At 35.0% G+C, this 72,089-nt stretch overlaps 1 protein-coding gene across 1 annotated transcript; it reads left to right on the top strand.

Annotated features, from left to right (window-relative positions):
* Positions 1 to 2,570: 2,570 nt before the first annotated feature.
* Positions 2,571 to 35,418, top strand: LOC128230878 (potassium voltage-gated channel protein Shaw-like). Its single transcript, XM_052943305.1, has 2 exons — positions 2,571 to 3,149; positions 34,099 to 35,418. The coding sequence occupies exons 1-2, from the start codon at positions 2,571 to 2,573 to the stop codon at positions 35,416 to 35,418; spliced, it is 1,899 nt and encodes a 632-aa protein (XP_052799265.1).
* Positions 35,419 to 72,089: the final 36,671 nt, after the last annotated feature.

Here is a 72,089-nt window from a genome sequence, read left to right on the forward strand (position 1 = left end):
ATGAATGATAACGAGTTTAATTTGAAAGGAATGAGCATGAAACACGGTATTTCTACCTCATGAGACCATACCAGACCACAGCAAATCTCGCATTTAACATTTTGCGCTTTCTGCAATTAAATACACGGTTAAAGTATTGGTACCAGTAATTAAGATTTTCCATAAATGCCTTATTTAGTGAGTACTTATAGTATTATCAGTCAAAGTTGATGTTTGTTTTACATGTGTATCTATTGATTTTTAATAAGAGTGTCACTTTAGTTAGAATTGGCTAAAATACGTTCTTGTAATGCAAAATTGGATTGGATATTGCTTAAGGGATTTGTAGTCAATAATTCATGTTTACCTAAATCAAATGATTTGTAGAATACTTTCATAGCATCAATTGACTTAAATAACACAGAGTCGATGTTGTCTCAGCCAGATGAAGATGCTTGTATTTTAATGGAATATATCTTGATAGGAAAACCAAATGTTATGTATGAGGAACTAAATGAACCGTTTATAATTCAAAAATTTACAAAAATAAACAATGGCAAATCCTGATTATTTTATTAATGAGTTTTCAAGTATGGATCAAACAATGACATAAACTCACCAGTGTTATGTACATTGTTTACAATTTTTTGTTTCGGCTATTTTTGGTAAAAAAAGATGTGAGTTTTGCAAGCTATTAAAGAGGTATAACATTGTTGTGTACTCTTGGTAAATAATTTACTAGAGTATAAGTTTTAAAATGGGCTGAGCAATATCAGATGCCCAGGCAGATTCTAGACAAATTATTGGAAAAGTTGACAATATATTGGAATCGCATTAGGTTATTTATTACCTTACCATTATCAATAAAGAGTTGTTTACTGTGGGCGTTTCAAGTGCATTTGAGTCCGTTTTTTTCCCGAGATATAAAATTGTATACTCTTGAAGTTAGAGGTAAAATGCTTGATTTTTTTGTTCAATTTACTTTAATGTTAAGGCTGGAGTGAAATATGACAATGTTGTAAGTGATAGTTTTAATTTTTCTCACGGGTTCATCAGGGAGAGTCTTTATCACCAGTTTTATTTTAGATGTATTGTATTTAATTGTAACGAAGGAATGTTTATGACAAATAATTATCAGGGTAAAGATTTTTAATGTGTTAAACGTTTTATATAACTATATAGAGATGATGTTGTGTTGTTTTCAGAATCTGAGGCTGATTTATAAAGAAGTTTTTTTATAACTTGAAGAATATTGTAGTAGATGGAATTTATGTCTCAATTAACGGAAAACGAAGATGAAGTTTTTTTAAACGGATTTAGATTAAGAAAAAAGAGTTACTGAGAAGATTCCAATGATGTCATTTCTTACTTATTATTTCAGATGTTACATCGAACATGACATTACTCAGGACATGAAGTCATTCAAAGAAGACCATATTATTGGCTTCAGTTTTACCCAATTGTCAATTATTAATGATTATGATATATTTTGTTGCGTGTAATTGATTATTTTGTATATGTTTTCATGTAAGAAAACAGTTGTTGACAAAGGAGGCATATACTATGATCTAATGCATCACTTATTGTCTTGCCTGCGAATACACGGTCACATTTAATGGCCCCTAGTTATTCATTGTGTATTATCACATGTGCTATATTTTAAATATATATCGATACATTAAACTAATTGATTTTCGGACCTCATTCATTTCTGTGCGCCACAACCATATTGTGTATGCTTTTCCATAATTTCTTTCTGGAATATTTTACCAATTGCATGGAAATGCAACTTCATTATTAAAACATCGCCTGATTAGTTATGCAGTTAAACAAAGTCAGTAAATATTTGACCAAACTTGTAAGGAAATAGGACTTAAGCGAATCCTCTACCTATATTGTCTTTAGAAAGCCCATTTCCGATCAAATAAAACAATCAACAAACGGTTCAATAATTAGAAAGGAAATTGAATATCTAATAAATCACATTCCACAAACAGTGTTCATTTCAATTATTGGACGCCGAGTAGATGTAACGAGGCTGGTCTGGAAATTGTGCAAATATGTATCGAAGCCTTTGGTCTGAAAATAGTCCGCCGTGTGTCACCTGTCAGCCCAGCTCCAAAGCCTTTGGCTGCTTCGATACGCGATCAATGTTAATAGTCGATAACCACAGCCAACCTGTTTCATGAATGCAGGAACCAATATTATCAACGTAACCTATGTGAGAACTAATTCCGTCATATCAGTTTTAATAATGCGACACGGCGCGCTTCCATAAAATTCAATTTCAACGGCTCTGAGATTTATATATCAAGATAATTTTAATTCAAAACTTGCATCGATTGAGCGACTTAACTGACAATAGTTTCTAGCATTTATTGTTGGATTGGATCTGAACCGATTTGACATTATCAGTGACTTTTTTCTTGAGAAAAAAAATCGAACAGGATTTTAAAGACGAAGCTATTAATGAAAAACATGGGACAATTAAAACTTCCGTCGGACAGAAAAATGTTTCGGCGAAGAGAAATCCGTTTTGTACCAGATTGTGCGCTCATTCTTACAGGGAACAAACTATAGAAGCTGCAAAAATGAACAAAAAGGAAGAACCGAAAATAAAAATTACTGATATCGTTGGTAATATAGTGAAAGCAGATCAAGGATCAGTGAAATCACCGCAAACGGGTCATAAATCTGGCTCATATCAACTCGATGACGACGATTTGGTAACTCTCAACATCGGAGGTGTGCGACATGAGACTAGAATATCAACGTTACTCAAGAAGCCTGAAACACGCTTGTATGCGGTGGGAGAGGCCGCAAAAGCTAGTGGAAAGAAGGAATTTTACTTTGACCGAAATCCGCAGATATTTCCATGTATTTTGAATTATTACCGCATCGGTAAGCTCCATATGCCGACGGACGTGTGCGGTCCGGCGGCTAAAGCGGAACTGGATTACTGGGAGCTCGAGGACAAGGACATAGAAGAGTGTTGTTGGGTCAACTACATTAGCTATGAAGAGACCATGGAAATGCTCGAGAAATTCCAGTCGGACGAACGAGACAAATTTCACCCCGTGTACGTTTCGCCAGAAGCTTCCTTTTTTGCCAAAACTAAACCCCGACTGTGGAGGGCATTGCAGGACCCCTATAGTTCTAGAGCCGCAATGGTAAGAACGCCCGCAGTAGCATCCCTGGATTTTATTACGCATTTATATTAAGTAGCTTTATAACTTACCCATGGAATTTACAAATTATCAGTATTCCATTTCATGGATTTTGATCAGTTTGTTGTATTTAAATTTACAGATTTAACATCAAACGACCCATAACAACCGATAACAAATATTGAACAAAAAAAATAAACAAAAAAAATTAATAATAAATAATAATAATAATAATAATAATAATAATAATAATAATACAACAAATAATAATTGTAATAATATTACAAATAATAATATTAATAATAATAATAATAATAATAATAATAATAATAATAATAATAATAATGATGATAATAATAATAATAATAATAATAATAATAATAATAATAATAATAATAATAATAATAATAATAATAATCATAATAATAAATAATAATAATAATAATAATAATAATAATAATAATAATAATAATAGAAATAAAATAAAACATAATAATAATAATAATAATAATAATAATAATAATAATAATAATAATAATAATAATAATAATAATAATAAATGAAAATAATAATAGTGTTAGAATAATAATAATGATAATAATATGAAAATAAAAGGTTGTAATTGATTTTTGAAAAAAAATGACATCGAATACTTCCAAAATTTCATTCCGAGTGTTTATCAACAGCTAAAATAATTTTTAGCAAAGTCAGCCAGCATTAAAATAATAACTAGTTATTAAATTGAAATAGCAACGACAACATCTACAACATGTTGCTTATTTGAGTTTGTCTAATTTGGTGAAGAACATTCGCAAAATTATAACCCTGTATTTCAATATGTTCATCGTCCACATTATGTATAGTTATTTATTTTCCGTGGTCCTTCGGAAATTTAATTTTTAAAGGATGAGACTGGTTTAGTGGTATAGGTGTCCGCCTCACTCAAATGAAGCTGTAGTTTCGATCCCAGCAATTATTTTCTCATGGCCTCTCTAAATGGACACCAGTACTGGGCTACAGACGGGAACGGAGTGTGTTTATGTTAGGCCCCAATTTCTCGAAAATTCTTAAGCTTAACTCACTTGAGTATATTTTTTGATTTAGCAAAGTTACTTACTTAAATATAATTTTATGAAACAGCAAATAGTTTATCTTTTTTATCTTTAATATTTTTTTCCTTTAAAAGCCTCAAAACTCTTTTAGAAGAGGATTATACACAATTTATACCAAATCAAAAATAGCGTGTTGAGCTTGATCCTGTTATAAGGACTTAAGATGTTTCGAGAAATTGGGCCCAGCTGTCAGCTTTTGCCACAATCGAGCTGAATGAAAACACTATAAACTATATAAACTTGTTACTTTTAAAAGAATAATATTATGCCGTTGCTAGGCGCGTTGAGAGTGATGTACCCACCATTGGTTATATTGAACAGTCTCAATAAAACCAAAACTGTTGTTATTAAACAGTCTGAATACACCAAATAATGATGTTATTGATTTGTCTCAATAAAACCGAGACTGTTGTTATTGTACAGTCTCAATAAAACCGAGACTGTTGTTATTGTAAGTCTCAATAAAAACGAGACTGTTGTTATTGTAAGTCTCAATGAAACCGAGACTGTTGTTATTGTACAGTCTCAATAAAACCGAGACTGTTGTTATTGTACAGTCTCAATAAAACCGAGACTGTTGTTATTGTAAGTCTCAATAAAACCGAGACTGTTGTTATTGTACAGTCTCAATGAAACCGAGACTGTTGTTAATGTACAGTCTCAATAAAACCGAGACTGTTGTTATTGTACAGTCTCAATGAAACCGAGACTGTTGTTATTGTACAGTCTCAATGAAACCGAGACTGTTGTTATTGTACAGTTTCAATGAAACCGAGACTGTTGTTATTGTACAGTCTCAAATAACACGATTTAATTTATATTATTATTGAAAAATCTTAATAAAACTCAGTCCGATGTCTTTAAACAGTCTCAATAAAAGAATGACTGCTGTTTTCATAAATTATTATTATTAAGTTTGAGTTTTCGAAGAATTGCCTTTCGGATAGTATCTATATTGTAGTTACTGCTCGATGAAAAAGAGCTACACAACCATTTGCACTATAAGTGGTCTACATCTTATCTGCTTTCAAGCAATTCTGCATATTAATGTTCCTTTCGGCGAGATTGTTCCATAACGTATTATTTATTTTTTTTCCAAAAAATCGAAATAACCCTGAAATACATACATACGAGACCCATAATTTTTCATACTACTTGCAACATATTAAAATTGGAACCATTTGAAAGAGTAAACCTTTTTCTATTGACGGCCTTGATTAGAACAGCATGACATAGCATATTGCGAAAAAACATGATAAAATGCAACCATAGATGCCGTGTTGTCATACGCATGTTGAATTAAAAACTTAATAAAATAAATATCAGCTGCAAAAATTCTTAAAAAATCCACGATTCTGTTTGACGGCGTTTGCCCGACGTCATCTGAAAATATAACGTCAATCGGTCGTTGCTTTTTAAAAAAAAACAGCGTCTGCTCTTTGACAGTCACGCATGCTATGAATTTAAATACTAGTATGTCGTCACAAGAATGTTTGGAACTTCGAGCAAACATTAAATCTTGCGTATTTCTTGTATATATGTAGTGAACTGTACTGATACTTTTTACAACGTTTTGATGACATGCATTTATACATTTATTCATAACAAAATATTTTTGGGATTAGTTTTGATATCGCCCTTCAGCTACGTCTGGTAGGGTATTCAAGACTATGGTTAGCGACCGTCCAACTGTTTCAAATCCTATTTGCATTTATAAGGAAAAAAATCTGCAACACCAATTATAATTTAAACCAATTCAAACACTTCCTTACGAAACATTTAAGTAGTGCAATGAAAATTTGTGGCTGGTTGAATGTCTCCAGTACTTTATTGAAAACAACAACGAGCATTGTAGTACATGGTCGAAGCTTCATTAATTATACATGGGCGGTGTACCCAGGCGATATCTTCTATCTAGTCAACTGATATATGACGCACAACCAATTCATTCTATTTAGTGCAAGGACATTGATGTTATAGTTTTTATTCGACATACAGGGGATGTTGTATTCATATTGATTAATCAAGCTGGGATACAAACAGAAGAACGATTATGACTTAAGTAATAGGAAGTTGTTATTTTTTTTATTTTTGCTCTTCTAAACAATTCGGTTGACAGATCTGGCGGGTTGCGGATGAATAGTTTAGAAGACTACGAATAAATTCTAAGTGATGAGCGCGAAATACCTCTATATTAGCCAGCCTTTAAAGCTGCACTCTCACAGATTTACCGCTTTTACAACTTTTTTATTTTTAGTCTTAGAATTAGCACATTTTTGCGTAAATATCTGCAAACCAGTGATATAAGACTGATGTCAAAAGATCCGATCGTAGATTTTCATATTTCCATTCCAAATTTAATGTGTTATGGCCTAAACCGTTATTAACGGTTTAAGAAAAATGAATAAAACATAAATTTTGGAGCGAAAATATGAAATATCTGATCTTTTGTGATCAGTCTTTTGTCACTGTTTTGCAGATATAAACGCAAACATTTGCTCGTTCCAAGACAAATAATACAAAATTTGCCAAAACGTTCAATCTGCGATTAAGCTATACACCCCACTTAATACACACATTAATTCCTATATGGACATTTGGTGGGTTATTTCACCAGAAACTTTCAAAATAATAAGGAGGATTACTTCCGGTGACCTCTTGGCGGAGGCATGGCCCTGAACACTTACGAGCAGTTCATGTGCACAGTCGCATTGTATGGCTGTTGTTAACAGGGGTGGTATTCAATATACATGTGCACAGTCACATTGTATGGCTGTTGTTACCAGGGTGGTATTCAATATACATGTGCACAGTCACATTGTATGGCTGTTGTTACCAGGGGTGGTATTCAATATGCATGTGCACAGTCACATAGTATGGCTGTTGTTACCAGGGGTGGTATTCAATATACATGTGCACAGTCGCATTGTATAGCCGTTGTTACCAGGGGTGGTATTCAATATACATGTGCACAGTCACATTGTATGGCTGTTGTTACCAGGGGTGGTATTCAATATACATGTGCACAGTCGCATTGTATGGCTGTTGTTACCAGGGGTGGTATTCAATATACATGTGCACAGTCACATTGTATGGCTGTTGTTACCAGGGGTGGTATTCAATATACATGTGCACAGTCGCATTGTATGGCTGTTGTTACCAAGGGTGGTATTCAATATGCATGTGCACAGTCGCATTGTATGGCTGTTGTTACCAAGGGTGGTATTCAATATGCATGTGAACAGTCGCATTGTATGGCTGTTGTTACCAGGGGTGGTATTCAATATGCATGTGCACAGTCGCATTGTATGGCTGTTGTTACCAGGGGTGGTATTCAATATACATGTGCACAGTCGCACTGTATGGCTGTTGTTACCAGGGGTGGTATTCAATATACATGTGCACAGTCGCATTGTATGGCTGTTGTTACCAAGGGTGGTATTCAATATGCATGTGAACAGTCGCATTGTATGGCTGTTGTTACCAGGGGTGGTATTCAATATGCATGTGCACAGTCGCATTTTATGGCTGTTGTTACCAGGGTGGTATTCAATATACATGAGCACAGTCGCATTGTATGGCTGTTGTTACCAGGGGTGGTATTCAATATACATGTGCACAGTCGCATTGTATGGCTGTTGTTACCAGGGGTGGTATTCAATATACATGTGCACAGTCGCATTGTATGGCTGTTGTTACCAGGGGTGGTATTCAATATACATGTGCACAGTCCCTTTGTATGGCTGTTGTTACCAGGGGTGGTATTCAATATGCAATTTATCAATCTTATGGTCATACATCATTGATTTCAGTCACTGTATTCCTTTGTTTTTCATACCTCGCAATCCGATATGCTACATCAATCTTGGATACAATTAAGACCAATATGGAGTACCACTCCTGAAATATTAACTAACAACACACGATAAATTTAGCCGAAGTACTCGATCGTTTTTCATATAACGTTAAATTGTTAGGTAGATACTGAGACCATATAATAATATTTAATAGTAAATTTTGTTTTTGCTTCTTAACGTTCTTTTTGAAAACTTTTAATCATCATTTGCTCTTCATGACCATGCCTGACTAAACGAATTCGCGGAGAAGTGCTCTAATGCCCTTTGCCGGCTTCTGGGATTGTTGATATCCCTTGTAAGCAGTTTCTGTCTAATAAACGACGTTTTTAATGAAGAAACCCGATGAATCGATGTATTAATAAGTCATACATTTCCGTTTTTGACGGGTAAATGTGCAATACACCATCTCACCTGTTATGTTATTCATTAATAGATCTGTATAATAAAACTGATACTATATTTGGAATCTCATAAAAGAGGCCATATATAGAATTTAGAATTTAAGATTAATGTGACAACTGACTAAATAAGTAAAACAATATAATACCATATATACATGACACAAAGTCATGTTAACCAATGCCAGACACGGATCTTTCGGGCTCAATGCGCCCCTTAGTGCAGTTATGCTTATATAATTGTTATAAACATATATGATGTTAGTTACTTCAAATGACCTACATCCTCAACTGTACAAACCGAAGTGCAAATTTAATTACCATCACGAGATAAAGAATAATTCTATTTGTAGCATGCCCACAAACGTTCCTGTTGATCCTTCTTTGTTTTATGTCAAATCTATTTGAATTTCGCTTAAACGGAAACAAAGTTTATTGTTTACTGCATGCTGAGTTTAAATCGATTGCATTCAAGTGCTGAATACTCGGTATCCGGGAGAGGAACAATTTGAATGAGCATCGCAATGTATACATTTACATGAAATATTCATCTTTGTCAAGGAATCATTCACGTTCATTGCGCAGGCGAGAACTTGCGAACATGTACATCGACGTCCTTACCGGGGTTGTTCAAGGAATCATTCACGTTCATTGCGCAGGCGAGACCTTGCGAACATGTACATCGACGTCCTTACCGGGGTTGTTCAAGGAATCATTCACGTTCATTGCGCAGGCGAGAACTTGCGAACATGTACATCGACGTCCTTACCGGGGTTGTTCAATGAATCATTCACGTTCATTGCGCAGGCGAGACCTTGCGAACATGTACATCGACGTCCTTACCGGGGTTGTTCAAGGAATCATTCACGTTCATTGCGCAGGCGAGACCTTGCGAACATGTACATCGACGTCCTTACCGGGGTTGTTCAAGGAATCATTCACGTTCATTGCGCAGGCGAGACCTTGCGAACATGTACATCGACGTCCTTACCGGGGTTGTTCAAGGAATCATTCACGTTCATTGCGCAGGCGAGACCTTGCGAACATGTACATCGACGTCCTTACCGGGGTTGTTCAAGGAATCATTCACGTTCATTGCGCAGGCGAGACCTTGCGAACATGTACATCGACGTCCTTACCGGGGTTGTTCAAGGAATCATTCAAGATCATTGCGCAGGCGAGACCTTGCGAACATGTACATCGACGTCCTTACCGGGGTTGTTCAAGGAATCATTCACGTTCATTGCGCAGGCGAGACCTTGCGAACATTTGCGCAGGCGAGACCTTGAGAACATGAATGTCAACGTATGTACCGGGGTTGTTCAAGGAATTCATTTTTCTTTTCTTTTTTTTTGCATTTAAATTGTGTGCAGTTTAATATAAACAAGATAGTAATTATCACCATGGTAATGGTCAAGTATTCTGCTCTTAATATACAACCTTTCATTTTGGTCCACTGGTCTTGCACACGGTGGTTTAAGGAAAGGTGAGTCATTCATGGAAATAATGATTCTCTTGGAAAAAAATATAATTTATAGTCTGACACAAGAATTAGAAATAGAACAATTGACAAAACATGCAATTTGATTGAGTCCCAGATCGCTTAAAACTGTAATATGAGTAAAGAGATCAGTTCATGTTTGCAATTATTGACAACATTTTCAAAGGATAGGTGCAATTTTAATGTTGATTTTAATGTTGGAATATGTGCCACTTTTGTGATTTGATAGATGCGATTTCAATGTTGATACCAAACCGATTGTGGTCATGTTAGCAAACATCATAATTGCAAACATTTTGTAACATGTTAGACCAATTTTTCATGTTACGCAAGTTCGAATTTAGTAAAGAAGATCTATTTAGTATTTAGTAAAGCGCTAATACTATTTATAAAAACTTAACTGGTGCAAGCCATATCATATCATATTGAAAAGGGAATTATAATTTGCTAAACGGCCAATTAAGCATTTTCCAAAACAGATATGTTGGGATGTTGTGGCTTTGTAGCTATTATTTAAAAAAAGAAACATTAATAATGGTTAATATTTTGTAATAGTTTTTAATCTGTACCTAAATGCTTTTTTGGCTATATTCATTGAAGTCAAATGAATTAAACAAGAAAATGCATTACAATTAACCTAACTTGCGCACATTTAGTGCGACACAAGCTTTGAATGAATAAGAAAAATTCTATACACTTCCATGATGGTGATAAAAACTGAGCTGGTATTTATAAAACATCTTGAGTCATTTATTAACTTAAGTCGATTACCTTAAATGTTCATGGTCAAATAAAAGTATGTGTATTACCTAAAATTAATGAAAATAAGTTATATTTGCTATGATTTAGTTATTATTTCATAGGACCAGTGATATACTTAACCTGAAAGGATATGACGCTGTTTTATGAATACGGCACCAGGAGCTTATATGAGAAAATAGATTCAAAGTAACTATAAAAAAGTTAATGGTATTTATTATCAAAAATGAGTAATTATGATATTTAAAAAACGCATGATTGTGCACTCAACAATTAGCAAGAATAAAATGGTCTTAATAAACAAAGTGTACTGTATTGAGAGAAATGTTAGAAGTACAAAAGAGCCCGTTATAACATACGTATTTAGGAAATGACTCTAGATGTTATATGAATACCAGACCAGGAGCATATATGAGAAAATAAATCCAAAGTAATTATAACAAGTTGAATGGGATTTGTTATCAAAAATGAGCATTCATGATATGTATGAAACCTATTCCAAACTGACGCCGCGTTTCCACTTGACTTCAATAATGAGACGACAGAGGGTTACAGAACACTCATAAATTGTTGTAAGGCAGGTCACAAAACCGACATATCATCGTTTAATGGTCTCAAACAGTTAAGATGGAATGCTTCAATCTGCAGATATCAAATCAGTTTTAGGCGTATTTGCATTGGCGTATTGTTATTTATTGGCAGAAGTAATCAACATACCACATACAATCTCATGCCGCGTAATTCCTTTTGAGTCGACTGAACGATTTGATAAATACAAGCCATGAATATTGTCGTTTTACGAGCATTTGCTGTAATCATGAGATGTCCAATGACACTGAAGTGATGCATTATCATTTCTGTTGAAGGGAATTCATTTGATACACTTTTAAAATAAAGATGTTTTATGAGTCCTCTTGCAATAGCAATGCAAATGAATTTTGTTAACACAGCTGAAGAGACACGCAATTCAACAAACATAGTCCACAATGTCAAACATAAATTGAACAGGAATCAACAAGCACTGTCTACAAAGTCAAAGAGACCACCAACAAGGGACATTCAAGATAATAAACACAGTCGACAAAGTCACTCAGAAGACAAAAAAAGTCAACAAAGTTAATCAAACAATCGACAAGAGGTACACAAGTAAATAACCACAACCCGCAAACTCAAACAAAGAATCAACAAGAGACAAACACGACACCATACATACTCCACAAAGCTATGCAAAAGTTAGAATATCTTTGTATAAATTAATGGTTTAGTCTAACTTAAACATCCAATTAAGAATGCAGCATATTTAAAACGAAATTCGGCATTGAGTCATACATCTAAACTTACATTAAGAACTAGAAACCATAGACTCCCAATTGAAACTGGAGTAGAACACCAATAAATGAAAGAATTTGTTGAAATTGCAATAAATTAGGCGATGAATATGATTTTCTTCGAATGTTATTTTTTATGAAGAACGGAAGAATTATTTGAACCCATTTTTTTACAGATACCCTAAAGTTTTTTTTGCTTTGTTTTTTTAAAGAAGAGAAACTTATGATTACCCAGAATAAAGGACAGATGTTCGACTTAATACTGTTTAATAAATTCTATTGAAAACATGCCTATTTACATATTCAGAGATTGTGCCATTTTGTTTCTAACTTCTATGATATTTTATTGACTCTCCATGTATTTATTTATGTGACAAGAATTAAACCGAATTGATTACACTGGCAATTTTTTATTCATGGAAAATGTAATGTAAGAAATCAACTTATATATGTAAGTATTTCAATCGTTCGCCTCTATGTGATATTTATCATAGGCTATTACCTCATTTAATCATTTAATAATGTTTGTACTGGGATAAGTGAAATAAAGGAGACTTGACTAGAAAATATTCGTTGTGTCGAACGCTTCGTCATCTTGGGCTGATATACTGTCAGGAGTACCTCAAGGCTCTATTTTCGGTCTTTTCTTTTTCTCATCTTCATTCATGACATTGTTTCTGATATTGAAGCTGAAACAAGCTTATTTGCGGATGATACTAACCTACATATTGTGGTCGAGAAGTCTTACGGTTCAGCTACTGTCATCAATTCTGATCTAACTGAAAAACTAACAACTTCGTCAAGGAGGACTAGTCACATTCAATCCTTTTAAAATAGAGTCTATATTTTTTTCTAGGAAACGGGATAAAAAGCATTCACTCTCATACCCATCTCGGTCTCTGTCTCTTTGATGATGCTAAATGGAAAGATCATATGAATTCCGTCCTCAAGAAATCTTGGGAAATGTTGGGTATTCTTCGTTACCTTAAGTTTGTACAGACCGGCTTTTGACTTGAACAATTGTACCTTCTATTAATAAGGCCGCTTTTTGAGTAGGGTGACCGCACCTGTAAACAAACAGCTAATTTGACTAAATAGCAATAGGAAAGGAATTTAAATTAGTTTTAGTAACTAGTTTTCGGATCTTTACTTTTTGTAATACTGTAAATGTTTTTGTACGTTAATTGGTTAATAATTCTGTTTAATCAAAAGTGTAGCAGACAGTCATCAAAAGACAAACAATTCATCGAACGCAGTCCACAAAGTGAAGCAACAAGTAATACGAGACACACAAGTCTTGAGATACAGTCATTAAACACAGTCCACAATACCAAACGGACAATCAACAAGAGACGCACAAGTCAACAAACACAACTTGAAATAAATATGAAATTACATATCGTTCTTTATTTTTGGTTGTTGACATAACGCCTATACGCCATGATAGAAATGTGCTGAACTGTTCAACCAATGTAGAGATTTTCTAGTCAAAAGGGCGGTCATAATCTGTGGTAAGCGCCATTTGATTGCTTGGAAAGGGTAGCGAAAACGATGGTGTTCACGGGCTTTTTAAAAGATTTTCGGGCGCTTTAGCCCACACTTGTCCATACATATAGCTATAAAAGATAAATTAAACCTATTGTGCTCATCGACGCCATGATAGACGCAATCATCAACTTAGAGACAAAGGGGTATACTATAAAATTAAACATTACCGTCAAAAAGTACAATCGGATAACAGAGCTCATCCCTATAATATACGAAGGTTCGATTCTGTCACAGCACTTCTAAATATAGATTTAAAGATGCACTCTTACTCCCAAATCCGATTCACCACAATTCTTAAACTTGTTCTAATATACCAAAAAGGATGAATAAATGTCGAAAACAATGATTCTTGTGAAGGGTACAGAGTTTAATTTGAAAGAAAGATGCAGAAAACACGGTAATTCTATACCTTATGAGACGCAATAGTAAATCGCAGTAAATCTTTTAGCATTCACCAATCATTTAATATTTTTGCGTTTTCAGCTATTGAATACTCGGTTACAATCTTGTTATCAGTTATGAATATTTTCCATAAATGCATTATGTTATGTGTACCACTTTTAAGCTATGCAACAGAAAAGTCTATTAAATGAATAATGCACAAACGATTTATAAGACAATACCATCTTAAATTTGTGGAATAATTTTATCTTATTCAGAACAAATCAACTCAAATATAGAAGTGAATTTATATAAGCATTCAAAATGCTTGACACATTCTTTATATGTGTTTATTTGTATATTTCTTACAACGTAGCAACTATGTTGCAAGTAACTTATTTAATTATGTTTTTCAAAATTTGATAAGGATCACCTTAAGCTACTATTAAATGTTTTTATATAGGTTCCTATTTTCGCAGAAGAGGCTGACCAGCAATATCGATTTACAGAACAGAACAGAACAGACAGTTTATTAGACTAATACTGTTGTACATCGTCTAAATACATAAAGTTATACATATAATCAGGTCATGTGTCTGATCATATAGAAAACCCAAGAAAAGCTACATACAAGTTAAAGGCAAGTTCTAAAGCAATAAGCAAAATATAAAAACTATATAATGGAATATGATATATCAATAACAATGCTAATACATTTTAACAGAATCTGTTACAAGATTTTTATCAGAAAGCTACAAATTTAAGAATGTGAAACTGCAATTTTTAGACTAGGTCGTGTATATATCTGACTGATAATAATAAAAACTCAATGGTTCTTTTTGATATATGGTACTAGTGTTGACATTCATCTATACCTAAGGATGCCTTTTCACATTATACTATATTTTTAACAAAAAACAACAACATTTTATCCAGCAATAATTTTCTTTCACTTTTGATACGGTATTAAAAAAATAACTACAGGTGATCCTGAAATAGTAAAATGTGAATAGCGTGAATATCGTGGCATGTTTACAATACTGTCAAATCTCAACCTCACTCGTTTTACCACATAACATTTTAAGTGATTTAATCGCATGTTTCGCTCTTCAATTTTTTTTTAAACGCATGGAATATGTTGATTAAAACGTTGGTCAATATTTCAAAGAAGATAAATTCTACAGCAAAAGTGTAATTGAGTTCAACGTAAACTCAAGAACGTGGTTTGCTCTTGAGTAATCCTGATTTGAAATATTGACAAAAGCTTTTCATCAACTCAATCTTTGAAAATATACGCCTTCAAAAACATACACACTTTAGAATGTCGTGACATGCAAATGAGCTGAGACTGAGATTGTGTTATGTCTTAAGTATTTAGAGGTAATGGTGCCTGGTGAACTCATATAATTTTGGTATTATTTGAAAACCTTTTGTGCACAGAAATATATATTACAATAAGCTTTTTGGGTAGTGGGCAGATGTACAAGAGGTAATTACACGCCCAATTTGAAATAAAGAAAAAAATTACAAATTTCTGTTACTGCATTTGTAATTGTGTTTCGGTCTTTTAAGTTATTTATTAGAAATCTGCAACCAAATTCCGTTTAAAATTATATCAAAGTTATATAATACAACACACTTCTAATGGTAGGTAATACAGCAAACTTCTAATGGTAGGTAATACAGCAAACTTCTAATGGTAGGTAATACAGCAAACTTCTAATGGTAGATATTACAACAAACTTTTAACGGTAGATATTACAACAAACTTCTAATGGTAGATATTACAACAAACTTCTAATGGTAGATATTACAACAAACTTCTAATGGTAGATATTACAACACACTTTTAATGGTAGATATTACAACAAACTTCTAATGGTAGATATTACAACACACTTTTAATGGTAGATATTACAACACACTTCTAATGGTAGATATTACAACAAACTTCTAATGGTAGATATTACAACACACTTCTAATGGTAGATATTACAACAAACTTCTAATGGTAGATAATACAACACACTTTTAATGGTAGATATTACAACAAACTTCTAATGGTAGATAATACAACACACTTCTAATGGTAGATATTACAACAAACTTCTAATGGTAGATAATACAACACACTTTTAATGGTAGATATTACAACACACTTCTAATGGTAGATATTACAACACACTTCTAATGGTAGATATTACAACACACTTCTAATGGTAGATATTACAACAAACTTCTAATGGTAGATAATACAACACACTTCTAATGGTAGATATTACAACAAACTTCTAATGGTAGATAATACAACACACTTCTAATGGTAGATAATTATTACAGCAAACTTCTAATGGTAGATTATGCAACACACTTTTAAGTTAGATACTACAACAAACTTCTAATGGAAGACAATACAACACACTTCTAATGGTAGATACTACAGCAACCTTTAGTGGTAGATAATACAGCAAACCCCTTATGGTGGATACTCAATACAACACACTTCTAATAGTTGATAATACAACAAACTTATATGGTAGATAATACAACGAACTATTAATGGTAGATGATCCAACAAACTTTTTTCTACATCAGTTACCTAACACCGTGGAAAACAAACAACGATGGACATCATAATTACTGCAGATACTAAACAATGAACATCACTTTAGATACATTATTCATTTGTTCTGTACGTTTTGTCTGTTTCATGATTATTTGTTTAGCGTTTGAATGTCACTAGGTTAATTGGAGTTATCGGTTTCATAACTAATTGATGCTAGCTGCATATATAATTAATACAAAAACAATGTTCTTTTTTGTATCGACGTATTATAAATCACGTGGATTATGACAGAAACAGAATAATCAATTCTGTATGAAATGGTTTTAATGTTATTTTTTGTCATCGATCAAATGGCTAGGAATGAGCTAGAAGATAACTGGGAAATGGGTATACTAATAGCTAATCATACAGTTTACCTCAGTAAACGATATCTTGAAAATATCTCGCGGGAAAATAAAAAAAACGTATAGCAATTCAATTAATTACTATTATTCATTAAAGGTAAAGTATTGCTTCTTCCGTTTTTCAATGTAGCCGTGACGTCATTACTTTGCAGTTCAGTGTACCAAAACACGTTCTACACTTTAGTCAGTACATTAGTACATATTATTTAAAATTGTAACATTCGCTCCACATTTCGTTTTCATCAAGATTTCAATATGTTCGACCTATTTCTTATTGTCTGCAATACATCTCAAGTCAATTAATATGGATCTTCCGCCTCTTCCGCCTCAACGGACAAGATGTATAATGGATCTTCCGTCTCCACATCTATATTTGTCATTCATTAACATCCCTTAACCATTTGTCCTCAATTATTCCATGTATCTTCGTTAAAGTGGGTATTTCATTAGGGCTGCATGTATTCACCATATGAACACTGCAGGCATGGTTCGATTAAAATTGGCGGCAGTGGTTAACGACTAAGTGGAAATGGCGCATACACTAAAGAAAAAAATATTAATAATATACAGGGACAAACCCAGAAGCATTAACACCAACGTTTCCTTTTTGAGTTTATAAAGGTCTGCCCGCGCCCTATAATGGCTGCATTATGGCTTGACCCCGAAGTTTGACACAAAACGTTGAAACCATAGGGGACTTTTACCTCCTTCAGTTGATGGGTGGTTATTCGCCAAAGGAGTAATTTTGTACCGGAAATGCCGTGACACATGTGATCAATAACATCTCGCGGTAATTTCTGTACAAAATTATACAACATCAAAGGTCAGGTCAGCATACGCAGCTCTTATAAGACGGCATCGAAACCACAGGGTCACAAACCTATTTACTTACGTCAGGTGGTAATCTTAACAAGCTTAATTATCTTATTCAAAAAAACATTTTTTTTTTAATTCATCTTTATTTCACTAAAAGAAAATTATTTTATTGTGATTAACATAAAGATTGGTTTCTTTTAAGTTCCTAAAACTCGTAAGAATGTCAGTATTACACAAATCATAACAAAAAGTGAGCTTAGTTCAATCCTTTAATAAGGGACTTAAGATGGGGGTTTGGGTGGGAAACTCACGACTCAAGATACATTTGACAATAGTTGTCGCATCTTTTGTCAGCGCAAACTTCGCTATTGTAAACATTTGACAATAGTTGTCGCATCTTTTGTCAGCGCAAACTTCGCTATTGTAAACATTTGACAATAGTTGTCGCATCTTTTGTCAGCGCAAACTTCGCTATTGTAAACATTTGACAATAGTTGTCGCATCTTTTGTCAGCGCGAGCTTTTAACTGTTGTATACATTTGACAATAATTTAGCATCTTTTGTCAGCGTGAGCTTTTAACTGTTGTACACATTAGACAATAATTTAGCATATTTTGTCAGCGCGAGCTTAACTCTTGTATACATCTGAAAATAGTTGTCGCATCTTTTGTCAGCAAGAACTTCAAAGTTGGTTACATTTGACAATAGTAAGTTCAAACTTATTAAATTTTGCAACGATTGTGAAACACGCTATTGCAACTTATATTAATCACTCTTGTTGGCATGATGTTGCGCGAGAGTGTGGTCTTGTGTTGTGGGGCAAACCGGAGTAACCGGAGAAATACCACTTGTTCGGCTTGGTGACCACTAACCAAACACACATGCGCCCAGGCCGGGAATGGGACCCGTGTCGCCTTGGTGAGAAGCGAATGCACTAACCACTGCGCTAACCGGGCAACCTAAACAATAGCTGTTGCATCTATTATCAGCAGGAACTTTTTAAAACTATTTCAGACATTTCCTTTTAAACGCTTTGAGTCTGAGTCTCAAACTTTGATTGCTTTGATTTAAGCAATTATATTTTTAATAAAACATTTAAATTTCCATATATATAATTTTCGAGAATAATCAATGGATTAACTGCAATTAGCCAAAAAACATGAGACTCAGACGCATGATATGCACACAGCTATGTAATCATGTTAGAATAGTCAAGGAAGCTTTTAAGCTTACGCTGCTTAATCCAAATTACGTGAGGCTCAGACGCATGATCTGCAAACAGCTATGTAATCACGTTAGAATAGTCGAGGAAGCTTTTAAGCTTACGCTGCTTAATCTAGCATTGAGGCTGTTATCAAAGTGTTAGTGGAGACGCAATTAACAATATATTATGAACAGAACAAAACAGAACAGAATTTTATTACACGTAAACTATACAGTTTTTTTTGTGTTTCATATACATATCTAATAAATTACAATTATACAATGTAGTGTGAATATTAAATCAATATTATAATTAATATATGTTTAAGGATGAACTGGAATAGAAAACACGAATCAATCAAACTATAATAGTATACAATACAATAACCAATAGTTTGCTCCTTATATACTAGTATATGTTGGAATAAATGATATCAATTGATCAATTTTTTAACAATGAAACAGACTCACATAGTATATATCAACACAAATAGTAACCAATGGTTACAAATATTAACAAAAGCATACTACTGCTTGAGATAAAAATATGTATCAAGGCTTATAATTATTGATTCATTAATACAGTAGAACGCACCTTAAATGCTTCCGATATATATTTGCTTAACATAAATGTTTCAGATGTATTTTGTGTATTAAGAAGTTGCGCAAGTTTAAACATACTAGGTCTTATTCTATAATAACCTTTAATATAAGTTTGTCTTAATTGGACATAAGGTATACACTTAAATATAAAATGAAATTCGTCTTCTACTTCGTTCGAGTCACATACTTGACAAAGACGTAAGTGGCGTTCTAATCTATCATATCTGCCTTTATGAACTCTTAAATTATGCGAACATATACGTATTTTTGTGACAGCAATTCTAAGATTTCTTGACACAATATTGTCTAAATAGGATTTAAACGCGAATGCAGTTTTAAGTACTCTATAAACAATTAAGACACCATTTTCATTAACACTTCCATGCCATTGTTGTAAATATTCGTCTATCAGACGCTGTTTAAAAATACAAATGAACTGGTTGTCGTTTAGCTGTGTATCATTACACCATACGTAATAAAAGCCATATCGGGTGAGAAGATTCTTAACTTTATTGAACAATTATCCTGATTGTTATCAATATCTAACATTGCGTCTTCTATGACAAATTGAGTAATAATTATATTGTCACTTTTCTTAAGTTGAACCAGTATTTCACAATACGTGCATATCTATTTATATACAATGGGTATCTACCCAATTCACCGTAAACAGCAACATTTGAAGACGATTGTCTGACGCCTAGTACGGCTTTGCAAAATTTTAAATGTATCTTCTCAGCTGTGTAGACTTCGTAAATTATGAGGACATTACTTTTCACCGAACATCGTTCGTTATTGTACCAGACGAATTAACCGATTTTTTTAAATATATTTTACACCAATGATCATCTGATGACAAGATTGACCAACGAACATACCAGAACTTAAATGTAGAACCGAATGTATATTGCTTGACACTGTCTTTGTCCAGTTTCATGAAACTGCTTAAACGATAAAACAATACTTATTATACTAAGAGTACTCAATTAGCACACACAGTGAGACAAAATATCAATGTTACAGGTTCAGTATGTAAAAATACACTTTAACGCGAACGTTAATGATCAAACACAACATAGTTGCCTAGCGTAGCCCTGATCAATCAAAAAGATAATTACAGGTACTTGATACACATATATTTCCATAGCGTATAACGACCAGAAAAACTCGGTGAGGAATTCATCAGTGCTATCACATTACACTTTAAATATTTGAATTGTAGTTTTAGGTAAATTGCAATTACGTAAATAACAAATGGGGAAGGGGGGAGGGGGGCACTACTCAGCATATACAGTTATTTAAAGTGACACTCTTATTTAAATTAATACATACACATGTATAACAAACATCAATTTTGACTGATAACCCTTTCACTACTAACTTAATAATAATGCATTTATGGAAAATATAAATAACTGATATCAAGATTGTGACAGTGCATTAAATAGCAGAAAGAGCAAAAATATTAAATGATTGCTGAATGCTTAAAGTTTTCCCGTGGTCTTCTATAGCCTCATGAGGTAGAAATACCGTGTTTTATGCGACATTTATTAATATGTTTTTGGTAAATTAAAACAATTGCATTTATTGTGGAAAGTCATATTTGGGAGTAAGAGTGCATCTTTAAATAGTTCATTAAATTGCACACACACTTTCAAAAGTCGAATAAAAAAATCGGAATATAACACGGGTTGTTTATTGGCATCTGCTTTTATTGTCGTTTTCAGATGAGATCAATATCATACGATCTCTTTAATTGGCCGTTAGCACGTGCACATTACACAGGAATGTTGGCATGCTGCTGTGGCACTGGGGCAATACAAGGGGATGCATAGTGCCAGGCATTCGTTAAAAAGTGCAACACGTTCAGGGCTAAAACAATGTCTTTAACAACACTATTGCACTGACCGTTACGAACTGCAGTTGTCAGATAATTTATTGCAACCTTAGACTGAAAACTTAATAATATCTTCAGACTAGAACGATATTCTCGACGCATTTTCAACCTGGGGTTAACATCTATGTCACATTGTTCACATTTTGGATAAACAATTTGAATTACACAGCAAAAATAAAGTGGTTATATATGATTGTGATTGATAGGTCAACCTTCCAGGCTTTTGACCTCGACCTTCCCGCAAATACCTTTGTGATGTACGTGACTCCATTTAGATCCATGGTGAACATCTGTGTCAATTAAATGTACTATATTGAATATGTTTTCCACAGTTGAAGTTGAAGTAGCGAAACACGAAATAAAGCCTATATCACGAGAGCAAATTAATCTAGATTGGTGACCTTGATCTTTCCGTATAATTTATCTTATGTTCTATGGCAGCGAGTAGTTGTGTCAAGTTATATTAGTTTTGGTTCGTATTTTGTATATATTTACTCGTTTGTACTACGAAGTGTGTTACTATGCATACACGTTGACATTGATCATTATAAACATATGTGTTGTTGACGATGTACATTGTACACTATTTATGCGAAAAGCTACAGAAACTAGCTCAGTAGCAAAAGGTTTAAACATAAACCCGGTTTAATGGCACTGGGTAAACGCCAAAGACATAAAACATAAAATTACAAACAAGAAACATGGAAGAACAGCACAAAACTCCACAAGCAGCACAATGCATACATACTATATATAAAATACTAGGTATGTTTATCAAGGATTGTCGAACTAAACTGACTGTCTGTCTGTCGTAACTGTACATATTAAAGAGCGGGAGATGAAAGAAAGCATATATTGAGTCACATACATCGGTCGGCTGTTAATAAGGAACTTACAACGAAATAGTAAAAAATATATAGTTTGGATACCAACAATTCATCAACTGTATCGGAACATATATGTATATCACTTGAATAGCGAAGAAATACGAATTGTTTAGCAAGAATATAGTTAATGTGTACATTTAAGTTAATGTCTGAGCATATATTCAATAGATTCTACAACTAAAGGTTTGAAACTCATCTAAGCCGCATGAATCTATTTCTTTGAAATTTCTGGCTAGGGAAATGCTTTTTCCTGAACTATTGTCGCATAGAATACGGATATTAAAGCTTAAATCTTCAATATTGTATTTTTTCATACAAGAACAGAAGGTAAATGAGGGACTTTGTTAATTGTCTTCGTCAATTCCTTTCGAAAGGCAGGATTAAATATAAAGACAATCTGTATTTCACAGAAACAACATTTTTGTAAACTTACTATTTCTTGTCATGGATACCAACATTTGGCCGCTACTTAATATATCCGAAGGGTGTAAGCGGTTGGTTGACATGTCAGTGAGTTGTCCTGTATGCCATCCAAGGTTTACAGCACTTACTTGGCTATGACACTCCGAGTGCATTATGCTTGCGAAAGTGTTTGATGTTTGCTAAAGGGTAGATTAACTAGTTGAATATAGTTAAGATAGAAACGAAATTAAAGTAAAAGGTTTATACTGCTCGAATGTCAGGACGAACTCACACATACCATTATTGATGTCCTCAGGCAGTTCCCTGTTATCAGCGACGTCTTCGTCGCCATTTAGGAACGAGCGCAGATTCCAATTGTGTCCTACCGTCTTAAATAAATCTTTGGTTTCAAGGCTGGAACCAAAACATAACTCTGAAGCTTTGTATCCAGTAACCAGTTAATGTACCATAACCTTTGTTTATACACGGCGGGAAAGGTTGTATCGTCGTCTGCTCGTGTCTGCGTTCAGTTAGCGGAACTATAAGCACTGTTCCCCCTTTTTGTTTCTCCCGTTTGCTGCCGGGACAGATTCAAGCAAATTCGTTGTTCTGATCAATTTTGTTAAACATTTTTATTTCGGCAGCCATGGTGTTAAAGTCAAACGCATAAAGTATGGTGGTAGAAGGTGAAGTTCAATAAAAAATAGTTCTCGTTCACAGCTCGAAGGTATGAGAATTACCTCTCTCAGTGGAGAAATTAATTTAAAATCAGTGATTAATTCGTATTTTGGTTTCCATCAATTAAGCAAATTAAGTACTGTACTCATTAGTGCAAGATAGCTAAGAGCTAACAACTGGAGAACGGAGGGGTTGGAATCGTTATCGGTAACGATAGCTGTCTCGTAATTCACATGTTTATCAGCAAATCTAACGACGGGTTTTCCAATTATTTCTTCCACATTGTTATTATCTAGCAATGTTTCTTAAACATTAATTAAAAAAAGAAAACACACACAAGGTTTATAGCTTTATTAAGTTTCTAGAAGCTTTTTATACACACAAATCAAACGTTTTTATATTTAAACACGAACAACGAAGAGCTGGAATAGGACTAGAAAAAGGACATGTGTGATTCTATATATGGAGGCTGCGTGTGCCCGCTTGTCCATCTGCCGTTGTCTATAGCGTTTCGAATAAAACAAATCTTAGATTTACTGCGATAGAATGGTGACATTACTGAAAGGGGGTTGAGGATCTTCTTGGTATGAACAAGCTTGAGGCTAGTTTCAGTTTTTGAAATCACGTAAATATAGTATTTTCTTACATTACATGCAAGATCAGCTGCTAACGATCGGTATCACAAACCAATCTATGTCCTTTTTGTTTGAACAAGGTCAATGAGCATCTGACGTCCAAATATAGTTATAAAAAATCCTCTCAAGTCATTTTTTTACTTCTATTTTATCAGTTTGTTAATATAGGAACTGTCCGTCACAAAGTACTCGTAAAAGATGTCGTGTAAGTGCCGAGCTTGTCCTAAAAGTACTTCAAAGTTGGAACCGTGCTATATTTATATAAATCGACCATGTCCTTTGCAAATAAGAAAAAACGTCCTTGAAATGTTCAAATAGTATTTGTATCTGTATAAAACCTTTATGGGCACTTTACAACATTTTAGGAATGACTTTGTTTGTGTAATAGATTGACATGATGTGTTGTATGAGATTCATGATTCTCGTCGACATTGACACACAGTTTCTTGTCATTGTATTGTCATTGTGACTCGGAATTTAAACAACAAATCAAATATCATTGTTGACGATCGATGGTTTTAAGGCATGTTTGAATTCCGACTCGTGCATCATTCTTGTTATGATATATTCACCAGGTAGCTAACGAACTGAGCAAAACAAAAACAATATTTATGAGAAGTATACAGACATTTATATCGTCTAAACACAGACATACTATTTCAAGTGTCAAATGTGTGTAAATATTCAGTGCACAATTTAGTATATAATTTGTATTTCATCAAAAACGTATACTTATTTATAGTAAAGTTGTATAAGGTATAAACATGTGTTTTAATAGCAGTATAAGAAGCAGGATCAAAGGTATGGTAACAAGGATCAAACGTATAGTAACAACGGATGAACAGGGAGGTTATAAAGGATGAATTGTAAGATAATAGTGGGCACCCAGTATGGTAAAAGAGTATGAACAATATGGTAATATAGGATGAACAGTAAGATATAGCTGGTGGATGGATAGGATGAACAGTAAGATATAGCTGGTGGATGGATAGGATGAACAGTAAGATATAGCTGGTGGATGGATAGGATGAACAGTAAGATATAGCTGGTGGATGGATAGGATGAACAGTAAGATATAGCTGGTGGATGGATAGGATGAACAGTAAGATATACTAGTAGATGATGGATGGATAGGATGAACAGTAAGATATAGCTGGTGGATGGATAGGATGAACAGTAAGATATACTAGTAGATGACGGATGGATAGGATGAACAGTAAGATATAGCTGACGAGTAATATAGGATGAACAGTAAGATATAGCTTATGAGTAATATAGGATGAACAGTAAGGTATTACTAATGAGTAATATAGGATGAACAGTACGATATTACTGATGAGTAATATAGGATGAACAGTAAGGTATAGCTGACGAGTAATATAGGATGAACAGTAAGATATAGCTTATGAGTAATATAGGATGAACAGTAAGATATAGCTGACGAGTAATATAGGATGAACAGTAAGATATAGCTTATGAGTAATATAGGATGAACAGTAAGATATAGTTGATGAGTAATATAGGATGAACAGTAAGATATAGCTGACGAGTAATATAGGATGAACAGTAAGGTATTACTAATGAGTAATATAGGATGAACAGCACGATATTACTGATGAGTAATATAGGATGAACAGTAAGGTATAGCTGACGAGTAATATAGGATGAACAGTAAGATATAGCTTATGAGTAATATAGGATGAACAGTAAGATATAGCTGACGAGTAATATAGGATGAACAGTAAGATATAGCTGACGAGTAATATAGGATGAACAGTAAGATATAGCTTATGAGTAATATAGGATGAACAGTAAGATATAGTTGATGAGTAATATAGGATGAACAGTAAGATATTACTGATGAGTAATATAGGATGAACGGTAAGGTATTACTAATGAGTAATATAGGATGAACAGTACGATATTACTGATGAGTAATATAGGATGAACAGTAAGGTATAGCTGACGAGTAATATAGGATGAACAGTAAGATATAGCTGACGAGTAATATAGGATGAACAGTAAGATATAGCTTATGAGTAATATAGGATGAACAGTAAGATATAGCTGATGAGTAATATAGGATGAACAGTAAGATATAGCTGACGAGTAATATAGGATGAACAGTAAGATATAGCTGACGAGTAATATAGGATGAACAGTAAGATATAGCTTATGAGTAATATAGGATGAACAGTAAGATATAGCTGACGAGTAATATATGATGAACAGTAAGATATAGCTGACGAGTAATATAGGATGAACAGTAAGATATAGCTGACGAGTAATATAGGATGAACAGTAAGATATAGCTGATGAGTAATATAGGATGAACAGTAAGATATAGCTGACGAGTAATATAGGATGAACAGTAAGATATAGCTGATGAGTAATATAGGATGAACAGTAAGATATAGCTGACGAGTAATATAGGATGAACAGTAAGATATAGCTGACGAGTAATATAGGATGAACAGTAAGATATAGCTGACGAGTAATATAGGATGAACAGTAAGATATAGCTGACGAGTAATATAGGATGAACAGTAAGATATAGCTGATGAGTAATATAGGATGAACAGTAAGATATAGCTGACGAGTAATATAGGATGAACAGTAAGATATAGCTTATGAGTAATATAGGATGAACAGTAAGATATAGCTTATGAGTAATATAGGATGAACAGTAAGATATAGTTGATGAGTAATATAGGATGAACAGTAAGATATTACTGATGAGTAATATAGGATGAACAGTAAGGTATTACTAATGAGTAATATAGGATGAACAGTAAGATATTACTGATGAGTAATATAGGATGAACAGTAAGATATTACTGATGAGTAATATAGGATGAACAGTAAGATATTACTGATGAGTAATATAGGATGAACAGTAAGATATAGCTCATGAGTAATATAGGATGAACAGTAAGATATTACTGATGAGTAATATAGGATGAACAGTAAGATATAGCTGATGAGTAATATAGGATGAACAGTAAGATATAGCTGATGAGTAATATAGGATGAACAGTAAGATATAGCTCATGAGTAATATAGGATGAACAGTAAGATATAGCTCATGAGTAATATAGGATGAACAGTAAGATATTACTGATGAGTAATATAGGATGAACAGTAAGATATAGCTCATGAGTAATATAGGATGAACAGTAAGATATTACTAATAAGTAATATAGGATGAACAGTAAGATATAGCTGATGAGTAATATAGGATGAACAGTAAGATATAGCTCATGAGTAATATAGGATGAACAGTAAGATATTACTGATAAGTAATATAGGATGAACAGTAAGATATAGCTGACGAGTAATATAGGATGAACAGTAAGATATAGCTTATGAGTAATATAGGATGAACAGTAAGATATAGTTGATGAGTAATATAGGATGAACAGTAAGATATTACTGATGAGTAATATAGGATGAACGGTAAGGTATTACTAATGAGTAATATAGGATGAACAGTACGATATTACTGATGAGTAATATAGGATGAACAGTAAGGTATAGCTGACGAGTAATATAGGATGAACAGTAAGATATAGCTTATGAGTAATATAGGATGAACAGTAAGATATAGCTGACGAGTAATATAGGATGAACAGTAAGATATAGCTTATGAGTAATATATGATGAACAGTAAGATATAGTTGATGAGTAATATAGGACGAACAGTAAGATATTACTGATGAGTAATATAGGATGAACGGTAAGGTATTACTGATGAGTAATATAGGATGAACAGTACGATATTACTGATGAGTAATATAGGATGAACAGTAAGGTATAGCTGACGAGTAATATAGGATGAACAGTAAGATATAGCTGACGAGTAATATAGGATGAACAGTAAGATATAGCTTATGAGTAATATAGGATGAACAGTAAGATATAGCTGATGAGTAATATAGGATGAACAGTAAGATATAGCTGATGAGTAATATAGGATGAACAGTAAGATATAGCTTATGAGTAATATAGGATGAACAGTAAGATATAGTTGATGAGTAATATAGGATGAACAGTAAGATATTACTGATGAGTAATATAGGATGAACAGTAAGATATTACTGATGAGTAATATAGGATGAACAGTAAGATATAGCTGACGAGTAATATAGGATGAACAGTAAGATATAGCTTATGAGTAATATAGGATGAACAGTAAGATATAGCTGACGAGTAATATAGGATGAACAGTAAGATATAGCTGACGAGTAATATAGGATGAACAGTAAGATATAGCTGACGAGTAATATAGGATGAACAGTAAGATATAGCTGACGAGTAATATAGGATGAACAGTAAGATATAGCTTATGAGTAATATAGGATGAACAGTAAGATATAGCTTATGAGTAATATAGGATGAACAGTAAGATATAGTTGATGAGTAATATAGGATGAACAGTAAGATATTACTGATGAGTAATATAGGATGAACGGTAAGGTATTACTAATGAGTAATATAGGATGAACAGTACGATATTACTGATGAGTAATATAGGATGAACAGTAAGGTATTACTGATGAGTAATATAGGATGAACAGTAAGTTATTACTGATGAGTAATATAGGATGAACAGTAAGATATAGCTCATGAGTAATATAGGATGAACAGTAAGATATTACTGATGAGTAATATAGGATGAACAGTAAGATATAGCTGATGAGTAATATAGGATGAACAGTAAGATATAGCTAATGAGTAATATAGGATGAACAGTAAGATATAGCTCATGAGTAATATAGGATGAACAGTAAGATATAGCTCATGAGTAATATAGGATGAACAGTAAGATATTACTGATGAGTAATATAGGATGAACAGTAAGATATAGCTCATGAGTAATATAGGATGAACAGTAAGATATTACTGATGAGTAATATAGGATGAACAGTAAGATATAGCTTATGAGTAATATAGGATGAACAGTAAGATATAGCTGATGAGTAATATAGGATGAACAGTAAGATATAGCTCATGAGTAATATAGGATGAACAGTAAGATATTACTGATAAGTAATATAGGATGAACAGTAAGATATTACTGATAAGAAATATAGGATGAACAGTAAGATATTACTGATAAGTAATATAGGATGAACAGTAAGATATTACTGATAAGTAATATAGAATGAACAGTAAGATATAGCTGATGAGTAATATAGGATGAACAGTAAGATATAGCTGATGAGTAATATAGGATGAACAGTAAGATATAGCTCATGAGTACCCATGGAACTCTTGTAGTTTATCGATGGCACTTTATTTTGAGTGTTTGTTTTCATGTCTGTTTTCAAGATTTCTTAAAACAATTTTACCGGTTTTCCAACGAATTTTTATTTCATTAGTTACGCTAAATCATTTTTACGTTTTCAATTCTATCCACCGTTTATAAATGTTACTATTTCAGTACAACTCATTTCCATACACCGTGTATAAATGTTTCTATTTCAGTACAACTCATTTCCATACACTGTGTATAAATGTTACTATTTCAGTACAACTCATTTCCATACACCGTGTATAAATGTTACTATTTCAGTACAACTCATTTCCATACACCGTGTATAAATGTTACTATTTCAGTACAAATCATTATCAGAAATGTTTATATCAAACGATTATAAAAGCATATCAATGCCTTCTAAGATCATTACGACCAATCAACATAGGTATTACAGAGACAGTTAGACACAACACTTGATTATCAGATTCAAGAAGAGTTTAGATACACTATTTGTGAGTACAAAAGCGAAAACATGGCTGGCGCCCAAAAATGACAAAATTTACATTGCTCTCATTCGGAACACCTCGGCCACTTTCCATCAAAAACAATTCCGGATGTGTCTGGACTGTTTACGTTGTCAGAATTCTTAACATTTAACTACGCTGCAAGAAGATCGCTGAGTTATTTCAATTAAACAGTTAAGCCTAAGGACCTAATTCTTACGAATACAAGACCCCACTCGCGCGTAACATCGTGTCAGCGAGAGTGATTAATATAATGCTGTAATAACTTGTTTCACAATCGTTGTAAAATAAATAAGTATAAACTAACTCTTACGAATCTTAATTATTTGTGCAAAAAAAATCTCACTGGGAATCATTTTGAACGTAGCTATACAAAATACACGTTAAAACACAACAATTAATTATTGCTATTATTTAAAATTTTACGAACTACTTCTTCTGATGCAGAGGCACACTTCCGAAGTTGTTTTCGATGGAAAATGGCTGCGGTGTTCCGATTGGCCTGAGTCGGACGGGCCGAATACTTTCAAACTAGAGAAACTTATAAATACCCGGAATAAAATACAGATGTTTAACTTAATACTGTTTGTTAAAGCAATTTTATTGAGATCATAATAGTTGCCTGTTGACATATACAGAATTGAGCCATTATGTGTCTAATTGCTACGATATTTTATTGACTCTCCATCTATTTATTCACTAATATATGTGACAATAATTTAACCAAATTGATTACACTGCCAATTTACTATTTATAATACTCATTGTCAAACATGTGTAATATAAGAAATCAAATATTTAAATGTACCCATTTCACTCGTTTGCCTTTGTTACATTTATCATTTGATATTACCTCATTTATCTATGTTTGTATTGGAATGAGTGAAATAAAGGAAAATTGACTTGACTTGACTTGATTCATATACTGTTATGAATGTATCTCTACGATATAATTTTTTTTAGGCCTAATTTGATTCTGGTTAAATTGATTAACACTAATATGAATCAATTTTAAAGTGCATTTGTCACAGTACTGTTATTTCAATATTTTATTGACCGACATATACGCTTCGATCCTCGAATCAAGTTCAATAGGACACATGACCTGTCGGCCTCGGGCGGGTGACCATACTGACGTCATTTCGTGCTAATTGATATAAATAATTAATCATTGAGCGTAAGTAATGTCCGGAACACGTGTTATTCGATTTCCATGACTAAGACTTTGTTCAGTAATAGTTTCAATCTCAAATTTTATAATTATCATGTTTATCTAAAACTGCTGTATATGGAATACATAATTTAATGACATTCTAAACAAATCTTAAAACATACATCCTAAAAATAACATAGGGAAAACATAGTTTTGTTTTATAAATAGTTTATTTAAAGGAATCTAGATCTAGTTTAAATGTAGGTATGTAAGACCCTAAATTATCAAACTATTTATAATGTACATGTAACAAGAACATCACGCTCGTGGTCGGGTATTATATACAAAATGTCTTCCTCTGGTTCGATTTTCATCAATTTTATCAAACTTGTTAAATTTATTCCATGTTGAATGACCACTCATGTATATGATGTTATATCATTTATTTATCACATGCTCTACATTTCTTACGGGGTAATATAACCATCGCGTGATTTTTCTGAATTACACATACGTAATATCTATGTTATTGTTTGACTGCATACCATTTACATACATGTATATTTGAAAAATTGTTTGATTGATAATAAGCTGTACATGCTTACATCAGAATAAACTTTATGTTATGTTATGTTATGTTATGTTATCATATCGTTTGAAAAATCCATCAGTCTTCATGTTTGTTAACAATTAAATTGGAAAAAAGATTGATTAATTAGATATCTTCCAGCAAGTCATACGCTAATTTCTCATTTTGTTTTAATGATTAAAAGTTATTTAAATAAAGTATTTAATTTTTCATATAAATCATAAGAGAAAAACGTGATTTAAATCTGATTTCCGTCTTCATATTATAAACAATTTTATTCAACTCGTCCAGAATATAAGTCCGTCCACCTCTTGAACTCGTTCAATTACAATGTGAAGTCTATGGTGTGCGATGATAGATCGTATTTGTAATGTGTTTTAGGAGAAGTTATCAAAAAAGCTACTGTATCTAACGATAAACAGTTAGATCGTTCACTAGAAACACTTTTTATTTGTATTAGGGAAGGCAACGAGTACCCGAATACTAAATCATTACTCGAGTACTCGAAAAAATTATCATTGTTTTTATAAAATTCACCAAATACACGACTTACAGACGAAATTATCAGATCTTGCGCGTTTCAAAGAAGACAATTTACGGTCCCTCTAATCCCCGCTGTGTACACTTTGTATACGTTCAAGTGACTAAGTATCTCATGGACAATTACTGTCACATTCATTTTAACATTTATCATTTCATTTGCAAAAGAATGTATGCAAAATATAGGGAACATAAAACAGAATGGGCAGCTGGGGCAGTGAGTACGAACAGTCTCAAGTCGGAGTTCAGACTTAAGACTTAATATGGCAAAACTTATTTTCATTGTAACTTACTTCTATCAAAGCGTTTATGGTAAAATTTGCTGAAAAAAATATATACTTGAATGCTTTACTATTATTTACATTCATTTCGTAAAAGAAATGGAATAAATCTGATTTTTTTTTCCAATATAAAAATACTTTCTGAGTCTGAGTCTAGACCCGGACTTGAGACTGTTCGTAAGCTTGGCCCCAGGCCCCATTATCATGAATATACTTCAGTCAAATCTAAATATCAGTCTCAACTCGTTTTACCACATAGCATCAAAAGGTTTTGGAAATGGTATATGTTTTTACACATTTTAAAATCTCATTGAGTCTGTTGATTAAATTTTTGGTCTAGATTCCAAGGGGAAAACATTCTTTAGTCAAACTTGTAAGTCAAACTTGTAATGGAGTACAGTGCATTGCCTTTTAACAATTACTCAAGTTTTTTTGTTTCGAATTTATTTTCTTTTGATATTGTCAGAATCTTTTTATCAAAAATTCTATGAGAAAAAACATGTTTTTGAAAAAGTATAAAAATATGCAAGATTTTTTTATACATGCTATGCTTTTATGTGGTAAAATGAGTTAAGATTGAGATTTGATTTGAGCATTTTTGTGATATTGGGGCCAGCGTTTACTTTTAATATCTATAGCACACAATTTTTCAATCATCAACTTAATAATTCATAATACAAATATATGTCTTTCATTATTAAAAACAAGTGATGAGGGTCTTGTTTCTATATAAAACCGGCTCGGCAAACACCTTTACCGAAGTCAAATACCGCGGGAGGTGTTATTTACCTTAATATGGATTTCCTGTAGCCGATTAAACAAATATAGATAATTATACGGATAAACTATTAATGATTTCTGCTAGCCTGTCCATTACTTTGACGTCATAACCGGAATTATGTTATACAAACTTTGTAATGAGCAATAGGCTCGTTAAATTTACAAAGGCAACTTTGTCACCTTTTAAGCATTGTCTTATTTGAACCATTGATTCGGAGAAAACAAATATGCGTATATTTTGGATAAGATAATTCAATGTTATTTGAGACGTTGATTGTTCTTTAAACATGAACCAGAATAAACCCTCTTGAGCTGTGAACTAGTTCAATTACGGCGTATTTACTCCGCGTAGGTCTAGGAGACTGTAAACAAGGGCGGATTTAAATAATAGTTGCATTTTCTCTATTTTGGATATCGAAACATGTATTCAAAGTCTCTTGAGTCACGGCAAACAAATTTGTAACGAATTGACTTAGCCTCCTTATCCCTGATAAAGTTGCCGTAGTTGTGCGAAAACCGTTATACTCATATTTGTCATTTTTTAGAAACCACTTACAATAATCGTGTTCGTATTTGAATATTCCCAACACACCACTGCTATGGATACATCTTGCGTGAACCGTAACTCTGACTTTGATATTTTGAGTAATGTACCTTGCATTTACCAGCGTTTTGCGCTTTCACTGAGGATGTACTTGACCGTTTTAATGCAGTAGCTCCAGCAGTCTGATAAACGACTTGCACGTTTTGTTCTCCGTGCCTATAAGAGTTTTGTCTATTATGATTGCCCCTGTAGTTTCCATATTATAATACTTAATAAATGACTGAATCATTCACTATCTATTTGCAGGCATTCGCCGTCATCTCGCTGTTTGTTGTGCTGGTGTCAATCACGGTGTTCGTGATAGAGACGCTGCCCTACTTTGGCTCCGTATTCGTCCACGCCTCTAAAACCGACCTCAATATCACCAGCGATGACCTGCGGCGGGAGATGGACATCTTCACCGACGTCACACCCAACGACATCCTGCTCATCATTGACAACTCATGCAATGCTTACTTCTTCATTGAGTTCGTGATCAAACTCCTCGCTTCGCCAAATAAGACTAAGTTTTTCAAAAGTCCGTTGATTGTTATTGAGATGTTATGTTTGATACCTTACTACATCGGAATACTGATAGTGATGGTCCATCCAGATCCCATCAAAGTCTTTCTCTTGGTAAGGGTTCTTTTTGCAACGCGAGTGTTACGAATTTTTCGCATTTTCGTGTTAATGAAACATTTTCTGGCTTTAAAAATATTGATATTTACGATCAGAGCAAGCACAAAAGAACTTTTCTTACTGCTCATTGTGCTTATAATTGGTGTAATAATATTTGCATGTCTCGAGTATTATATGGAAATATTCTCGAATATTGAATCGGAATTCGAAACCATCCCGTTAGCATTCTGGTGGGCGTTGATCACCATGACAACAGTTGGTTACGGTGACGTCAAACCAACGTCCGGACTTGGTTACTGTGTTGGTGGTCTGTGTGCCATCAGCGGCGTGCTGGTTATCGCTCTTTCCGTTCCTGTTATTGTGAATAATTTTACGGTCTATTACACACATGCGCAGTCACGCGAAAAACTCAAACTGCGCAGAAAGAAGTTTGAACAGACTGAAAAATGGCAACGGCTCAAGGCGGGGTTAAAATCAAAACTTAAGAATGGTGCATTAAATGGAATTTTAAATGGCATAAAGAAAAGAAACAATATAATTCCAACGGCTGGAACTCCTGTGGCCAAAATTCCTTTTTTGAAGCTCGGGGGAGGGCAAAGTTCCAGAGCTGACTCAGATAATGAACAAGTCATGCCAAACACTGCACGCGATGTTGTTCTAGAAGATGTCAGTGAAACAATTAATGGAGAGTCAACCACCGAAATTGAAACTGAAGCTGAGACTCATATTGGCAACGGAACTATTTCTTGTGTTGTTCAGGAAATGGACTCAACGTCCAACAGTGCAACTGACATTAGTCCACGGCCTAAAACGGTTTTGAACGGTACTACAAAATTCTTTGAAGGAGCATTTAAAAAACCCGGGTTTTTGAAAAGTACTTTCAATGGCAAAAGTCCTAAAGGCTTATCTAAATTAGCCGACTCCAAGACGTACAAGAAGTGGAAATAATGGGGGCGTTTCAAACAAATATTCGGAACAAACTGCATGAAGAATAAACGAGAAAAAAAACCCATAGTGATAAAAAGCAATAAGATGAGCTGCAAGGCTCAAAGTAGCCATGATCCTTTTTCACTGTCCTCAGAGTGTATCTGAGGTTTATGTCGCGAATCTGCAATGCAGTGACATGGTATATCTGAAGCGAATTGTTGATCCAGACACATGTTACTGTTAATGTCGGTAACACTGGCAGAGTCATCAGTGAGGTCAGGCTTGGCAAAGCGGATGGAACTGACAAGCGAGACAGTGAATTGAAACCTTTGCTCCGGATTATTATTTAAATCTATTTGAAATATACTTGTGATAGAAATTCCCAGAAATTCCCGCATTAACGACAAGAGAAACATTCTTATATTTTGCTGTATGAAGTTATTCAAAATAACATTTATATTTCCCCTAGATAACGCAATTTCCAACCTTGTTGAAGACCATCGTCTCTAGCACCATGGAAACCTTGTCTTAGGCAATATTTAAAATCCAAATAAATCATGTCTCGATTCAAATGGCACCAAAACATGTTTTCACACCATTCAAGAAATAATGCTGCATTCTCATCAGAACTATTTAAAGAATAATTTTACTATTTATATGTATCACAGAGCGCATATCTATAACAACAACAAATTTTCACATATTAATACGCGAATGATTTTCACTACGCACATAAGAGTTCCAGCGAATAATACTTTTTTAACTGAGGTTGGGGAAAAACATCTATCTTGGCCGCTCGTGTAAGATTCTCCGAAACCCTCGCGCTCGTTTCCGCAAAACGCCCTGAGCTGGAGTGGAGATGATCATTTCTACCACCTCAGATTAGTGGATCCAAAAAATTGACCATGCTAGAATTTTTTATCTTGCCTTCGGGCAAAGATAAAACAAGTACCCTTTTGGAATCCTTTTTTATTGTCATCACACAATTACCTCCCTAGTTGAAGACCGACGTCTGTAGCATCATGGAAACTTTGTCTTGTGGCAATATTTAAAATCTTAATTAATTATTTCTCGCTTCAAATGGCACCATAATTTGCTTTTCACGCTCCGTTCAAGAAACAATGCTGCACTCTCCTCCATGGAAGATACTTATAATGTTACACAAGCGGCTATGGCAGATACAGTTAATGTGTAAATTAAGACAGCTGTTTATCATTTAATTATGTCCTAACTGCATGTTAAATGCCTTTTTAAACTTTCATTATTCATCATTTGGTTTTATAACTGAATTTTGTATTTTGCTTCAATTATCACCTTGTTACAAAGATGACACTTTCTTCGCACAGAAAAAGAACGTTATTAGTTTATGAATAAAGAATAAAGAAACCGCCTTCATATTTTTCTTGCGTTTTGAAAATTAGTTCAATTAAACCGAATTTACAAGAAATATCTCTTCAGCACTTCAGAAGAAGTTCTTATTGGAAGGTTGTCGAGCGCATTCTAAAATCAGTCTGTGTTATTATTTACTTGAAATGAACACTTGCAATGTGAACTATTTCATTTCAACAAATGTTTTTGCCCAGAAACATTATAGGGCAGAACTCCCCGAATCGGAAGTGACGACTCAAGAGATACATTCGTGTTCTTCTGTGTTATTAAACGCATGACACCGAAAATTCGGAACTCCTCGGCCATTTTTATCGAAAACAACCTCGGATGTAGTTGGACGGTTTACATACTCAAAAAGTGGTACGTTTAAGTCCGCTGCAAATAGATCGCGTAGTAATTTTATTCAGCAGTTAAACTTTATGACTTAACTCTTGGGAATCTAAGTTATGTTTGCAATAATACACTTCAATGGCAATCAATTTGAATTTAGATATAAAAATGCAACTCTAAAACACTACATTTATTTAATGGTATAATTAAAAAAATACGAACTACTTAAGCTGATGTACCGGCATACATCCGAGGTTGTTTTCGATAAAATGGCCGAGTAGTTCCGAATGGACACTGAATAAAAACAGGGTTATACCATATCAGATCATGACCTACTTTTCATATTCATTGTTTTGAAGCGGACTTGTTGGTGATTACAAATCACTAGCAGCTGGACATGCTGCTTATGCTTTTATCGCATTGATTGTACTCACATGCCGGATATGGGTACCTTCATCGAACACAAAGTGAAAATGTATTAGGCAAAAACAAAGTTCTAAATTATTTATTAAATATTGCATAATAAGTTTTACAAAATAAGAACAGAGCAGTACTGAGTAAAACAGAGCAGCTATTTACAAAATAAGAACATAACTGAACAAAACAGAACAGCTTATTTACAAAAATGATGCTATTTTCTCAAGTACAGATTCGTGCTTAGATTTCACTTATTGTTAAACTTCTTCTACATTTGACCCCATCATAAGATTGTTGAATATACTTCCTCCTGCCCTGTTTCCTTGAAAGTTTCAGATTCGATAAACTAGCAATATTCACCATTCAACATCATGAGAAACAAACACGGTTATTTATTTCAACATTGAAACAACGATTTTTTGTTATAAGTAATTAATTCTTAGTACATTTGAAGTAAAACGATTTATAAGATATTTAAAAGAAATCAATTCAAGATATTCCTCAATATTTGTTGTTTCTTATACAATCTAAATACACTATAGTGTATTAAAAATACTACGTTTGTACGTCTTGAAAAACACATTATTAATTCTTGACTTTAAAGGGACTGGATACTAGATGACATAATTGCAAGAGAAAAAGAAAATTATCAAAAACTTACATTAAATTGATAGCGTTGGGTACAATGTATTGAATCTGACTTACTGATTATTAGATCACAAACTACACATTTTTCTTTCGCAGTATTTGGCGTATTTTTACAATTCCAAATCTACTGGGTAGATATACCCAGTTAATTTTAAATAGCGGCGGTAAGTATACCGCCATTTATCATCTGACTTTTGCATGCTAAATAAACTAATTTCATGGCTTACCAAAAGGATGAACAGCGCAAGGAAACAGAACACTGCTGCAAAACAATGTAGACACAGAGCCGACATATCAGCATTGGTGATGAGATAGATGGAAACTTCTGAAAGAGATAATCACTGCTTGAAATGACAGCGAGTTGGCTAAAACACTTATTGACGGGTAAGTGTGTGAAATGATCAGGTGACTTGCAAGGTGTCCGAAAAAACATTCAGCGTTATTTCTAAACGGGAAAACCATTCCGCGCTATTTCTAAACGGGGAAACCATTCCGCGCTATTTCTAAACGGGGAAACCATTCCGCGCTATTTCTAAACGGGGACACCATTCCGCGCTATTTCTAAACGGGGAAACCATTTCACACTATTTCTAAACGGGGAAACCATTCCGCGCTATTTCTAAACGGGGAAACCATTCCGCGCTATTTCTAAACGGGGAAACCATTCCACACTATTTCTAAGCGGGGAAACCATTCCGCGCTATTTCTAAACGGGAAAACTCAGCTGAGACAGCTTGTGGGGCGACATGATTATTGCGTTAATTCTTTAAGTTATGTAAAATGATATATCATCGACCACATACTAGCTCGTATTGACAATTATATGCATATTTGAAGAAATACTGTATTATCCGATTTGGGGACTAGTGTCCAGTCCTTTGAACACAGATTTAAACTGAGTTACAATGTGAATAATGCTTCAATGTTTTAACACGTGAATTCGTTCTTCAAAAAAACATACATTATAAATCTTATCATATTGATTAAGATCAGGGGCTTATTTTCCCCCTGAATTTACATTCGAAAATATTCAGGATTTATCGAGTATTACCGGGCGAAAGGGGGTCTCGAACCAATATATTATATGTGTGGAAACATAGTCCATTTTGTCTGTATTTTTCATGCTAAATTTTCGTTTCGTGCCTTTCATTTTGTCAATTTTTCCTTATATATATATTTATTGTAAAATTGCCAGTCATTTTTACTGTTATATCTTCCTTATGTTTATCTATTTCTAAATATGCATACCTCTAATACTATCGTATTTTTTGAAAATATGTATTGGTATTTTAGGTATTCTTATATTGAGGAAATAAACCTTACATTATCATTTGTTCTCAAATCAACGTCAAGCACACACCAGCTTCTATGAGTTTTGGTAAATTGGGCGTAACAACCATAACCTTACATGTTTCGTCTAGGATTACATGTTATCGGAGCAAACTATTGAATGTTTAGGATGGGAAAACATGCAAGTTACTATTTAAGGAATGTATTGCGGGATTTATGTCATTATCGGGGTATGAACGCAATCAGCATGGTTAAAGTGTGTGGAGTCTGAAGGATGTCCGAAGATGTTACGTTCATCGGATGATAATCGCAATGCCGAAAGGCTGTTCATTTAAGGAATGGAAGTTGAGGTGTAAATATTAAACACACGACCTTGTCTATTTTACATACGTCATGCAAAAGTAGATCGGTACATCACGTAAGGGTGGACTCTTCTTTACGTGGTACCGTGGTTTTGTCTGAAGCTTTTGAAGACAAAATGGGCAGTCGTCCCAGCAGCGTCTCCATTGTATATTATCACAGAACTAAAGGCAAAAGACACCACAACGTTGCCGTGCAACGTACATAATGAAATTATTCGTTGTGCAGAATCGGTAAAAGATCTTTTTTAAAAAGGAAAGAACTGTGTTACACGGTAACATAGTAATGAATATGAATATGAGATTTATATTCACACATATAACAATGATATTAGTTTAACCATACTTCTATGTTTTAGTTATTATTTAATAAATTTTCATAATAAGGAAAATATTCTTATTTTTCTATAAATAAAAAAATAAAAACGTGTTAAGAAACACAGTATTGTTTATTTTTATGCACCATAAGTATAAAGAATAATGTTTTACAACGATGTTCTCCTTAAATGTGGAATATGCATCACATAGCATAACAACGTTTTATCACATGTTTACCCTTGTTTTTTTACGTGTAATATACCCATTACGAATATTTTTATCTTACACATGTGTAAGATAACATATGATTATCAGACCTTTCTTTTGGCTAGACTTATCACACGCGACCTAGATATTCCTCCGCATTGTTTGTAAACAAAATGGTTTACACGCCAACAAATACTTACCTCAATAATGAAGCTGTAGGACTTCCGGGAGACAAATGGCTAACGAATCATAGTGCCAGAAAGCATCTTGTTCGAAAACTTTCTGATAACAATGTTCCGCCAACCAGATAATGCAGATCACTTGTCACAGAAATATCCAGTCAGTCAGTCAACAAATACAGCCACATTAGTGACAAACAACACGAGAACATTTCAAACATCTCCATCTTAACAAACACATGCAATATGCAATCAATGCCATTTGCTTGCCAGTTTAATCAGCTGTCGGTTACCAATACACAAATACGAATTCCGCAGCACATGCATCTCATTACACATCCAATGACGGCAAGAACATCATGTTCTCTGGAAACATTCTTGGTGGAACTTTTTCAACATCAACATCCATGCAGTACAGAGTAAGGCTTCGCCGTAATCATCTGCATGTTGTGAAAATCCATGTACACTAAGAAAACGCTGCAAAATCATCGTAGAAAGCGACAGCGAATAACTTTTAAATCCGTGCACACAGTAAAACTTGACAGACCGATGTAGGTCACATAAACCGCGTAAATGCATGTACTCTAAGTGTGACGTCATCAAATTGTGTACTTATTGTTTTCTTTGGTTAAAATTGTTCGTTATTCATGTTGTTGGATATTTTACTACACATTTTTATATTTGCTACTTGTTCAGCACTTTATCAAAATTAAAACTCGATAACTGCTAGCTGTTTTTGTCATTTTCATTTGGAACTATTTATATTGCGCATCGTTGACATTCAACTTTAAGTACTTTGGCTGTCAAACAGTGGGTTTAGAAATTGGAACTAAATTGGTAATAAAAAAAACACCGTTTTAAGCATGTGATAAAAAAGATCTGACACTCGTTGTCATTTTATACAAGATTTTTTATTAAATTCGTCCATGAAAGTTGTTAGTAAGCTCGCCAGAGGCTCACTTACTAACACATTTCATTAACTCGTTTAATAAATTATTGTATTAAATGACAACTCGTGTCAGATCCGATATATCTGCGCGTACGCGTAACGTCAAATTTAATTTAACGTTAGGTGCGCGACGTCTCATTAAAATTCACCGAAATAAATTCACAATTCCAAGAACTCGCAAATGTTCGAAAATTGACATGAAGTAAAAACGATTCTAAAATATGTTCCCAGCTGACAACAAAAAATATTTTATTTCATTTTTTATTCTATAACATCGAACATTTTTCTATTTTAAAAGCGATTACTTTGGAGATTTGTCCAACGGTAAAACATCGGAAATCCTCCTTTGGAAGCAATACGCAATCTGATGCAATTTCAATATTGTTGATAAATTGCACGTATTCAGAAAAAAAAAACACCGTAGTAGTTTTCCTATTTTGAAGCTTCACATGGACACGAACTATGATCATATTGTATGAAAAATCATCATAATGAAATTGCTTAACAGGGAATTACAGGATGGGTGACAAATTGGTACTGGGGAAAACTGGTTCATAATCAGTAAACAGTAAAATGCACAAACGAAACAATCAACAACTCGTAAACAAATGTAATAATTTGAATGGTAATAACTTACTAAGAAGCCGAAATGGTAAAATGGTGTTACTTGATAAACAACCAATGTATGGCTTTATTGAATTAAAGGCGTTATCTTTAATGTAAAAAAAACTGTATAGATATAAAAAAATACTCGAGTGCTAAAAAAGAAAGACAACTGGCTTAAAAAAATTATTACCTGGCCCTAGTTTCACGAAACTTCTTAAGTCCCTTTTAACATGATTAAGCTAATCTCACTCTTTTCTTTGTCTTTAATTCGCATAATATTAACTTCATTACGAGTTATAAGAGATTTAAATATGAATTACTTTTATGGTTATCACAATAAATCATATTTTATTTACAAAAATCATGTTTAAGTTTGTGTTTCGAAGGATTTGAGTAAATAAAACTGAAAAATAAAACTGCTATCTACCTCTACCTGGATATTCACTAGAACCGAATGTTACTCTTGGTATAAAAATATATTAAAGAGGGGAATATAAGTATATTGAAAATTCACGCGCACTATCATGCATAATTAAGAAATTGAAATAAAAGACCTATTATCAGCGCGGTCAGACCGAAGATGAACTGATAAGCATTCATGTGTAGTTTTACATAAAATAGTAATAAACTCAATAGTAGTATTTCCCTGAAATATTCCAGTAATGCTGAATGTTTCTAGATGGATGTTTAAACCGTATTTTTCAATTATATTTACAATATTAGGAAGAAAAATCTTCAGACTTCGATCGGTTTTTTATAAACAGGATCAGTTTGTTGTGTTATGTATGCTTTATTTCAAATTTTAGTGTTCAGATGGCACAGTTACACAATAAATTTAGGTTACGTTAATCGTGTATATTGATATTTGGATAAATTCCAATGAGCCATATAGGCCTTCTATCTACTTAATGAACTTTATCAAGGTTCCCGATCTAGAGGTTGTTATAAAACCCCAGAGTTCACTCCCGTATAATGCAAACTGTAAAATGTTTAATTCAAATTACCGTTATAAAATTAGTGAAATGACTCCGAAATTTCCAATTCCACATAGCACCATGCAAAAAGGGGTTTTCTTAATTTTGTCACATTTTGATGGAACTTATTTTGTTCTCTATGTGATATTTTTAACTATCTTAAAAGAATCGAGTTTTCCAAACATATGTCAATGAAATTCTGAAGACGAGCTTTCGTAGTTGATAGTAAACACACACACAATCTTGTAGACGTATTTTGTTGAGAAGTGTGTTGATATTTAATACAAAACGTTGCCGGCTAGTGTAGTGGCCCTGTCTAGCTCCTCCTTGCATCATATAGAGTCAGGTTGACGTATATCCATACTGGAACAGTCGGTATAAAAGGATCGAATGATGTAAAATATTGACAATTGGACGCCATTCTTCAGTGAATTGAGTAATTTCAATACCCCACACTTCAAAACCATACAACAAAATAAAAGTAAAATTAAGTTTACTGACATTACCATCTACTGCAAACATTGCCTTTCTTTCCCAATAGACAAGATGAATCTTTACAGATATGAAACATCATCAACAATATCTTACTTTTCGTTTATTAAACATGGCTAGTTTGGTGTTTTGTTGTATTTACTTGCAATCCACCATCCCTGCATAGCAAGGTGACCATGCTGTCTTTCAGCTCATTCCACCATATAATTTGAATAGAAACTCATAGACAATCTGAGAAACTCTTCAACATCAGAATTGCTTAAGCATCCAATGGACTATGTTAGTAGCCTTCAATCCTAGCTGATAAAGACTCTCTTAAATCATTTAGAAAAAAAAAAACAGGGAAAAAGTACTGAGGACAAATTTCCACCTTGCCGAATTCCCGCCTGCTTGTATAGAGCGACGTGTTAGGCAATGTGCTACATTTACACAATATTTACCGACATACTCCATATGAGTTTTATAATTCTGAGACATTTCGCATCAACATTATTGTTTAATAATTTTCTCTATTAACAAATACACGCACAAAAAAAAGCAAAGTAAAAATCAGCAATCGTTTTAACAGAAAAGATATGAACGACAAACTTCAGAAAATATTTGCCTGAATCTAAAATAACATTAAACAATTAACAAGTGAAATACACTGAGGCTTACGGCAATTATCGGAATATTCATTAAACATGTTTTTAAACAAAGAAGGGCTCTTATTACTCGCATTGTGCATTCAGTATGTCATTTAAAACAAGGGAGGTACTCGATAGGAATACAATGAATATAGGCATCATCTTTATTAATAGATTGATTCAACAAAGGCTCATACAATGCTTCCTCGATATCACTTTCCTATCACCACTATATATTATCCACCAACTAGGCATTAAACTTTTATGCAAACCAATCCCATTCATAAAGGCGTTCGTGGACGTTTTAATTATAAAGATACGTTTGTGTGTCAAATTCATGGTCATCAAATCAACAGGGAATTGTGGCTTTGTGGTTATTGCTTTTATTTCAGTGAAATATATTTGCAATTTTGTAACCACGAAGTTAATTTTCTTCACTATTTTTCATTATTTTTTTAAATAGATCTTGTATGAAAAATCTTTCATCAAGAAGCCACACTTAATTGTTGATTGGGTAGTCTGGATCATTTTCAAACAAAACGTATTTATATCGTCGACGGAATTTCCTTTAAAAAGCAAATGCTTGTCTATGCAAAATTTCATAAAATCTTCTTTCGTTAAGTTCGCCGCTACCCATATAACCATATAACATGTTGCAAAGGATTTACTCTTGAAAGAGGTGTTCTTCAAACTAAAGAAAAGTCTTTTTACATCATTGGCATCGATTCCTTGGCGTCTGTTCGTTTGTCTGGAAGTATCACGGAGCGTTCTAAATGACGTAGAAATTAAACGGGAGTATTTAAAATCATACGTGAAACACCAGTTGCACCGATTCCTGAAAGTCTACGATGGCCAACTTCTGTCTTTTAAATCGAATAAGACTTTAACAATATAAGATTAAGGATGTTATAAGAATAAAACGTGCCACCTATAGGATGGTTATACGCACAAGACGGGCTATCAATATGATGGTTATACACATAAGACGGTTCACCCACAGAATGGCTATAAGCATTAGACAGGCCACCCATAGGATGGCTATAAGTATAAGATGGGCCACTCATAGGATGGTTATAAGTATAAGACATACACCATAGGATGGCTATAAGCATAAGACGGGCCAACCATTGGATGGTTATAAGCACAAGACGGGCTATCAATAGGATGGTTATACACATAAGACGGTTCACCCACAGAATGACTATCAGTATAATAAGGGCCACCCATAGGATGGCTATTAGCATAAGACGGGCCAACCATAGGACGGTTATAACCAAAAACGGGCAAAACCATAGGATTGGTTATAAGCATTAAACGGGTCTAAAATAGGATGGTTATAATCATTAGACGGGCACCCATAGGACGGTTATAACCAAAAACGGACAAAACCATAGGATTGGTTATAAGCATTAAACGGGTCTAAAATAGGATGGTTATAATCATTAGACGGGCACCCATAGGATGGCTTTAAGCATGGGAAATGTCACCCATAGTATGGCTTTAAGCAAAAGACGTTTCAGCCTTATGATGGTCATAAGCAAAAACGGGCAAAATCATAGGATTGTTATAAGCATAAAACGGGTCAAAAATAGGATGGCTATAATCATTAAATGGGCCAACTACAGGATTGTTATAAGCTTAAGACGGGCAAACAATAGGATGGTTATAAGCATAAAACGGGTCAACAATAGAATGGTTATAAGCATAAAACGGGCCAACATTAGGATGGTTATAAGCATAAAACGGGCCAACCATAGGATGGCTTTTAAGCGGACTAACACAGGATGGTTACAATAATAAAACGGGCCAACAAAAGGATGGTTATAAGCAAAAAACGGGCCAACCATAGGGTGGTTATTAGCATTAAACGGGGCAAGCATAGGATGGTTATAAGCATAAAACGGGGCAACCATAGGGTGGTTTTAAGCATTAGACTTTCCACACATAATATGGTTATAAGCATAAAACGGCCCAACCAAATGATTGTTATAGGCATTAGATGGGTCATCCATATGATGGTTATAATTATTAGACGGGCCACCCAAAGGGTGGTTACAAGCATTAGACGTGCCACCCATAATATGGTTATAAGCCTAAAACGGCCCAACCAAATGATTGTTATAGGCATTAGATGGGTCATCCATATGATGGTTATAATTATTAGACGGGCCACCCAAAGGGTGGTTACAAGCATTAGACGTGCCACCCATAATATGGTTATAAGCCTAAAACGGCCCAACCAAATGATTGTTATAGGCATAAGATGGGTCATCCATATGATGGTTATAAATATTAGACGGGCCACCCAAAGGGTGGTTACAATCATTAGACGTGCCACCCATAATATGGTTATAAGCATAAAACGGCCCAACCAAAGGATTGTTATAGGCATTAGATGGGTCATCCATATGATGGTTATAATTATTAGACGGGCCACCCAAAGGGTGGTTACAAGCATTAGACGTGCCACCCATAATATGGTTATAAGCATAAAACGGCCCAACCAAAGGATTGTTATAGGCATTAGATGGGTCATCCATATGATGGTTATAATTATTAGACGGGCCACCCAAAGGGTGGTTACAAGCATTAGACGTGCCACCCATAATATGGTTATAAGCATAAAACGGCCCAACCAAAGGATTGTTATAGGCATTAGATGGGTCATCCATATGATGGTTATAATTATTAGACGGGCCACCCAAAGGGTGGTTACAAGCATTAGACGTGCCACCCATAATATGGTTATAAGCATAAAACGGGCCAACCAAAGGATTGTTATAGGCATTAGATGGGTCATCCATATGATGGTTATAATTATTAGACGGGGCACCCATAGGGTGGTTACAAGCATTAGACGTGCCACCCATAATATGGTTATAAGCATAAAACGGCCCAACCAAAGGATTGTTATAGGCATTAGATGGGTCATCCATATGATGGTTATAATTATTAGACGGGCCACCCAAAGGGTGGTTACAAGCATTAGACGTGCCACCCATAATATGGTTATAAGCATAAAACGGCCCAACCAAAGGATTGTTATAGGCATTAGATGGGTCATCCATATGATGGTTATAATTATTAGACGGGCCACCCAAAGGGTGGTTACAATCATTAGACGTGCCACCCATAATATGGTTATAAGCATAAAACGGCCCAACCAAAGGATTGTTATAACACGGGCAGTTGTGTCAGGTTCGTCCATGCTTCCCGGTTCATTGTTTTGAGTGGAAAACGTCCTCGATTCGGCCAGTATTACCACTGTTTTCTATATGTTTCAACGATCATTTTAAGAAACGACCTTGTGCACCGAATAAAGACAAATTGCTAGTTTACGAAGACGCTTGTTTTAGATCAAAATAATGTCTGTATTAAATATCTCGTGAAAACAATGCACGTTCTTACTAGGCTTCCCGACTCACTCAATGCATTTGTTTGCTTCAAAATAACTATTTAACACCGTTCTTTTGCGTACAAACCCCACCCGATGCTTTGTTTTGGACAATACAATCATTGCTATTGTTTTCCGAATGCCGACAGCCAATTTGGAGATAAATCGGCTCATTTACGAAAATGCTTGCTGGTTCATTTTACACATTTTTAGAACCTAGATTCACCCCAAATCTGGAAGATCTATGGCACGCTGTTTCTACCCGAATTACGGGTCGTTTTTGTTTTTGTTTTTTTTTCACAAAAATTTATTTTGTTAAATATTCCAATAAATAAGAGGGTGTACAGATATATGCTTTATTTTTTAAGGGAATAAACGATGAAACAAAAGAAGAGATCAAACCAGAGTCTAAATAGACAAAAAAAAAACAAGACGCTTAAAGGTGGTCTATATAAACGACATAATAAATAAACTCTGCATACTTGACGGTAAAATAAAAATAGAGGTTCTTTATATAATAAAGGGACTATACACCAGATTGGCACCAAATTTTTTTTTTATCTCCGTAGAGAAATTCAGGACAATTATTTAAAGAAATGTATTACTCTTTCATATCATAATTTTAGAAAAAATCTAAAAATAATCAAGTCGTAGACCGGGTTGGAACCGGTGTCGCCAAAATTGCAGTCCAGTGTGGTATCCACTGTGCTGCGAAAGCTTATGGTGGTGTTAGTAGTTTATACTCCGGGTCCCGGCGTGAGCACATTGAAGGGTCCCAGAGTGACAGTTCAACCACCGCACACCTATCCTGGGCAGAACCAGTACTAGGTGCCTTCACCTCTGCAAGGAACTGACAACTTCTGTACGTGCCAGGGGCAGTGGTACAGTGCGAATGGTCGTAGAAAGGATTTCATAACCAAACACAACAGAAGTGACCTGGTCACGCTTACGCTAAACGGTTGGAATATTTAAGCTATATACCTTACTTGGTAATATCACGTGATGGCATCGACTAGCCAATCACGCATTACGGGAATGAATTCCACTAGGTAGACATACAGCTCTAGTAATATTTTTAATTGAAAAACAAATACGAATGAACTGCGAAAAATAAATCAATTTTGAACTATGTGATACTTCAGTTTGTAAGAACCAATGCATTGTACAAATCGATACGAGGTTAATGTCAGGTTTCGACAATTTTCTCTTTTTTCGCTATTTGTTGAAACTAATCACCTTATCAAACTCCGGTAATACAACGAAGGCGTGGCTCCTTAGAAAGGCATATATAGCCCTTTGTTTCATTTAAAATAGTGTAGTGATTGATAAGTTATCTTCGATTTAAGTCTTCATTTTAAGCAAAATGTTGCCCTTCGACGTAGCATGACGTAATTTATCACGTGGTACACACACAATGCCTGTAGAAAATTAACCTTCTTAGACGTTCTTTAGTACATACACTTGAATTAAAAAAATCGACACCTTTTATTCGTTATTTTAACGTGCCATAGATCTTCCAGATTTGGGGTGAATCTAGGTTCTAAAAATGTGTAAAATGAACCAGCAAGCATTTTCGTAAATGAGCCGATTTATCTCCAAATTGGCTGTCGGCATTCGGAAAACAATAGCAATGATTGTATTGTCCAAAACAAAGCATCGGGTGAGGTTTGTACGCAAAAGAACGGTATTAAATAGTTGTTTTGAAGCAAAAAATGAATTGAATGAGTCGGGAAGCCTAGTAAGAACGTGCATTGTTTTCAAGAGATATTTTAATACAGACATTATTTTGATCTAAAACAAGCGTCTTCGTAAACTAGCAATTTGTCTTTATTCGGTGCACAAGGTCGTTTCTAAAACTTATCGTTGAAACATATAGAAAACAGTGGTAATACTCATGGAATCGAGGACGTTTTTCACTCAAAACAATGAACCGGGAAGCATGGACGCCCCTGACACAACTGCCCTTGTATAAGCATTAGACGGGCCACCCATGGGATGATTAAAAGCAGTAGACGGGCCACCCATGGGATGATTAAAAGCAGTAGAGGGGCCACCCATGGGATGATTAAAAGCAGTAGAGGGGCCACCCATGGGATGATTAAAAGCAGTAGACGGGCCACCCATGGGATGATTAAAAGCTGTAGACGGGCCACCCATAGGATGATTAAAAGCAGTAGACGGACCACCCATTGGATGATTAAAAGCAGTAGACGGGCCACCCATGGGATGATTAAAAGCACTAGACGGGCCAAACAATTAAAACTGCTGATGGCATACATAGAAGCATAAAACAATGACAAGGAGACGTGAGTTAGCGGTGCTAGAAGTGACAACAGCAACAGGGGTGTCAGAAGTTCTGTGATGGTATTCGTTTTGATTGATCGTCGATATTAGTTCAGTGTGATTGAAATTCATGTATGCTGTACTCGTCTCGTTAAATAGTGAAGAACTGTTAAGAAAATGTAAGAAATACATATCATTTTGATTCACGTTAATGATTATTTTTATTCATGTTCGTGACTTGCGGACAGTTGGCATATAGCTAATTAATAAACACAATAGCAGGAGATCCCCGTGCAAGCCATGGTTTTTATCCACCATTGTATAGTATCATTCGGAACTCCTCGGCCATTTTATCGAAAACAACCTCGGATGTATGCCGGTACATCAGTTGAAGTAGTTCGTAATTTTTTATTAATATCATTAATTAAATGTAGTGTTTTAGACTTGTATTTATTGATCTCAGTTTAAATTGATTGCCAGTGAAGTATTTTATTGCAAACATAATAAAGATTCCCAAGAGTTAAGTCATAAAGTTAAACTTCTAAATAAGATTACTACGCGATCTATTTGCAGCGGACTTAAACGAACCACTTTTTGAGTATGAAAACCGTCCAAATACATCCGAGGTTGTTTTTGAAAAAAATGGCCGAGAAGCTCCGAATGTGTATAGTATAAGATATGTAGTTGTCGGATAGCTAATTCACATACAGTTAATAATGTGCGTAAATAAAGCAAATATGTTAGCAAAATTCATAACATAATGTGAAGACTAAAACCTCAATTTCTTTCTAGGAAATAGGCATTAACGAACATTAAAGGTTAAAGATTGGTAGAAAAACGGCTCAATTTATTCGAACTTCCTGACGGATATAAATCCATGCGATGTTTTATTAAAACATATCGATCTTATTTTTATTAATACCAGCTGACGCCAATCATAACATCTTTTAAGACCTATTTTGACATAATTAGAAAGTATAAATGTTATGCGGTCGTTCCTACGTAACTGTCGCGTATTGTTTATTCTGTGATTAAAATACGTCTTTTCGGTCTATGTCATTGATAAATGAGACACCTGATGTCTTATGCAATACATTTCATTAATAAACAAATGAGCAAATACAACGGTAACGCATCTGTATAGAGTGTTCTTACGGAATAAAAACAGTATCGTACAGAGATACAGTATCGATATTGTCTATCGTGATATATCCCAAAAGTAATCTATAAGTCAAGCCAAATCGCGAATGCTTATAAAACCTTGGTAGAGGGTGATTTGTTGACAAGCATTGTGTTGGGGAAGAGGCCGCATAACAGACGCAGTTTAAGTTAAAATAGTATTTTTTCCATAACTTCAACAATTTGCTTGAAGTTTATTCTGCAATTAGGATATGGTAAGTTTTTTCTAAAAATGATAACCCAATTAGTATAAATGCGTTGTTCATTTTCAAGAAATAAAACAATTCAAGGCTTTACTATTAAGTTGAAACATTTGGAATATTTTAACATTCTTGTGTAAAACGTACCGTTGTCCTTTGGGATCAATTAACATGTCTTAGTGGCACGTGGAAATTGAAATTAAACCCGATACCGAGGGCGTCAGCAGTTTTGCATTAATAATTGTTCCAGTCAAGCTGACAGTGCTTATACTGTATTAATTAGTGACATTTAATACTGTGATTCTGAAGTATCGCTCTTTCAGAACTAACACTACTGCTGGGCAAATTAATATCGGCAAGGGCCGTATTTATAAAGATTCTCTGTGAACATTTCCAACATAGTCAAACAATCCAATGAATACTTTTTTGTACTTCATGTATGTTTCTTTATGGCAGCCCCTAACAGTAGGATGTGTTTTCGCTTCAGGAGGAGCCGATCCCGCTCTCTGGATGTCATTTTCTGGTGTGTGTCAACGTCTTGAATATCGTTAGCTGGATAGAACCCGATAATTACCTCTCTAAATATATTTGCAAAAAGCCTAAACCTAAAAGGATGAATAATAAAATGATATATGTAACATAGCAACCATAATGTTCAGTAAGTTTGGTTGGTTATTGCACATCGATAGTAGATGTGTGATTTGAAGTAAATTATAAAAGACAGACGAACGAAAGGCCGGTGTCGGATGTCCAACGAACCGAGTGTTCAAAGCTCAGTAACGAAAATAAGACTGTATTCATAACAGCAGAAGAAAGCGATGATACACAATGTGCCCAAATGTATTCAAACAGCAATATTTTGTATGCATGTAAGCTCTTGGTGGAAATGATGAATGAATTTTGCCAATAACTTTATGTAGCAATTCTTTTTCTTTAATCTACTAATCGTATTTTAATTCCAGTTTGTTTCTCTATAACACAGTGACATAATTTACAGTCGGAAAGACAAGTACACGTTAACAGAAATTGCATTGACATTTTTTTTCAGACTTTATTTAAATTCATTTATTTTATCGATTCTAGTAAAGGGGCTCATGGTAGTGCATCTGAAAATACTAATATTATTTTACTTTTTGATACCGACATGGCAGAAAAAATAATACAATTAAAGTACATGTATAAAAAAAAATCCTGTTTTGGGAGCGAACCCACGCCGGTACACTCAAGAATAATAGAAAACTGACAGCAAAACCGCTCGCCTACAAGGTCTCTTACACAAGCTGGGGCTAATTTCACCTGTAAGCCTTTAATTGAAAACGTTACTAGTGCTTTTCAAACTTGTGGACTTCAACGACAATATAAGAGCATAAATCAACATTCGTTTAAGGGTTTCAGCCGTCAGTATCATGCTTGTAACACTGCTAATGATTTGTAAAAGGATGGCGTAACTTAAAGGCCTAGTTTAATAAATGTTTGGCATGATAATCCCCTGCTGTGCATCTCCTGTTTATTGCACTGGTGTCACAGTAGGGGCCAATTTCCTGTGTAATGGTTTATTGGCTCGGGGCCATTTAGGGTCCATTTCTATCATAAAACATCCCAAACTGCACGGCAGAATACTTAGATCGGAGATCTGATAAGACAATTAGGCAATTTGATTAAGATCAATTAACAGAGGTTGTGTACAAATACACGGTTTGGGGGGGGGGGTGTTCAATTATAGACGGCTTAATCTAGGTCTTTAAGCCTTTCGACGAAATATAGCATTTTATGTCACATTTTTCAATATCTGTTAATAATCTTTGAACTTGTGATGATGCTTATCATTGTTACAAGCATTTTTTTTTATAAGAAATTCATTTTTCGAGTTCAGACCCTATAAAACGTAAACAAGTTCCTTTAGTACACTAACTCGTTAACATAATACAATCTCCAGTCTCCTCAAGATTGTAATGTGTAACGGAGTCAAGTGACATTGGCGTGCCCTAATGACACTAGAACGGTCATATCCGTAAACAGAGCATGATTCAATATTGTTACATCCCTTTATTCCAAGAAAGTTCTTGCAGACGCGATTGCAATTACCGCTCATTAAAATGAACGTTTCGCCTTGCATGATATTTAAGAAGTCTAGTTAATTTTGTCTTTGAAGTAGAATCTCTGATTTATTTTAGCTAGTATAAAAGCGTGCACTCTTTTGGTCATTGCTTTTAATGAACCGATGTCCATTTTTATCTGACTTGAATCAGTGCAGAACGTGACCTTTCTCAAGAATTTGGTTAATATATGCTTCTTATGTTAGAAAATACCTTCATTAAAAAAGTGTCATGTCAGAAATCTGGCACATCACAAAATTAACGGATAGATTCATACCACTGTATTTAATTTTGTGAACTCATAACGTAACATAATGAAAAAAGGCGTATTCAAATTTTTTTAATGATTTTGGGGCTTTTATTACGTAAAAAACATTACAGTTTCCAATTATATATGAAATGTATGTATGTATAACCATAAATTAAAGCACCGAAAGCGTTGAAAGGCTGTTATGCGTTAAAAGCGCTGTAACCGGTGTTGGCGGTGTGTAAGTTTATTTATGCCCATTCGGAGTGCTCCGATAAGATTACTGTTAGTCGTATCATGTGTTTGGAGCATTGCTCAAAGCCAAATGTAACTCTGGATATATCTTCCCTATTTATTAACGTGCACCAGTGTACAGCATTATCTCACGGGACCCCCATTTGTCCCCCCCCCCCCGGAAGACGATAAGTATATATTTGTGGTGCGGCTGGGAATTGAACCTGCTATCTATGTTTTGACAATCATATATGTTACCACTAGACCAAGGATACGCCACTGTAACCGATAAATGCGTGTCATTAAGTAAAAATAGGTTATACGCCTGAAGCCTACAGCCTTAAATTGTTTCATAAAGAACGCCCCATCTTGGGACCGACAATTACTATGAGATCACGGTAAATAAATACTTAATTATTATTTTAACAAACCTAGGTAATTTTGATAATAGAAACATTGGAAATAAAAGACATCCAGACCATTCTTGATTTAATGTGCATGACACACTGCGTGATTTAAGAAGGGAGATACATGCTGACTCCTTAAATCGAAGATTTAAGATTCAAACATGATATTTATTAAGTAACGTAAACATATTGTGTCTTGTAACATGATAATTTTAATTTACATTATATATCACGTGACAAAATCATTTCTAATCAATTAATTGCATATTAAGTATATAAATGAAAAAGAAAATTAATAAAAATATGCATGCATAAATAACAATATCAAAAGAGGTTGGACTGCTACGTTATTCATGCAACAAAGAACAAATTAAATCCATTTCTATTATTGCACTACATTGTTACTACAATATTAGAACGTATAACAAATGCTTCATGAATAAATTTACACAACCGTACGAGTACATTAGTATTAACTGTTTGTAAAATTGAATTTGACAACACTTGATTTTACATAGTAGGTTTTCGAAAGATACTTTTTCCGTATATTTTCATATGTTTTACAAATACAGACAAAATGAGACTCATCTGCCAACCACCAGAACCACATATTAAACAATATCGATGCTCATGATTTATTCTATCATTGTCCTATCGGCCAGTTTCAATACGTAAAGGGTGTAAAGATAACCTTAATTTTGTAAAGGCAATGCGGTATGTTTTCGGTACATTGTCCAAATAAACAGAAAATGCAAATGTTTGTTTTAACTCTCTATACATAAATAAAACAGGGCTAATATGTACAGAGTTAAACCATATTTGTTTGAACTGGTCTATCAATCTTTGTTTTTATTAATCAACTATTACGTATTTGACGAGAAACAGAGACAATTGCGGTACCAATACCACACAATTGAAGACAATATATGCCAGAACTCGCTCAATATCGACCAAACTCGGCCTATATCTACCGAACTCGCCTAATATGAGTTTCCTCCGTTTTGATTGGCTACAAAACTCGCCTAATATAGGATTTGAGAAATGGGCCATTTTCATTGGCTGTCGAAACTCGCCTAATATGAGAAATATGCTGGAATTTTTTTTAAAGCTAGCCATTTTATTTTCCGTTTTCCGACTGTTTGAAAATGTTGTGCTTCGTATAACTCTATTTGGAATACTTGAACCTATTGAATGATTGAACCACTGTGTACGGTTTGATATTACAGTTGTATTTAACCCGATGGTGAATTTTACGACTATTATGATTTTGTACACCGACAAAATGGATGACAAAGGTGAAACATTTGACGTTTTAGCAAACGATTTACGAAATTAAGACAAAAAGACATGCTTCCTTACGATGTACAGTGCTTTATTCATAAGTATGTGCAATGTCACTTTAAGGCTGCATGTCAAAATCAGCAAAGTCAAGTCTAGAAAAGCAGGCTGACACCATGAATGGATAAGGGATAAATACGTAAATGTGAACTAAAGGTAAGTGATAAGAATGATTTTAACCAAAATGTTAATAGTTAATTAATAAAATACTAATTAATTAGGTGATTTCATATTGGCCCAGTTATTTGTCCTCGGTCAGCTGTATTTGCCTTCGCCCTTTCGGGGTCAGCCAAATACAGCTTTCCTCGGACAAATAACTAGGCCAATATGAAATCACCTAATTAATAACATTAAAATATAATACATGGAAATATTTTACATTCATGCAATTTGGGCTATACCAAATATCCGTGAAACCTGCTTTATCTAATAAAGTCTTTACATTTGATGCCCAATTACTTTTACCTCTTGAAACATCAACCAACATACTTTCATATAAACACTGTACAATAATATCATTACTTTCTAATATTTTACACCAAAATTGATAATTCTAACATATCTATTAACATACAAGGGGTATCTACCTAGCTCGTCATACCCAGCTGCTGTACAAGTTGAGGTTTTAACATGTAATATTGTTTTACAGAATTTCAAATGTATACGTTTTATTTCCTTATTTTTACTAAAACCCCATATCTCACACCCATAATTTAATATTTAAACAGCAAAAGAATCGAATAATTGACAAATAGTACTTGGCTTAAGTATAAAAAGTTTGACATTCACTAACAAAGTATTTAATGCCTTTAGACCTTTACCAGCTAAAGTGCTTTGATTTAATACAAAACTTCCGGTGTAATTATATATTCTCTCTTATTCCACTTTTCAGTGATTTAACATATGATATAAGTGACATGGCATACAATGTAGTTAATGATATAAATAATGCATGTTCAAAAAGTATATTACTTATACATATTATATAGTTGTATGATTATTTACAAATGATTGGTTATAATGATTGAACCATCCTTTCAAATTTTGCATTCAATATGTACACGCATGCATACTGTTTATTTACCCGTCATATAACTAAGAGCTTATCGAAAACGAAAAATAAGCATTTAGTGACAGGTTTAAGATGTGTATGTTAGGGTACTTATGCAACAAAATGCAAGCAATATTTTATCACACTTACACACTATTATTTTTATTGTACAGACTGATAGTGTCGTGAACAAATTTGCATGCTTTTTTAAGAGACGTCTTAAAAGTTTTCTCCGGGAGACTGAAAGCAGTGATGAAGTTTGGCTGGAAGAGTGAGCGCATTAGATATTCATTATCCGAACTTACGAGCAACGTATATATGTGCTGACCGCATAATGTTTTAGTTTCGTGTAGAAAAGTTTTTCTGAGGCTGCCAGTTTTTGAGCAGATGATAATGGTATGCATTATAATATCACTTGTTTCAGTTTTGCAGAGTTTACACGTGTATTCGGGTTGAAATTGTCTGTAAACTAAGGCCTTGGTTGCACTTATGGCGTGAATGATTTCCGTGCGTGACTGTGCATTCAACCAAAGAATGGATTGGGCAATAGACTCATGGACGCTTTGGAATCTTCGGAAATCCTCGTCAGAGTTGGTTCTTCTTCGCCACTGAGTTTTGTGATACAGTGATAATGTTCGATTGACTATTTGTTTCCACTTACTTTTACTTGGGAATATGGATGTTTTAAGGTACACATTCAAAGACCCAATCAGTTCGTATTTTTGCAGAAGTGAAATTATGTCCGGAATGTAGCCTGTCTGATGTTGAAATCCCTTTGCTATGTATAGGTTCAGTCTATAGTTGAATATCTGACGAGTTAGCAATGAGGTGGGCATAGTACAAAGTTTTTGCAGGAACATGAGTTTACGTTTATGGATGTCGTATTCCATTGTGTACCAGCCTAGCATGCTTAGGGCCATATCCGTGCGTGTCGATGTCGGTAAATGTTGAATTCGTTTAGCTGCAGGCGCTTGAATCTTCTAATCGCAGCATTGATGTAACGGAAACGTTGGACCATAATTCTGCGCCGTACAGTGCTGTGGGTATGCTTACTTTTGTCACGAGAGAGGCTATTGTCAAAGGGTTAACATCGCCCTCTGATTTTTCAATTGAAAGTACACTGAAAAGGGAGGAGTATCCTTTTCGTAGACGATTGTAAATAGTTTCACTGCAACTTAAATTATACCTCAAGTTCACACCGAGGTGTTTAGCAGAGTGTACGCTGACCAGTGTTTGCTGCCCAAATGGTACTGTTGTTTCACGAGGAATGTTTTTCTGGAATATAACGAGTTGGCATTTACTGAAATTAAATTCATAGCCCCATTTGTTGGCGTATTCAAGGACAACAGCGAGTTGTTTTTCAAGAGACATTTTGTTCGGGCAAAGTAGAGTTAGATCATCGGCTAGAGTGGGGTTCCCACAGGGGATATCATGCAGTGTTAAACCATGGCCATTATTTTCAAGGATGTTCAGTATTTCATCAATGAAGAGAAGATAACTCCATGTTGATAATATTCCGCCTTGCCGTACACTTTGAAGAACAGGAAAGGTTTCGGATAGGACTCCATTTGCAAGAACACATCCTTTAAGAGATGAATATATATTAACCATCAGCCTCAGGAAAATGCCTTTTAGACCAAGTGATTTCATTTTCATAATTATGGCACTGTGCCAAACGGAATCAAATGCACCCTTGGTGTCCAGTAGGGCACAGTAAACACTTGATCCGAGCTCCAGTCTATTCGCAACTGCTTCTTGTACGTTAAACGATGTTGTTACGGGCCCGATATGCTTTTGGTATGCATTTTGTTGTTTATTAGGGAAGTCGATGCCACTGTCAGCACACCATGTATTCAAACGGCTATGGATGACATTTTCAAATAGCTTGTATAGCACCGGCAATAAAGAAATAGGTCTGTAGCTACTTGGGGAGGACCTTGGTTTTCCCTCTTTGTGAACTGGGATAATGATACCAAGTTTGCATTCTTCCGGAACGTAAGCACATTTGATCATTAGCGTGAATAGTCGTGCAATATATGCCCGCAGAGTTTTACCGCCGTATTTTATGTGCTCCGGCGTTACTTTGTCATATCCGGGGGCTTTTCTCATCTTCATTTTTCTAATAGCATTATTTAACTCTTCGATCTGTACGTTTTCTGTTAATTTTGGGTCGAACTCATAGTCATTCGATTGTATGAATGCATTAACATCAGAATCTAATTTGTTCAGAAATTCGTTGTCGAAATGTGGTGCACTCTTAGGTTTGAAAGTTTGTGAGTAGTAGTCACGAAAAGCATTTGAACTTTAACATTGCCTCTTTTCCCTTTAATCGAAGCATTACTGAAGAGGGAAAGGCGACAAGGTATACGGTACCGTGTTTCAGGTTATGATGGTTTTGTATTGAAATATTTAAAGCCACTGGCCAAAGAATTAGGCCATTTTAAAAACAACAACAACACAACAACATGTTTTATCATATTTTTGAAACTGTTGTTTTCCACGAAGACTGGGGTAAAAGTGTAATTACTCCCCTTCACAAAAAGGGATCGACATTAGACCCAATAATTACAGGGCAATTTCGTTGTCAAACAGTATTATATTTTTCAATATTTTTGCCAAAATACTTACGACCTGGTTATGACGAAAATAAAATTATTGTTGAATCTCAAGCCGCATTTAGGCCAGGTTACTCGACTTTTGACAATTGTATATACTCTAATTTTTGGCAATGCTTATAAAGAAACAATGTCAACGGACGTTTTTTGAACATCTTTCAATCCATTTATAACCCAGTGCAAGCGTGTGTGAAAGTAAAACATGGCCTTACTGATTTTTTTTTTCAGTATAAAATCAGCACGAAGAGGGAGGTTTGCTATCACTGATAAATTTTGCACTTTTCATGAATGACAAATTAATTGTTCGATGTACGCTGACGATGTATCGGGATTTGCTGATATAGCGTTACGCTTACTAGGGTTGATAAACAATATTGAGTTTTATTTTGTCATAATGTTGGTATAAAAGTGAACCTTGAACAACCTAAGATCATGATTTTTAGAAATAGAGGGCCTTTACGGCAGTATGAACATTTGACATACAAAAGTGATAGAGTAGAAATGGTCTCCTTTTTCCTTGGGGTTTATTTTACACCAAAGTTATCCTGGTCGATGACAGAGGACACAGTGGCAGCAAGCAACAACAGCTTTAACAAGCTTATTTTCATGTCAAAGCACTTCGGATTTGTCATGCCAAAACAGGTGTTAAAGCTCTTTGATTGCATGATATTGCCAACATTGTGTTATTCTGCAGAAATTTGGGGATTCCACTACGCAGAGAAAATCGAACGTGTTCATTTCAAGTTCTGTAAACGTGTATGTGGACTTAAAATGTGTCAAACTTCTTTGCACTAAGCGTAAGCGGACGATTACCCATTTCAGTAACTTATAACTTCAGATGCATATCGTATGGGGAATAACTTGTTCATATGCCACCAAATAAATATCTTAGACAGATGTACCTTGTGTTTCGAAACCAAGGTTCAAACGGCAGAACAAATTTCGGCCTCCCACGTGAAAAGTTTTTTTTTTTTTTTAAAAATGGTTTGGATACGCATCGCTGGAAAATGACTGTGCGTTACAAAAACTTCAAGCACAAATCAACAATTCACCAAACAACCATGAATTTAAAACGCTTCTTATTGTCGAACGATATCTGTATGTTGATATGCCAAATATATTTATATATTCAAACACTTGAATAATATCATATATCATTGTAAGTGTTGTAGTTTTCATTGCTATATGTATATTATTATCATGGATAAACATGTTATTTTTATGTATTTTTAACCCAAATCTGTCTGTATTTTGGGCTGGCGGCCTTTCATTACAAATAAACATTCGTATTTGTATGAGTACCCTTCTTATTTGTAAACAGTAAAATCCATTTCTATTGTAATTCCATTCCTTCCACGGCAGCGACAGAAAATTGAGCAAGTTTCCTCGTGGGAAAAGTGTAAATAGTTCAAGATGTGATTTGCGACACACACTCATTTAAGCAAACTTAATAATGGCATAATGTGTACAATGCATTGAAACTTACTAACTGAAGTACCACATAGTTTACAATCTATTTAATTTTAGTAGTTATTTCGTATTTTCCATTAAAAAAAGATTACTGGGTATGTCTACCAGGTAGAATTCATTCCTTATGCGTGATTGGCTATTCGGTGTTATCACGTGATATTACCGAGGTAGGTGTATAGCTTAATTATGTCACCCGATTAGAATAAGCCTTTGTAGCTCAGTGAGTAAGACGCTGGACTTCAATTTTGGCGACGCGGGTTCGAACCCGGTCTCCGAAACAATTTTGTTTTTACATTTTGGTACTTTTTTTTACAATTATGATATCAAAGCGTAACACATTCTATTAGATAATTGTCCTGAGATTCGTTACAGAAAAAAAACTTTTTTTGGTGCCAATCTGTGACACAGTCCCTTTAATAGTAATATTATATTAATAATCCCAACGCAAACCATTTGTTTCTTTTGAAGAAAAAACAAATGAACCCAAGACATTTAATATGTGAATTATCGAAGTTTCGCTCTTTCATCTTTTTTTTTAAATGGAAATAGAAGGAATAGAGGTCTGTACTTAACCTTGACCTCGACCCATCCGCAGTATTTGAGAAATCACCTGCTCACGGAATCGCAGTTTTACTGTGTGTGTTTTCTCTTCGTGTATTTTTTAAAAGCGTAAATCTTTTCCGAATTAATCTACTGCAAATCATACTTTCACACACGTACCGCCACTGACCTACTTTCACAGACGTTCTGACACTGACCTACTTTCACACACGTACCGCCACTGACCTACTTTCACAGACGTTCCGACACTGATCTACTTTCACACACGTACCGACACTGACCTACTTTCACAGACGTTCCGACAATGACCTACTTTAACAGACGTTCCGACACTGATCTACTTTCACACACGTACCGACACTGACCTACTTTCACACACGTACCGCCACTGACCTACTTTCACAGACGTTCCGACACTGATCTACTTTCACACACGTACCGACACTGATCTACTTTCACACACTTACCGCCACTGACCTACTTTCACAGACGTTCCGACACTGATCTACTTTCACATACGTACCGACACTGACCTTCTTTCGCACACGTACCGACACTGACCTACTTTCACAAACGTTCCGACACTGACCTACTTTCACAGACGTTCCGACACTGACCTACTTTCACAAACGTTCCGACACTGATCTACTTTCACACACGTACCGACACTGATCTACTTTCACACACGTACCGACACTGACCTACTTTCACAGACGTTCTGACACTGACCTACTTTCACACACGTACCGCCACTGACCTACTTTCACAGACGTTCCGACACTGATCTACTTTCACACACGTACCGACACTGACCTACTTTCACAGACGTTCCGACACTGACCTACTTTAACAGACGTTCCGACACTGATCTACTTTCACACACGTACCGACACTGATCTTCTTTCACACACGTACCGCCACTGACCTACTTTCACAGACGTACCGACACTGATCTACTTTCACACACGTACCGACACTGATCTACTTTCACACACTTACCGCCACTGACCTACTTTCACAGACGTTCCGACACTGATCTACTTTCACATACGTACCGACACTGACCTTCTTTCGCACACGTACCGACACTGACCTACTTTCACAAACGTTCCGACACTGACCTACTTTCACAGACGTTCCGACACTGACCTACTTTCACAAACGTTCCGACACTGATCTACTTTCACACACGTACCGACACTGATCTACTTTCACAGACGTACCGCCACTGACCTACTTTCACAGACGTACCGACACTGACCTACTTTCACAGACGTACCGCCACTGACCTACTTTCACAGACGTACCGCCACTGACCTACTTTCACAGACGTACCGACACTGATCTTATGAAGCGAGTGGCGAGTCGGTTAGATTAACGCGCCAACATATTACCAGACTGCATATTCCGAAGAAGCAGAATCAGTGTTCCAAATGTCACGGTATACTTATATAAACAGGTGTTGAGAAGGTTTGTAAGAGGTTCGATACCTTAGTCGCTAGAGCACTCGCCCTGACAGCGAGGGGTTCCGGGTTCGAGCCCCGGTATGACTGCACACTTTTCTCACCCTGTGACATTTGGCGCCCAACGAGTGACCGTGGCAGCACTGTTTGGCAGCATAACGCGGTCTCAGTGTTAATTATGTTTATTCCTTAGCATGGGTTTTCCTCAAATTCGAGGACGAATTTCCAGTTTGTAGGGAAGTATGTCACGGTATTTTTTATATATATAGGTGTTGAGCAGGTGTATAAGCGGTCCGGTAGCTCAGTCGGTAGAGCACTCGCCCTGACAGCGAGGGGTCCCCGGTTCGAGCCCCGGTATGGCTGCACACTTTTCTCACCCTGTGATACAAATAAGTACGATCACCAAATAAGTTAGTGTTCACTTATGACGATCTACAGGACATGGAGTTGGTTTGCTCGGCCTGTGGCTTCGCTGTAATACGATTTGATAGCTGTTTACACATCTTTTTTTAAATTAAGATTTATGACTTAAGCTTCAACAGCCTCAAGACAACCACACCCTTACCTGTCAACCAGTTACTTCGCGAAAGCGCAGAGGATAGAGTGATCTATGAAAAATAGACGAATGTACTATATCACGTAGACCAACAGAATATGCACTATGAAAATTATTGTTTGTTTTCACCGTCCGGATCTGCTCTACTAGATATGAGTTGTGGTAAATTGGATAAAACCTCGATTGAAATTAGTACACAAATAAGTGCGAACACGGATTATATATTTCTTGCCATCAAAACTCAGATATAAAATGGACTGGGAAAATATATAAAACACCCGAGTTCATACCGAATAATTACTGAGAATCATTTTTTTTAGGAATGATACGTATTAACACAAAAGACAAGGCAGACATTGCAACCACAAGGTTGAACATTTCCTATATTTTATAAGCATTGCCCCGGATGTCAAAATAACTAGGTTTCCAAATTATACGAACCAAGTCGGACATCCCCTAAGATTCCATAGTCATACGCCTTAAGTTGAACTTCTCCTTAGTCTCCTTAGTGCCCATAGTTATACGCCTTAAGTTGAACTTCTCCTTAGTTTCCTTAGTTTCCATAGTTATACGCCATAAGTTGAACATCCCCTAAGTTTCCATAAGTATACAACCTAAGTTGAACACCTCCTAAGTTTCCGAAGTTATACGCCCTTAGTTGAACATCCCCTAAGTTTCCATAAGTATACATAAGTTGAACACTTCCTAAGTTTCCGAAGTTATACGAAATAAGTTGAACATCACCATAGTCTCCATAGTTATAGGCCCTAAGTTGAACATCTCTTCAGTTTCCATAGTTATACGCCAATAGTTGAACATCTCCTAAGCTTCCATAGTTATACGCCAATAGTTGAACATCTCCTAAGCTTCCATAGTTATACGCCAATAGTTGAACATCTCCTAAGCTTCCATAGTTATACGCCAATAGTTGAACATCTCCTAAGCTTCCATAGTTATACGCCAATAGTTGAACATCTCCTTAGTTTTCATAGTTATACGCCATAAGTTGAACATCCTCTAAGCTTCCATAGTTATACGCCAATAGTTGAACATCTCCTAAGTTTCCATAGTTATACGCCAATAGTTGAACATATCCTAAGCTTCCATTGTTATACGCCAATAGTTGAACATCTCGTAAGCTTCCACAGTTATACGCCAATAGTTGAACATCTCCTAAGTTTCCATAGTTATACGCCAATAGTTGAACATCTCCTAAGTTTCCATAGTTATACGCCAATAGTTGAACATCTCCTAGGTTTCCATAGTTATACGCCAATAGTTGAACATCTCCTAAGCTTCCATAGCTATACGCCAATAGTTGAACATCTCCTTAGTTTCCATAGTTTTACGCCAATAGTTGAACATCTTCTAAGCTTCCATAGTTATACCCCAATAGTTGAACATCTCCTAAATTTCCATAGTTATACGCCAATAGTTGAACATCCTCTTAGTTTCCATAGTTATACGCCCTGAGTTGAACATCCCCTAAGTTTCCATAAGTATACATAAGTTGAACACTTCCTAAGTTTCCGAAGTTATACGAAATAAGTTGAACATCACCATAGTCTCCATAGTTATACGCCCTAAGTTGAACATCTCCTTAGTTTCCATAGTTATACGCAAATAGTTGAACATCTCCTAAGCTTCCATAGTTATACGCCAATAGTTGAACATCTCCTAAGCTTCCATAGTTATACGCCAATAGTTGAACATCTCCTAAGCTTCCATAGTTATACGCCAATAGTTGAACATCTCCTAAGCTTCCATAGCTATACGCCAATAGTTGAACATCTCCTTAGTTTTCATAGTTATACGCCAATAGTTGAACATCTCCTAAGCTTCCATAGTTATACGCCAATAGTTGAACATCTCCTAAGCTTCCATAGTTATACGCCAATTGTTGAACATCTCCTTAGTTTTCAAAGTTATACGCCATAAGTTGAACATCCTCTAAGCTTCCATAGTTATACGCCAATAGTTGAACATCTCCTAAGTTTCCATAGTTATACGCCAATAGTTGAACATATCCTAAGCTTCCATTGTTATACGCCAATAGTTGAACATCTCGTAAGCTTCCACAGTTATACGCCAATAGTTGAACATCTCCTAAGTTTCCATAGTTATACGCCAATAGTTGAACATCTCCTAAGTTTCCATAGTTATACGCCAATAGTTGAACATCTCCTAGGTTTCCATAGTTATACGCCAATAGTTGAACATCTCCTAAGCTTCCATAGCTATACGCCAATAGTTGAACATCTCCTTAGTTTCCATAGTTTTACGCCAATAGTTGAACATCTTCTAAGCTTCCATAGTTATACCCCAATAGTTGAACATACTCTAAGCTTCCATAGTTATACGCCAATAGTTGAACATCTCCTTAGTTTTCATAGTTATATGCCAATAGTTGAACATCTCCTAAGCTTCCATAGTTATACGCCAATAGTTGAACATCTCCTAAGCTTCCATAGTTATACGCCAATAGTTGAACATCTCCTAAGATTCCATTGTTATACGCCAATAGTTGAACATCTCCTTAGCTTCAATAGTTATACGCCAATAGTTGAACATCTCCTAAGCTTCCATAGTTATACGCCAATAGTTGAACATCTCCGGAGCTTCCATAGTTATACGCCAATAGTTGAAAATCTCCTAAGCTTCCATAGTTATACGCCAACAGTTGAACATCTCCTAAGCTTCCATAGTTATACGCCAATAGTTGAACATCCTCTAAGTTTCCATAGTTATACGCCAAAAGTTGAACATCTCCTAAGCTTCCATAGTTATAGGCCAATAGTTGAACATCTCGTAAGCTTCCATAGTTATACGCCAATAGTTGAACATCTCCTAAGTTTCCATAGTTGTACGCCAATAGTTGAACATCTCCTAAGCTTCCATTGTTATACGCCAATAGTTGAACATCTCCTAAATTTCCATAGTTATACGCCAATAGTTGAACATCCTCTTAGTTTCCATAGTTATACGCCAATAGTTGAACATCTCCTAAGCTTCCATAGTTATACGCCAATAGTTGAACATCTCCTAAGCTTCCATAGTTATACGCAAATAGTTGAACATCCTCTTAGCTTCCATAGTTATAGGCCAATAGTTGAACATCTCCTAAGCTTCCATAGTTATACGCCAATAGTTGAACATCTTCTAAGTTTCCATAGTTATACGCCAATAGTTGAACGTCTCCTAAGCTTCGATAGTTATACGCCAATAGTTGAACATGTCCTGAGCTTCCATAGTTATACGCCAATAGTTGAACATCCTCTAAGCTTCCATAGTTATACGTCAATAGTTGAACATCTCCTAAGCTTCCATAGTTATACGCCACTAGTTGAACATCTCCAAAGTTTCCATAGTTATACGTCAATAGTTGAACATCTCCTAAGCTTCCATAGTTATACGCCAATAGTTGAACATCTCCTAAGTTTCCATAGTTATACGCCAATAGTTGAACATCTCCTAAGCTTCCATAGTTATACGCCAATAGTTGAACATCTCCTAAGATTCCATAGTTATACGCCAATAGTTGAACATCTCCTAAGTTTCCATAGTTATACGCCAATAGTTGAACATCTCCTAAGCTTCGATAGTTATACGCCAATAGTTGAACATCTCCTAAGTTTCCATAGTTATACGCCAATAGTTGAACATCTCCTACGCTTCCATAGTTATACGCCAATTGTTGAACATCTCCTTAGTTTTCATAGTTATTAGCCATAAGTTTAACATCCTCTAAGCTTCCATAGTTATACGCCAATAGTTGAACATCTCCTAAGTTTCCATAGTTATACGCCAATAGTTGAACATATCCTAAGCTTCCATTGTTATACGCCAATAGTTGAACATCTCCTAAGCTTCCACAGTTATACGCCAATAGTTGAACATCTCCTAAGTTTCCATAGTTATACGCCAATAGTTGAACATCTCCTAAGTTTCCATAGTTATACGCCAATAGTTGAACATCTCCTAGGTTTCCATAGTTATACGCCAATAGTTGAACATCTCCTAAGCTTCCATAGCTATACGCCAATAGTTGAACATCTCCTTAGTTTCCATAGTTTTACGCCAATAGTTGAACATCTCCTAAGCTTCCATAGTTATACGCCAATAGTTGAACATCTCCTAAATTTCCATAGTTATACGCCAATAGTTGAACATCCTCTTAGTTTCCATAGTTATACGCCAATAGTTGAACATCTCCTAAGCTTCCATAGTTATACGCCAATAGTTGAACATCTCCTAAATTTCCATAGTTATACGCCAATAGTTGAACATCCTCTAAGCTTCCATAGTTATAGGCCAATAGTTGAACATCTCCTAAGCTTCCATAGTTATACGCCAATAGTTGAACATCTCCTAAGTTTCCATAGTTATACGCCAATAGTTGAACATCTTCTGAGCTTCGATAGTTATACGCCAATATTTGAACATCTCCTAAGCTTCCATAGTTATACGCCAATAGTTGAACATCCTCTAAGCTTCCATAGTTATACGTCAATAGTTGAACATCTCCTAAGCTTCCATAGTTATACGCCAATAGTTGAACATCTCCTAAGTTTCCATAGTTATACGCCAATAGTTGAACATCTCCTAAGCTTCCATAGTTATACGCCAATAGTTGAACATCTCCTAAGTTTCCATAGTTATACGCCAATAGTTGAACATCTCCTAAGTTTCCATAGTTATACGCCAATAGTTTAACATCTTCTAAGCTTCGATAGTTATACGCCAATAGTTGAACATCTCCTAAGCTTCCATAGTTATACGCCAATAGTTGAACATCCTCTAAGCTTCCATTGTTATACGTCAATAGTTGAACATACTCTAAGTTTAAATAGTTATACGCCAATAGTTGAACATCTCCTAAGCTTCCATAGTTATACGCCAATAGTTGAACATCTCCTAAGTTTCCATAGTTATACGCCAATAGTTGAACATCTCCTAAGCTTCGATAGTTATACGCCAATAGTTGAACATCTCCTAAGTTTCCATAGTTATACGCCAATAGTTGAACATCCTCTAAGCTTCCATTGTTATACGCCAATAGTTGAACATCTCCTAAGTTTCCATAGTTATACGCCAATTGTTGAACATCTCCTTAGTTTTCATAGTTATTAGCCATAAGTTGAACATCCTCTAAGCTTCCATAGTTATACGCCAATAGTTGAACATCTCATAAGTTTCCATAGTTATACGCCAATAGTTGAACATATCCTAAGCTTCCATTGTTATACGCCAATAGTTGAACATCTCCTAAGCTTCCACAGTTATACGCCAATAGTTGAACATCTCCTAAGTTTCCATAGTTATACGCCAATAGTTGAACATCTCCTAAGTTTCCATAGTTATACGCCAATAGTTGAACATCTCCTAGGTTTCCATAGTTATACGCCAATAGTTGAACATCTCCTAAGCTTCCATAGCTATACGCCAATAGTTGAACATCTCCTTAGTTTCCATAGTTTTACGCCAATAGTTGAACATCTCCTAAGCTTCCATAGTTATACGCCAATAGTTGAACATCTCCTAAATTTCCATAGTTATACGCCAATAGTTGAACATCTCCTAAGTTTCCATAGTTATACGCCAATAGTTTAACATCTTCTAAGCTTCGATAGTTATACGCCAATATATGAACATCTCCTAAGCTTCCATAGTTATACGCCAATAGTTGAACATCTCCTAGGTTTCCATAGTTATACGCCAATAGTTGAACATCTCCTAAGCTTCCATAGCTATACGCCAATAGTTGAACATCTCCTTAGTTTCCATAGTTTTACGCCAATAGTTGAACATCTCCTAAGCTTCCATAGTTATACGCCAATAGTTGAACATCTCCTAAGTTTCCATAGTTATACGCCAATAGTTGAACATCTCCTAAGCTTCCATAGTTATACGCCAATAGTTGAACATCTCCTAAGTTTCCATAGTTATACGCCAATAGTTTAACATCTTCTAAGCTTCCATAGTTATACGCCAATATATGAACATCTCCTAAGCTTCCATAGTTATACGCCAATAGTTGAACATCCTCTAAGCTTCATTAGTTATACGTCAATAGTTGAACATCTCCTAAGCTTCCATAGTTATACGCCAATAGTTGAACATCTCTTAAGTTTCCATAGTTATACGCCAATAGTTGAAATTCTCCTAAGCTTCCATTGTTATACGCCAATAGTTGAACATCTCCTAAGTTTCCATAGTTATACGCCAATAGTTGAACATCTCATAGGTTTCCATAGTTATACGCCAATAGTTGAACATCTCCTAAGTTTCCATAGTTATACGCCAATAGTTGAACATCTCCTAGGTTTCCATAGTTATACGCCAATAGCTGAACATCTCCTAAGCTTCCATAGCTATACGCCAATAGTTGAACATCTCCCTAGTTTCCATAGTTTTACGCCAATAGTTGAACATCTCCTAAGCTTCCATAGTTATACGCCAATAGTTGAACATCTCCTAAGCTTCCATAGTTATACGCCAATAGTTGAACATCTCCTTAGTTTTCATAGTTATATGCAAATAGTTGAACATCTCCTAAGCTTCCATAGTTATACGCCAATAGTTGAACATCTCCTAAGCTTCCATAGTTATACGCCAATAGTTGAACATCTCCTAAGCTTCAATAGTTATACGCCAATAGTTGAACATCTCCTAAGCTTCGATAGTTATACGCCAATAGTTGAATATCCTCTAAGCTTCCATAGTTATACGCCAATAGTTGAACATCTCCTAAGCTTCCATAGTTATACGCCAATAGTTGAACATCTCCTAAGCTTCCATAGTTATACGCCAATAGTTGAACATCTCCTAAGCTTCCATAGTTATACGCCAATAGTTGAACATCCTCTAAGCTTCCATAGTTATACGCCAATAGTTGAACATCTCCTAAGTTTCCATAGTTATACGCCAATAGCTGAACATCTCCTAAGCTTCCATAGTTATACGCCAATAGTTGAACATCTCCTAAATTTCCATAGTTATACGCCAATAGTTGAACATCCTCTTAGTTTCCATAGTTATACGCCAATAATTGAACATCTCCTAAGCTTCCATAGTTATACGCCAATAGTTGAACATCTCCTAAGCTTCCATAGTTATACGCCAATAGTTGAACATCTTCTAAGTTTCCATAGTTATACGCCAATAGTTGAACATCTCCTAAGCTTCCATAGTTATACGCCAATAGTTGAACATCTCCTAAGCTTCCATAGTTATACGCCAATAGTTGAACATCTCCTAAGCTTCCATAGTTATACGCCAATAGTTGAACATCTCCTAAGTTTCCATAGTTGTACGCCAATAGTTGAAGATCTCCTAAGCTTCCATAGTTATACGCCAATAGTTGAACATCTCCTAAATTTCCATAGTTATACGCCAATAGTTGAACATCCTCTTAGTTTCCATAGTTATACGCCAATAGTTGAACATCTCCTAAGCTTCCATAGTTATACGCCAATAGTTGAACATCTCCTAAGCTTCCATAGTTATACGCCAATAGTTGAACATCCTCTTAGCTTCCATAGTTATACGCCAATAGTTGAACATCTCCTAAGCTTCCATAGTTATACGCCAATAGTTGAACATCTCCCTAAGTTTCCATAGTTATACGCCAATAGTTGAACATCTCCTAAGCTTCCATAGTTATACGCCAATAGTTGAACATCTCCTAAGCTTCCATAGTTATACGCCAATAGTTGAACATCCTCTAAGCTTCCATAGTTATACGCCAATAGTTGAACATCTCCTAAGCTTCCATAGTTATACGCCAATAGTTGAACATCTCCTAAGTTTCCATAGTTATACGCCAATAGTTGAACATCTCTTAAGCTTCCATAGTTATACGCCAATAGTTGAACATCTCCTAAGATTCCATAGTTATACGCCAATAGTTGAACATCTCCTAAGTTTCCATAGTTATACGCCAATAGTTGAACATCTCCTAAGCTTCGATAGTTATACGCCAATAGTTGAACATCTCCTAAGTTTCCATAGTTATACGCCAATAGTTGAACATCTCCTAAGATTCCATTGTTATACGCCAATAGTTGAACATCTCCTAAGTTTCCATAGTTATACGCCAATTGTTGAACTTCTCCTTAGTTTTCATAGTTATGCGCCATAAGTTGAACATCCTCTAATTTTCCATAGTTATACGCCAATACTTGAACATATCCTAAGCTTCCATTGTTATACGCCAATAGTTGAACATCTCCTAAGTTTCCATAGTTATACGCCAATAGTTGAACATCTCCTAAGTTTCCATAGTTATACGCCAATAGTTGAACATCTCCTAAGTTTCCATAGTTATACGCCAATAGTTGAACATCTCCTAGGTTTCCATAGTTATACGCCAATAGTTGAACATCTCCTAAGCTTCCATAGCTATACGCCAATAGTTGAACATCTCCTTAGTTTCCATAGTTATACGCCAATAGTTGAACATCTTCTAAGCTTCCATAGTTATACGCCAATAGTTGAACATCTCCTAAGCTTCCATAGTTATACGCCAATAGTTGAACATCTCCTAAATTTCCATAGTTATACGCCAATAGTTGAACATCCTCTAAGCTTCCATAGTTATACGCCAATAGTTGAACATCTCCTAAGCTTCCATAGTTATACGCCAATAGTTGAACATCTCCTAAGTTTCCATAGTTATACGCCAATAGTTGAACATCCTCTAAGCTTCCATAGTTATACGCCAATAGTTGAACATCTCCTAAGCTTCCATAGTTATACGCCAATAGTTGAACATCTCCTAAGTTTCCATAGTTATACGCCAATAGTTGAACATCT

This window comes from Mya arenaria, chromosome 4 (assembly GCF_026914265.1).
Source record: "Mya arenaria isolate MELC-2E11 chromosome 4, ASM2691426v1".
Taxonomy (NCBI): Eukaryota; Metazoa; Mollusca; class Bivalvia; order Myida; family Myidae; genus Mya; species Mya arenaria.

Coding starts and splice junctions, on each gene's coding strand:
- LOC128230878 (XM_052943305.1), top strand. CDS start 2,571: ATGAACAAAAAGGAAGAACCGAAAATAAAAATTACTGATATCGTTGGT. Junction 3,150..34,098: donor ATAGTTCTAGAGCCGCAATG/GTAAGAACGCCC, acceptor ATCTATTTGCAG/GCATTCGCCGTCATCTCGCT.